Source organism: Neopelma chrysocephalum, unplaced genomic scaffold, assembly GCF_003984885.1.
Source record: "Neopelma chrysocephalum unplaced genomic scaffold, ASM398488v2 Primary Assembly neopelma1_102, whole genome shotgun sequence".
Classification (NCBI taxonomy): domain Eukaryota; kingdom Metazoa; phylum Chordata; class Aves; order Passeriformes; family Pipridae; genus Neopelma; species Neopelma chrysocephalum.
The window spans coordinates 3,764,765-3,825,712 of NW_020897765.1; the positions used below are offsets into that span (position 1 = coordinate 3,764,765).

The 60,948-nt window shown below is 36.3% G+C and overlaps 1 protein-coding gene across 8 annotated transcripts; it reads right to left on the minus strand.

Moving 5' to 3' along the window:
- Positions 1 to 20,023: 20,023 nt before the first annotated feature.
- Positions 20,024 to 53,544, minus strand: SLC39A12 (solute carrier family 39 member 12). Of its 8 annotated transcripts, none has more exons than XM_027695664.1 (13): positions 53,364 to 53,544; positions 51,899 to 52,251; positions 47,663 to 47,944; positions 44,969 to 45,176; positions 43,365 to 43,537; positions 39,346 to 39,517; positions 36,527 to 36,699; positions 34,633 to 34,785; positions 33,319 to 33,429; positions 30,955 to 31,018; positions 26,762 to 26,920; positions 25,307 to 25,494; positions 20,024 to 21,002 (listed from the first exon to the last, which is right to left on the minus strand). In XM_027695664.1, exons 2-13 carry the CDS (start codon positions 52,166 to 52,168, stop codon positions 20,874 to 20,876), a joined length of 2,082 nt encoding a protein of 693 aa, XP_027551465.1. In that variant the 5' UTR covers positions 52,169 to 52,251; positions 53,364 to 53,544; the 3' UTR covers positions 20,024 to 20,873. The 8 variants fall into 8 exon arrangements, with proteins under 8 accessions (XP_027551465.1, XP_027551464.1, XP_027551470.1 ...); XM_027695663.1 differs by having other exon boundaries at positions 43,365 to 43,567; XM_027695669.1 differs by having other exon boundaries at positions 43,365 to 43,567; positions 52,133 to 52,251; positions 53,364 to 53,499.
- Positions 53,545 to 60,948: the final 7,404 nt, after the last annotated feature.

The following is a 60,948-nucleotide window of genomic DNA, read 5'->3' on the forward strand; positions in this document are numbered from 1 at the left end:
TTCCCCCTAATTAAACAAGGTTAAAGTTGTAATAAGGGCTTTTACATGTCATTTTCACCAATTAGCAATGAAAACAGACTTCACACCAAACTATCCACATGAAGATCATGTAAAAGAAAGAAATTTCTTATATCCTTCTTGCTCTGAGATTTCAGAAACAGAAGATTAGGTGCGGTTTGTAAGCGCTCCTCCACACTGCCGACTTAGATCACTATGTAGCTGAGTGTCTGCTCTGTTTTTCTTGGATTGTACATATGCTGTTATACAACAAGCTCATAAACTCTTTTTAATTAGCATTCATGTTGCTGTTTGCCACTGCAATAAAAGTTTATTTACCACAGTCTTCTATACTGTTTACATATAATCTCTTCATGTGCATAGCTACATTCTCTGTGTCATAAGAAAATTCACCCCTCTTCTGCATTTGCTACCGTGCTTCAATTAGAAAGGGAAAAACCAACCTTTAGAGAGGTGTCTCTCATGCACAAAGATGTGTTCCGGTACATTTTATGTTTTAATTATTCTGAATGTCTTACAGAATTAGTAATTTTGCAAATGTCTGGCACTGTAAAATTCAATTTTTAAAAATATTTTTATATATAGTGTTGATTAGAAATAATACTTTAATTAACCAGTGAAATTATAACTTACAGATCAGGAAAAAAAAGTACGGAAGAGTTCAGTGTTTCCAAGGTGAGAATATTCTGGCTTTTTAACCAAAACAGCCACTGGATAAATTAAAATGTCCTTTAAGAAAAGAAATCAAATTTCAGGATATTCCAAACTTCCTGGATTATTCAACTATCAGACTAAAAATTAATATTTACTCTTCCTCTCATTCCTAGTCCCAAGAAAATGTGTTTTCAGTATAGACCATTCATGATCAGAGGAGCATAGAATAACAGAATCGTTTAGGTTGGAAGAGACATTTAAAAGTCATCTGGTCCACCCTCCTGCAATGAGCAGGGACATCCCAACTAGAACAGATTGCTCAGAGCCCTGTCCAATCTGACCCTGAATGTTTTCAGGGATGGGGCATCCACTGCCTGTAATGGTTACAGGAATCTCCTGACAGATAAATGATGTGAATCTAAGCAACTTTATAGCTGTTTCTTTGGGAAAAAAAGTTATCTAGTCTTTGTTCACAAGCGTAGCTTGAGAAAGAAATGCGACGTCCATTGAGTGCCTTTGAGATGACTTGGCACACCAGCAGAGCTTTTCAGGTTTGCTCTTTATTACTGCTGAATTTCAATTCAGATCCCATTTTAGGAGAGTAATCCTATTTTTAGATCAGCCCATACATTTTAGAAGTAGCTTAAATTTCAGAGATACTACACAACATCTTTTAGAGGAAATCAAATCCGATTGTTAAAACAAACAAAAAAATTCAATTCTAAGCAGAAAAACATGACAAAAAGTTTTGAAAACACGAGTGGTAAACAAAGCTGATATAACACACAGAAAAATGTCCTTTTTTGGCTTTTGGGTAATAAAACAGATATCAGATTACAAACCAAAATATCCTTAATAACAGAAACAAAAACTCTTTCAGCGCAGTTACTGTTTGTTCAGTTGGTCTATACATCAATGTTTTTTAATGATGAACAACATAAATATTCAAAAGATAGACTGGTTGTAAATTTAACATACAAGTGCAAAAACTATAAATGCAGAATGTTTTAAAAATAATTCGTTTAACAAAATAAATCTTGAAAAAAAATGTCTAGGAAGTAAAATGATGTATTGCAACCTACAACATTCAGCATTCATTAACATTTTCACATCTTCTTTACTAAACATATGCTTCAGTAGGGAAAGCATGGAAGAATAAACTTAGGTACAATATTATGAAAGTGTATTTTGCTTATATTTTCAGAGCTCAGAGAGTTAGAAGTAGCACTGCGTTACATTTAAAGTTAATATTCAAACTGGGAGCCATTTGCAACTAGTGTATAGCATCATTTTATTACAAAACAAAAAACACTCTCACACTCCAAACCAAAATGAAATCTTTCAGGGTTTAGTATCTTATAGTTGTTTGCTGCTACCACTGTCATTGCCCAGACAGGTGGAATCAAACTTCTTTAAAATAATTCAATGGCATTATTTTATAAATGGGTTTAGCAATTGTACAAAAAAGGAGGACTAGATTTGACTGGCCAACTTTACTGGCAAAAAAAACACGTAAACCCTACTTGTAACCCTTAGTTCAGGTTCAAGTTTGGCAAAAAAGAAAAAGGAAAAGAAAGATGGAAGAAAGAAAGAGACAAAATAAAATTGCTGGTAAAGTAAAAACAATGAAGGCCTTAAAGACTTGAGAAGTGAAAGCACAGACAGAAAGACATTTGACAAAAAGCAATTGTTTTCTATAGAATTTGAAATAATTTCCAAGCAATTTTATCTTTACTTAGCCATTCAGGGTAGCAATAGGAAAATCATATTGTTAACATGTACATGCCATGGACTTTACTAAATTTTCTCATTTCACTGGTATCAGAATAGTCCTGTAAGTTCTCAGAAAGTGTGAAACCCTCAGGCTGTACAGTACAGAAGACATACATCTGCTGCAGAAGTAAAATCAGCAGCTTTCATTGTTTGTTAGGTGACAGGGACCACATGACCTTTGAATCATATCTTTGTCAGTAGGAAATTGCTGTTCTCTGTGGAACCTTTGGTTAACAAGAACCAGCCTTGTCAAGAGACATTTTCATAATCTCTATTTCAACTTCCCCTTCTCTCTGAAAAAAACCCCAATATGTTAATGCTGTGAATAATTACATCTGCAGATAGATTGCAGTTTTGCATTTCTAGTATAAAACATTTGAATTGTTAAACATTTGTCAGTCAGTGGCTTTGCTGAGAGCAAAACAGTGCAGATTGGGAATCCAAATTATTTCATCACCTTCTCCTCTGCTTCAAAATTTTTTGAAACACTACTGCTGATCCACAAAGATTTATGAAGCCTAGGGTAAATGAAAGCTTGCTCTGGAACAGTGGTTCTGTGACAACATGTTTTAGTGAAGTGTGTAAAGGTGTCTCACAGCCTGTCCCTGGCAGCCAGAGGTCTGTACTGCAAACAGCTGAAGTGAGCTGGCATGGAAAACAGGAAAGCATTGAGGTTCAGCCAGGGCTGCACATTCCACCTGAGCAAGCTGGTAGTACTCAGGTGGCTGGCACATACTGCGCTCTGTCCTGATGCAAGCATGCTTCTTCTGTGCTGGCCAGCTCTTATAAAACTACCTCAGATTCATGGCTTCAGCCTGTGTCATCCTTGGCTATAGTGAGATATGAGCTGAAACTCACAGGTAAGCTAAATGTAGGGCTTTCAGAACAAATCTAACCCTTCTTGGGTTCATTTGCTTCATTGTTTCAGAGGGAAGATGATTTAACTGAAGGTTGCTCTATGTGAATATGACTTCATATATGGAAACTCTGAGGCCAAAATGCCCTAAGATAAACATAGCAGAATGTCATGAATGGGAAGTGATGCCTGGCTATTCTCTGGATCCTGTGAGGGAGTCTCACATGCAACTTCTTTTAGCACTAATCCCCCTGCATTCAGAGCACAGACAGACTCCTGTGGTGGTACTTTCCAGATTGCACTATCTAATCAAGAGAAACCATAAAACTTCTGATATTTCCTAAAAAGGTGTGCAGTAAAATCAATTTGTACAAAGAGCCAGGTAACTGCAACACTTTCAGCCCTACAGGAAATAATACACAGTGCCAAAAGGACAACAATCACATACAGCACAAAGCAAGGACATCAGGACTGACTGGCCTGATAATAAAGTTTCTTGAACATCTTGCAATTAATCTTAGTTTGGAAGGATTTTAAATTTTTACTTTTATGACTAGTTCCCTTTCATTCTAGTAAGTATGTATACGCCAGGAGACCTTGGTGTCCGCAGCTCCTCAGTTGCTTTTCATTAAGTTTAAGAGAAAAACATGTTGAGAGCTGTACATGCCCCTTAGAAAAAGGTCAAAATGTCAAAAAGCTACACTGTGCTGAGAGGTATCACAGAAAAACTTTTAGCTGTAAGCAGAGCACAATCAAAAAATAAGATTCATTGACACAGAGATTAAGTACGATTCTGCATTTCAGGATTTGGAATTCATCTGACTGCTTATACATACCTACCAGGTTGGCATATTGAGTACCAAGCAACCGTGTCTGTGGTTTTGAAATGCTGTTTGCTCCAACACCATTGAAGCCACCATACAGAATGAAAATAATTTGTTAACTAATAAATCTTATCACTCCCTTGAGGCTAAATTTCCACACTCAGCTCACTGGTGTCTCCTTACCTTTTCATCAAAACAGTAGTTTCTCTATTGCTCCATGTTGTTCCATATTATTCCATGCCCTTGTACTTTGGTATTTATTCTGATTGTAATTTTTGTTATCAACTAATTTCTACCTGACAATTTTATTACTAGAGTCTTACAGCTCTTGTATCCTGGTTATTTTAAGCATACATTGGTTGTAGCACTTACAGAGGCTTCTCAGATTAACAACACACATGCTCAAGAATGCTGCTAGTAAAAACACTTCGTATGTTAACACTTCCCAAAATAATATTTCACCAGTATTACTTGTGAGCAACAAAACTCTCCTGAGAGACTTGTAAACATCATACCCACATTATTAGTTGTGTCACAGACAATCATATCACACTGCATCAGGTCTAGGCATAACTTTTTTAAAATTCAGTATTTTATTTCAGCTCCATAAATATAAGTGCGGTCTAGTAAAGGATATCTTAGCAAGCAGACTAGTAAAAAAGTAGTGATAATTAAAACAAACAACCAAAACAAACAAACACCTCCCCCCCAAAACCAACCAACCAACCAAAAAAAACCCAAACAACCTTTCTGTGACATCAGATGTCCTAAGATGACTACAGCCAAGGAGGGATAACTTACTGGAATAACTTATTTGTTATTTTGATTGATGAACTCCTGTAGGAGAGCTCTGAATTGAGGCAGAGGCCAGGCAAGCTGTAGTTATTTAAATAACAATTTAAAACTATCAATTATTCTCAAAAAACTCTTCTTATGTATTTTGTAAGGATGAACAATTTTGGAATTATTATCATAAACCTCTAAGAGAAAAAGAAAACAATAACAATATCAATTTGCACTCTTATTTACAAAGTCATCTCATTTAAGTGCAATAGGGAGTGTTTCAAGCTACTACAGAATGCACGCTTTAAATTGCAATTGTCTTTAAAATGATGAGTCATTTGGGTTCCAGCTAAGACAGCTCAGTTTGTAGAGTTGCCTGCTGGGATAATGAGATAGGATATGGCCACCTCTTGCCCCTGAGATTTTATCAGGAATAGTTTTTAAGTGCTTTTGTCACATTTCATATTAGCATGAGTGCAAGAAGCGTAGTTCAAATTAGGTCAGGTTCTCTGAGCATTGCCAGATAAGCCACTCTAGAGAAGAGATCAGATTTTTCTAGTTTGATTTTTGCAGTGCTCTGGGCTTCTATCAAGTATTAAAACTGCCATAAGATGAAGCTGGTTTATTGCAGTTCTTTAAATTTGCTGCAACAATTGTCCTTCAGAGAATTTATAACACTGACAGCTATTAGGTAGCCCTTTTTGCATAGTAGCCTGAAGCCCGGGTCGAAATATTGAGAGTACATCTCTCCCCTACATGGATGCCACAATGTCATACCATAATACCAAAAAATCCAAATTTGAGTCCTAATCAACAAACCTGAGCGACATGTTTATCTAATTCTCATTCTGATACAACTCCCCTGTACATTGTAGCTGGTGGTGTTTTGGAGCCTGGGGAAGTAATGTAGCGGTGCATTACCTAGGCATGAGCTGGACACTCCAGGCAAAGCCACTGCTCTCACTCTAATATTGTCTTGCACTAAGATCCTGCTCTATGGTGAACTTGCCTCCGGCTGCCGCAAGAGAGGAGCTCCGAAGAAAAGATACAAGGACTCCCTGAAGCAACAACTCAGCCTCGGGCATATTGATCACCATAACTGGTCTACTCTGGCCTCCAATCGGGAGGCCTGGAGACAGACCATTTATAACGCTGCTGATGCTTTTGAGAAGGCACGCAGGATCACTCTTGAGGAGAAAAGACAACGCAGAAAGAATCGAGCCTTGCAGAATATACCATCTAAGGAGTCTTTCTGCTGTGTCTTTTGCAACCGGACGTGTCTGTCTCGTATTGGCCTTTTTAGCCACCAACGCGCTTGCATGAAAAATGGGTAGAGCCCTTCCCAAATCTTCGTTCGCGAAGCCTAGCCATGATGACATAGTGACAAAAAAAGCAAGGAATGCTATAGCTATACTTATTACCATCTTTTCCATTTCTCAGTAGTAATTACACATGAATGCAACTTAGCTTACTTTGATATAAATAAATAAATAAATGAATACAACTCTCACTTCAAGTACCAGCCACTGTTTTAAATACACAAACCTTTAAGGGGGAATCTGTTCACATAGCTATTATTATTTCCTTGCAAAATATAATTGCTGAAGAGACATGAATTATTCACCTAAGCTGCTGGACCTCTATAAGATCTTGGGTAGAAAACAAGCTTCACATGATGGTAACCTATTTTTCACAGCAGCTCCCAAATCTTCTCTTTTGTTATTTTAAAACCCTCAGACAATTTGATCTTGATAGGAATTCCCAAATGAGAAGTAAAAATGCAGTTAAAAGAGAGGAATGCTTTAAAATGACGCAAGATAAATATTGCTTCAACATTTTTTGAAGATCTAAAGTCTTTTTCTCACTTGGTCTTGGTACAGTAAAAGAAAACAAAACACAAAACAAACCAAAACTAAAAAAGCACCCCACAATGAAATGTCAATATTTATTGCAAAGCCTGGTTTTGTGTATGCAAAAATTTTAAGGATGACAGCCAAATGTCTTGTCAATTCACTGGGAGAGCCCACATAGAAACAGTTCTTCTTTGTTGTGATATTTAGTGCATAATAAGGGAGTAAACTTTCCTGACAGAAACATACCTCTTAATTTTCTTTTCTACTATCTTGCATCTGGCCCACGTCATAAATAAGGGGTTAGTACGAAGTATACAGTATTTGTAAGAATACATTCACTACCACTTTCATTATCTCCAGATTTTCTTCAGACCATAAATGTGTTCTCAGGGCCGACATGCAATATACAGGTAGAGTCACCACTAAAATTGTTAGTATTTTTGTACGTTTTATGATATGAACAGTTATTTTTATGATTTTATGACCAGAAAAAAATTACATTTAGAAAAGAGATATTAGTTTCTCTAGAGTATCCATATCATCTACTTCTGTTTTGTATTGTTTATGACTAAAAGATGTCAAGAAACAATATTTAAAAAATCCCATGGATTGCAAACCAATGAGCTTATAACAATGAGAAGGATAGGAATTACACTTCTCAAGGAAATGCATTTTGAAGATTTCACATTGAAAATTTACTCGGGATTAAATATTATTTAACCTTCCTTGGGTGAATAGAAGTTGTTTGGAATTACATAGCTATTTACAACACAAGAGATTGTCTTTCATTGTATCACAGTAAAACATGAATCTTAGGGTGAATAAAAGAGCTTTCCCTGGAGGAATCACATGTTTAACATTTTCGAAAAAAGTCAACAGGAGTAAATATTGCTGCAAATCCAGTCCAGTCCAGTGATTAGCTTCCACTTTACCTTGTAGCACCTTTGTGAAGTGCCAACTAGTTGTAATTGCCCAATAAACCTTTGAGAAAGTGTGTGACCAAAGCACTAAACGTAACTGAAACAACACAGAGGTGTGTATTTGTGAACTTTCAAAGAACATATTTCACTGTTAATTAAATTATTTAATTTTAGTTTTCTACAGATGAAATATTTGGCATGTAGCTGCAATTGCAAGTACATGTACTAATCAATTTTTGACAGCAAGAAATAAGCAATTCAATTTTTTTTTGTGAATGGATAAATTTATGAATTGAGTGCTACACTTAGAAAGAGGCAATGTTTTCTCTTCATTTTTTAAAATAATCTTACCATTTCAGTAGTCTCATAATTTTCTACACCAAAGCAAAACATCTTTTCCTGTCTGTATGACTATAACATTAGCTAGAGACATCCAGCTCATCTGAGAACATGGAAGACTTCATAAAGAAAAAGTGATCTAAATTCATTCAGTCTACAAAATACAAACACGGTATCAATACAGCACAATTCTTCATTAGAGGTTAATCAAAAAATCTTGCTATTATATTTTAGATAGCACTTCCCTTCTAGGCTTTTGCCAGACTAGATGGGCCTCTCAATTCAGGAAGGACACAGGTGATGGAGAGTGTCCAGAAAAGGCAAGGAAGCTGGTGAAGGGACTGGAGCACAAGTCATATGAAGAGTGGCTGAGGAAGCTGGGGGTGTTTAGCCCAGAGAAGAAGAGGCTCAGGGGTGACCTTATTGCTCTCTACAACTACCTGAAGGGAGGGTGTAGCCAGGTGGGGGTTGGCCTCTTCTTCCAGGCAACAAGTGACAGAACGAGAGGGCAAGGGGAGGTTCAGGTTGAACATTAGGAGGAATTTCTTCACAGAAAAGGTGATTAAACATTGGAATGCACTGCCCAGGGAGGTGGTGGAGTCACAGTCCCTGAAGTGGTTTAAGAAAAGACTAGATGTGGCACTTAGTGCTCTGTTCTAGTTGGCATGGTGGTCAAGGATTGGACTCAATGATCTCAGAGATCTTTTCCAGCCTGGTTGAGTCAGTGATTGATTTTTTTAAAATTTCATTTGAACTTTTAGTTTGCATTTTGAGAATTGGAGTGTTGGTTTGGATATTGTCACATTTGAGTAGTGTTGTAAAAGCTTGGCTTGCATTTAAACAAACTTTCCTGAGTAGGAAGATAGTAACTTGGAGCTGCTTGTTGAAACTCAAACTTCTGCTAAATCTTTGAGAATCAGGGTGAACTGCATCCTACAGTGATCCTTTTAGTTTACTTTTCAGGGGCTGTGTGATCAAACAACCTAATAGTCTATCGTTGCTTCCTCTCTCAACTAAATTTTCCAAGTTAGGGATAACAAATTTGCAACATGCTTTATGAACAGACTAGGCAGAGCAGCACTACCCTCACCATGGCTCTTTCGAAGAACAATCAGCCAGCACAGTTGAATTTCCATGACTTAAAGCAGGAGTCAGTCCTGAAACTGCTAAAGAAATGAACCAGGGGCTCTGAAAACTGTTCTAATTAAAGGGCCTCTGATTTATAAAATCACAATGTGTTGAGATCATCTTTGAGATATATTCAGTGCATCATTGTGATTCAGTCACATTTATCTTTAATTTCTTCCCCATTTCTCTTAAGGTGATTTCTGAAATATAAAGGGCTATTGCTTTAAGTGGAGACACATTCACTTAGATAAAGAGACATCTTATTAACTTGGCATTTTAAAGCTCATGTTCCAGAGTTATGAACAACTTTGGAAAGACAAGAAGTGCTATCCAAATAGAAAATTTTATCTGATGGGCACATTTTGGGATTAACAAAAGCATTTAAAGCTCATAGTACAGTCAAATCTGTGCAGTGCAGGAAACTGAACAAGTTTATTGATAGTAAGGAAACTGTCAACCTATGAAAAGAAAACATTATTATTTTAATTTCAATTTTCAAACAAGATTATTAATGAGACAGTGTTTGGGTACTTTACATATTGACATAGTTTTGGCAGAAATGAAGACAGCTGTAAGTAGAGTTTGCAATTTTTATTCATTTTTTCAAAACTGCATATTTGTTTAAACTTTTAAACATAAAAATCTGCAGCTCTAATGTTTCTTTTGCAGCATAAACTGTACTAATGGGGACTAGCTGGGAGTGCTAGACAGAATGAAATAACTGTGCAATATCTGTCTCATCTCATCTCCCTTTTCTAGAATCTGTAGCAGTAGTTTGACAGAGAATACTCTACACTGTGCGGGCTCTATAAGGCTCAATAAAGAGGACAAAGTCAGGGTAAAGTTGTTATATATGCATAATTTTTAGAGTTACATAAGCCTGTTAAATAATTCCTTTCAATTTGTAAACTTCCTAAAATTCATTTTCTGTCACAGTCTGAGCAACTTAGAATGTATCTTTCAAGGGTTCAAGACCTAGAAATTAAGCATTTTCTATGGTGTAGTTAAGACATGCTCTAAAATTGTCTAATGTGTGAACCATCTTCTGACAAAAAGTATGATCACTGCCTTTCCAGAGATGGTTAAGAGAGAAACACAGATCCCTGTGCTTAATCTAATGCATGAATAACTTTGCTGGAGATATTAGCTTGCTGCTTTCATCAGGAGGAGGTTGAAATCCCGTTCTCCTACTCCCCAGAGGACTATGTTTACATCACACTTAATGGCAATGCTGAGGAGCGACACTACTCTCATTAGAATTCCATAAGAATTAATTTAAGGTAGTAGGTCAGAGAAAAATAAAAGAAGCAATGTGACTTGCAGGTGGTACAGAAGTGAGAGATTGGCAACAGAGCCTGGGGGTTGTGCTGCCATTCAGAGGGACCTTGACAGGCAAACGGGAGTCTCATGAAGTTCAACAAGTGGAAATGCTAAGTCTTGCCCCTGGGGAGGAATAACCCCACACACCATTATGGGCTGCGAACAAGCTAAAAAGTAGTTTTGCAAAGGAGGTTTTTGCCCTTATTTACTCTAAGGACATGTTGCTGGCTCATGTCCAACTTGTCTATCAGCATTGCCAGCAGGCTGAGGGAGGTGACCCTTCCTCTCTACTCAGCCGTATGAGTAGATGAGATGTATCCGGAGAGCTGGGCCCAGTGCTGAACTTCTCAGGACAAGAGACACTTGGACATACAAAGTCAGCAAAGATCTGTAAAGATGGTTATAAGGCCTCGTAGCATTTGCTGCATGAGGAGAAACTGAGAGAGTTGGGACTGATCAACCTGAAGAAGAGAAGACTTGGGTGCATGATATTCATGAGTATGGATACTTGAAGGTAAATAGTTGTGAAGAAGATGGAGCTAGACTCCTCTCAGTGGGATCTAGTGATAGGACAAAAGGTGATGTGCACAAATTGAAACAGGGTGACTGAGCACTGGCACAGGTTGCCCAGAGAGGTCATGCAGTCTCCATCCTTGGAGATCCTCAAAGCCTAGCTGTACAAGACCATGGACAACTTTCTCTATCTGAGCCTGCTCTGAGCAAGGGTGGTGGGACTAGAGAACCTCCAGAGGTGTCTTCCCACCTCAGTTCTTCTCTGAATCTTGCTTTTCAGCCTAGTGAGCAGTTTATCCCTTGTGGATTCTAGTGTTTGCTTGAAGAAACTGTAGGACCTGGAGAAAATGCGCAAGTGGTCCCTGGAATTGGTACTAGCTAGTTTTGGACTAGCTTTTGAGTATTCTGATCTGCTGTTAGGTTTTATACAATTTGGTAGAACTGCTTTCTTCAGCCAATATCTAAAAGGGAAGAGTCACCAGATTCAGATCTTCAATGGAAATGGTGTGTGCTCTCAGGAGAGGAGTAGATCCAGTTCTCCATACCCAAACTGATTGAAGGATTATCCCTGCAATCTCAAAGGCCTCTGACTGTAGTGAGAAAGGTGGGACTGAGATATTTTGCTCTTTTTAGCCATACTTAGAAATAGGTGATTTCTGTACAGGATATTTGGGGCTTTTCACTGAAAGTTCTTTTCTGTTCTATTGCCCTTGTGCTTTCTTGCAAAGTTTAGTGCAGAGGTAAGACCATATGCGTAAGAGAGTTTCTTTTGTTGTATCTAACTACTGATAGACAAATTGACAAACTTACTAAACCCTTTCCAAAGTGTTTGGAAGTATCTGGGGCTTGTATTCTGCTGATCTGTAGTAGAAGTCTACATTTTGTCATCATTCTGCAGAACTCACCTGATGGGATAACATGATAGACAAGGCATGGCAAAATCTCATTTAGGAAGGAACTTTCTTCTTCATCAGATTTTCCCTGAGAGAGTTTGATTAATTATTTTCTCATTTAAGTAGGTAATATGGAACACTGTATAATTAGAGTGAAAAAGGTAGATGTAGCCAACAATAGTAAAGACAAGCAACCTAGTGCCAAAACTGCTACATTATTATTGATGATTATTATCTAGCATCACAGAGATACCAAACACTGCTTCTTCCCTTTCACTGCATGGGGATTTGTTCTGTCTCATTTGTCTTATCTTCATAGACCAAAAACCTGCAAGGACCCATTCACACTGTAAGGTGCAGTACCATGTCATTTAGAAGCTTACTTTCAACTCCTTTTTCTTTTCTTCACCTTAGAACAGATTAATTATGGTAGAAGTATTTGCAGCAGCCTGTCTGTCACCAGGAAACAATAACACAAGGCAGCTAGAACTGTAGGGGCAGACTTACTGGAAGGGTATTACATGATCTGGTTAAACTTAACAAATCAAATTTACTTCTATTTTGTTAAAAATCAGTTCCACAATGGATTAGCTAATGAAATGTCATTGCAGTGACTGAAGGATGTAAACCAGATATAGGTTTTTTGAGTTGGTCTGCAGAAGAGATGTTTATATCATACATTTTAAATAGACATAGGGGATAAATGAACATGCAATGTGTTTTTCATCAAACTTACTGCCTAGGAACTTTTAGTACTTGAGAAACAGTGCTGGTTGCCAGCTGTATTTCAGATGATCTCCTTATCATGTAGATCTCAGTAACAGAGGCACTGTGCAGACTTGTGGGTTTTGTTATAAAGAATGCAAAAGCCCGTGTTGTCTTTTGTTTAAAATATCACGAAGCAGAAGCTTTTAGTAAAATTTTGCTAATACAAAACTAACCTGAGAATTCAGAAATGGTTTATGCATTTACATACTACAAAGTAAGCATTGATTTTAGGAGCATTAGGGAGCAAAGTCTGAATCTGATATCTGATGCTATTTTGTAACCACAAGTATAGTGAACGTGAATGTGTCTTCTGCCAAGAATCTGTGTGTCTTACCATGTGAACCACCAACTTCACTGGGGAACAAACTTGGCAATTCTTTGTAAAAGGTGGTTATTCCTGAAATATGTGGGACAAGAGCGCAGAGAGAGGAAAGGGACTTTTTACTGTTCAAATAGTCATTTTGAACACACAAAAATATAATTCTTGAGAAAGCCAAGGGCCTGAAGGTTTGTTCTTCCTGTCTGACATACCTTTTGTGCTGTGAATTCTGAAGGAAGAAGGAAAGGTATGGAATATCTCTTATATGACATTAATATGAGATATTCAAAAACAACTCTTGATATTGCTGTGGTTTGCTTTCATACCAGAACTACAAACTGCATGAACATATTGCAAGCTCTTATCTACTTCAAGTCCTTAGAAATTTTCAGTTTATATTGCCTAAATCAAATAATTATCCATAATTAGAGACTATTTTTCTATGGCCTTTTCTGTAGTACTAGTAGGCTGTAAAAGTGAAGGTGGTTAGCAATTATTTTACTGAGAATTTGCAAAAGGTTAGGTACTTCCCCAGTGTCAGCTAATATGTCTCAGCTGGGAAGGAATAACTTTAAAAAAGAGTAATTGAAGACATGCAGGAGACCTGATCACTTGTAGTCTGGTGTAAACTGACTGGTGAACACCAGTGTTGTTGTGGTATTTGCACCACAACACCATGAGGTTTAAATAATTTGTTGGGGTTTTTTTTTGTTATGTCTTTATTTATTTTTTTTGTTTTAAAGCTGGAGTATGCTTTCTGATAACAAAAAAAAAAAAAAAGATAGGAACCTCTTCTAACAAATTAGGTTTTCTCCAAGACTGAAACTTTACATGTAGAAGGAATTATACTGGGGGGAGAAATGAAATGAAAGAAAGCAAAGGAGACAAAAAGCCCCACTTCACTCAAATGAAATACATAACAATTACTTCTAGAAAACACTTCTATTCTAGAATTACTTCCATGAAGGAAAATCAGGTAAAGAATGAAGGGTTAATTATGTGCAATCCAACCTAAGAATTTTTATGGTGTATTAAAATATTACATGATAGAAAGGAATTTACAGCAAACAGTCATGTGCTTTCTTAGTCCACCCTAATAATGCCAGAAACACCAGATATTCAGCTACTCTGTTGTCTAGAGAGAAAACAAATGGCATATTTTTGCTAATTACGAGTAAAGAAAGCCAAATTGAAAACTAGGTTTTACGGCAGTAGAAAATGATAGAAAATGGTCTATGCTCTCATAAGCTTATTTTTTTCTCATTACTTGAGATGAAACTGAAATCCTGCACACAAAATTATACTGATTTCATCAACTATGAATATGTATTTTCCAAACTATATGGCTATGAACATATGGATCATATTTTTTTTCAATGCCTGTCTCAAGTTTAAGAGTTATTAAAAGTCATCTGTTTAGTAATATGTGAACTATTTCCAGTATTAAAGCTCAACTTCTCAGCCATGATATTTTCCAGAAACATTTGAGAGAATTGTGTGGGGTTTGTGTTTGCCAATGAGAATGGACTACAATGAGGAGGGAGTAATATTTTTTATGTATTTGTTGTTTGTTTTGTCATTTACACTTTCATCTACAAGAACTTTCTCTTGGACACTTCCTAGTTCTGGCTTTCTTGCTATGTATCTGTTTTACCCTATTTGTCTTAAAGTGAAAAGGGAGATGCTTTGCATTTGTGCAGGATGATGAATCACTGTACAATTTAGAGTGTGTTACCACTTGTGTTCATTTCTTTACCATATTAAAGAAGAAACCTTATTCTCCATTGCGTTTTTTCCTCTGAAGCCTTGTGCAAAGTGCACAAAAAATTATCATCAGTGAAGTTCTGAAGTATAACAGAATGATTCTAATGTGCTTGGGACTCCTTGTGTGGATTGTACCTGAGAAAAGAATTGCATTCATGGGTCTAGCTCAGTGTGGATGTCATGTTTTCTGAATGTTGCTATGCTGTCCTGGGCATACTACACTATCATATGTATATTGTCCACTTGCAACTTTCTAAACTTGCTGATAATTATAGCTACTTGCTACTGAGTCACTGTACCATGTATAAAGCTGACATTAGGTTGTATACTTAAGTCCAATACCCACCCACTTCTGGATTGGGATGGCAGCCATAAAGTAGTTGTACTCTTGCTTCAGAGCTCATACTACACCTCTGCACAGGAATATGTAGATGGCCTTTCAACTCCTGAAATTAGGACACACTACCAGCTGTTAATGATGAAGCCACCCAAAACCACCACGACACCACCAACACACTTCAGCGTGGAATCAAAAGACTGATTTACTTGTGTTCAGTACAAACAGCAGTGTCTCTCTAATAAGAGGTGTATTGCTGGTATCACTATGTAGATAATAATATCTCTTTCTGTGTGATCCTCAGTGAAATTTTCAACATTCTGTTTCCCTTCCAGAGCATAAGAAGTCACGAACAATTGCAACACAGTGGTCCAAAACCACCAGTATGGGTGGTGGAGGAGAACAGGTAAGAGCTCATATCATATGGGTTATGGTGTTTGCATAGGAGGTCACAGGACAAATATTAGAAAGTCCTTGCCAGAAAAGTTAAAATGAATTTTCCTGCAAGGTGGTGTGCTGGCAGATACAATGACAGGGACACCTGGGATACTCTGCAACAACTGTCAGGCCTGAGCTATGGCTGCTATTCACCTTCCATGTACCCCAGAGAGGACAACCTGGACATCTGCCCAACACACCAGTTCAGGCATTGTCCTGGTGCCTTCCCTGAAGCATGAGAGTCCATGGAGATAAAGTTGGTATGATCTTAAATTAAGAGTGGAATATGTCATAATAATTGACTACTCTATTCCCCTATGCATATCTCTTGTCATCTCTCTGGAACAGGTCAAATTAGGTCCTGCTGACCCCTGGGAAAAGGATGAGAGAGGATTCTCCAGCCAGCTTCAGTGGTACAAAATGATGTCACATGTAGAGACATCTATAGTACTGCATCAGCAGTTGGTTGGCATTATCTTGGGCCAGTATGTAAATGGTTGCTAGGTGCATTTAGGGTGACAGGTAATCCTGTGTTTGATGCTCTCTGGCAATGTCAGAGCTGAGACCCTGGGGAGGAGAGACTGCCTAGATGCGCTCCCTTTAGGTGCCCTGCAGCTGTAATGTGGAATTGCAGCGTCCTGGGCATCCCTTGGGTCACACCGGCTGCTGGGGTCCTGTGGATTATTGCACTGCAGGAGCCTGCACTCACGGGGGTATCAGCCAGACTGCTTCCATGGCATCTTTTACATCCAAAGCCAAGACAACATGAACTGTCTGAGAATTTGCCCTGAAGTGAGCTGTTGCAGGGTCATACAGAGACAGCTATAAAACCTTTGATCATCCTGCTGCAACTGCTGAAGTGCCATCCTGAGATGCCCCCCTCTAGATTCCCCTTGTCTGCTCTGTTTTCTGTCACCTCTGCAAGGACAAGCGGCACCAGCCCTCTAGATTCCTGCACCAGGATGCTGTTCTCCACTGACGGAAGCTTGGCAGTGATTTCAATGCATTCAGATGTCTAGGAAGGGTCTCCCATTGTGCTTGGTCCTGTTATCAGGGACATAAAAGGAAGGAGGCACTTCTTACATTCCCCTACGTGACCCAAAGCAAAAGTTCCATGTGTGGATTTTTTTGTTCTTTTGGGGAGAAAGGAATGTAGGTGGGTCTAGTAAAATAAATTGCAGGACTTTTTGTTTTGATTAAAGCTATTGTGTAACAACTGCTTGTATTTTCTGTAGTCACATTCCTACAGTTACACTCACAATAGAAGGCAGCTTATTTTCAAAATGAGAGGAAGACTTGACAAAAGGTTACAATTAAGAAAGAAAAGCTAACAACATTGATAAAATATGCCCTTATTATAAAATTATTAGCCCTAATCCATACTTCAGACAGCTATAAACCTGGTTTTGGTTTCCAGCTGCAGGCTAAAAATTGTTAAAATGATAATGAGCTTTCTCAAATGCAATGCATGATGATAGAAAACCAATCCAAATATAAATAAGAAAACTATCTTTTCTTATATGAAAGAGGTATTTTTTTTCTCCAGAGAAATGCCACATTCATGTTTAAAGCATAAAATACAGTAAAGGAATAGACACCAGTATTTAAAACATGCAGATGAGCTCCAGAAGGCATTAGCATAGCTGGCTGCAAAGAAGGTATTATTTATCTTAGGAGTCACTGTGTAATGTGTAACATATACAGAAAAGAGAGGTACAAGGTCAGCTTTCATGCTTAGGAGTGATGGTAGTTTGAAATTGGAAATATTTTTTATGAGGCCCTCTGTCACTTAACTTCCAGGAAAACATACTGTGGCAAACGAATTCTTTCAACCTTTCCTTTTCTTTCTAATTTTCTGTGTAGGAAAGCAAGATATTTTTTATGTTTTTCATCTTGAGAGTTCCTGAAAACTAAGAATAGATGAAAGGGAGACATGCTAACCAGTTTCTTCCAGAAAAATTCCTGTATCTACAGATTCATGTATTTTAGGGTTTCAAAGGAACATTATGATTATCTAGTCAGAACTGCCTGACAGGCTGTAAAACCACACCAAGTAATCTCTCCATCAAGCACATAACATCTGTTTGAGTAATTGCATACCTCTTAGAGAGATACCTAGTCATGATTTAAGGTCTGCAAGTGATGAAGTTCTGTAGCCCTTACTCAGGATTTGACTCAGTGAAAACACTGGCATATTATGCTCACTGTCAGGTTTGAAGGAACAGAAAAAATTTAACTGGCTTTAAAACAGTTCTGTTTCAAATCTGTACGAACAAACTCTACAGAACTTAAAACAAACTAAAAGAGAATGCATCATAAGAATACTTGTGCACAATCTTCCCTTTTGTAAGGACACAAAAACATATTCTATTATTTTTCTTGGAATTTTTAAATTGACTGAAAAGATGAATTCTGCAGGTGGATCTCTTTGGTTTTAAACTTATTTACTTTTCTATTTTAGTGATCTCTAGGAAGACTTTCCGGCCCTCTGTATGACATATTGTTCCTAATATACATTCTAGCCTCTTTTTACCTTCAGTATCTTTTTAAAGACACTAACGTAAAGAGATTTACAGTAGAGGCGCTAACTGCAAGTAGTGAGATAAGTTCTCTCACAAATGCCACAGGAATTCAAACTTCCATAAACTAATGAGACTAAAGGTGTTTGGATATGACACCAGAGCAAAATAATGACTGAACTGCTCACTTACTGACAAACACCACAGAAGCATAAGAGCTCTGTTGCAGAAATAAGGACTAACTGGCATTCTGATCAACATATCTGTGCCTGTGGTGGGAGCTGTATAAATATATTTGGTTGTTAATCTGATCAAGCTACCTGAAAAATATATAGAGACAAAAGATGGCATTTTCTGAACAGACGTGGATACAATATGTTCACAGATCATGTCAGGATGTGAACCTATGCTGATATGCAACTTTAAAATACACACTGCCAGAAATTACTTTCCCTCTTTCAGACACATTAATAAATAGTAGAAAAATATTTCAGAATATAATATTATCAAAACATGCTTGTATTGGTAATCTTGTTTTCTGTGGTAGCGAACATTAGGCCTACATAAACTTTCAAACTATGGTAGCTCTTCTCTTTGAAATAACAAATGTTTCCAATATTCATTCACACCATCTGATACAAGAATAGATTTTGCTTACGTCCAGTGATGCCCTGCTATTGCTTGAATTGACTGTCACAGCTGAAGGTCATGGAGTGACTCGGTGCCAATAAAAACAGATGAAATATTGGGAAACCACTTTTTAAAAATCTTACCTTGCTAAAAGGAAGCCCAATTGCCTGAAAAAAATGTAAACTTTGAAAAGATAAGCATTAGTCATGGCTTCTCAGCTCACCTTTCAAAGTTACATCAACAGAAAAGGCAGTCAAAATATTTGCACACCTAAATAAAAAAAAAAAGCTAGGATTTTACTTTGGAACTTAAAAATAGCTCAGTTCATTCCCCTAGTCAGATAGAGACTTCCTGTGTGACTGGGTAGATTGCTTGGGACAAGGTTTCTGAAGGCATGTAAATGTCTACGTTCACATTTAGATGTGCATTGGAGTATTTCCGACAGATTTTCATAACTAACAAGCACTGAAAATGAGTGCATATCTACCTTTAAATTGATCTTTAAGTGTTTTTTTCCTAATGGGTAGTCTGTGGGTTATTAGGATCATCATGAATGTGGGCTATCATTGAATCATAGAATATTCCGAGTTGGAAGGGACCCATCAGAATCATCGAATCCAACTCCTGGCCCTGTGCAGGACACCCCAAGAATCACACCATGTGCCTGAGAGCATTGTCCAAATGCTTCTTGAACTCAGACAGGCTTGGTGCTGTGTTTTCACTTTATATCTTTTGGATAAGTAAGTTTGATGCCTATGAAGATTTTGAGAACTGACAGGTCTGACAGTTTACTATAGGAGTGTAGACTGTTCCCACCTATAATATGAGAATAATTGTACCTTCACTAGGAGCTATCAAATAAACACAGGACACATTGTGAGAAAGTTATTTTGTGTCATGATGTAGCCATATTTCAAGCTTGACTTAAGATAAGGAAAAGAAAATCTCCAGTTGCTGCATAAAGAATATATGTTTTTTCTGTAACTTGCTCTCCCTATTTCCACAACTCACCAAAGAAGAAAGAAAGAACACAATATACAAGTGTAAACTAGGTAGGGGAGAAGTCCTCAAATCAGAATTTGACAGCATGTAAATACCTGAAATCACACAGCAGAGTGCTGCTCAGTACATCCTAGTAGTTTCTCAGCATTTCAGAATTAGGGCAGATTTTGCATATTTGTTTCAGACTTGATTCTGCAATACTAAACTAAATGAATCATCTCAACTTATGCAGAATTTCCTTGAAATCAAGAGGACTAATTACACAAAAATCACTCATGATGGGAGGAGTTGCAGTGAGGCCACATGCACTTAAGCCAATTGAAAAAGCTCTATCCAGAATGCACATTGCATATGTATGAATAAGCTAACTGCTGACAGGAAGGCACTACTGGTGTTTATTAAATGTGATGTCTCAGAAGCAACATTTGGCTCAAGGAATTCCTTCATTTGAGGAGCTTGGAAGGGATATCAGTGAAAAACAATTAAACATAGTTCTTATAATCCTTCATAAGCATTTGCTATGAGCAACCATCAGGGGTGAGATAATGCAAAAGGCAGTTAGTTCAGTGCTTGACTGTCATAGGTTCCATCACATGTATGAGAAACTGTATTGCAGTTTGAAAAGATTTCTACATCATAAACTTTTACGCTTGTCATTTTTTTTCCTGCCACAGTGGACCAGTAAGATATGACTGCTGAGGATATTTATGTTGACAAAGTAGACAGTGCAGATATTATAAGATTGGTACATGCCATTTAGCAGTCTAGTTTCCCTATGCTTTTTAGATTTATAGAAATACTTTAATTTTTTGTACTAAGAGGCAGAAAAACATTTCTTATCCAAAATATTCAACTATGGTTAGTCCATTTTAATCATTGCATATAAAAGTTTTTTATTCTTTTCTTCAAATCAGACTGGCAGAGATCATTTAGAGCATTCAACTAGAATGGTCTCAATAAAAACTAATCAAAAGCTCCTGTGAGTTTGAGCATGGGATCTGGTAAACTCAGTAACAAATAAAACATAATTCTAAACATTCATGTTCACAAAAAAAATAATTACAAAATCTGAACAATAAGTTAATAAAGTAAAATAGTTATCTACTGTTCAGATATAAAATCCCAGCAACTTAATTTATATATCACTATAGCAGATATGATAAAATTATGAATAATGCTATCCACTGTCATAAGTGGTACTTCAAGATTTCCAACAGAAAACTTATATTTTAATTTTCTGTTCATAAATAGCCAAAAGTAAGAGGCAAAGCCAGCCTAATAGTAATCCAAGGTTCTGTAGGAGAAACATCAACCAGGGTCGCCGCGTCTGAATATGAGTCATTTCAGGAAGCTAAAAAAAGAATAAGACATCAGAATGAGAGCCAGATACATTCATCTGTGGGAAAAAAAGTTATGGGAAAACAAGGCAAACTTCATTTAAAAAAACAAAAACTTTTCAAAATGCTGAGCTTATGACTGTAGTTATTAATGTGTAGCATTTTCTGTACATCGTAACAAAGCTGATCTTTACAGTGAAATATTTAAATTAACCAAATATATGGGCATTAACCAAATACCCATTTTGGTTCTTTTACTAGCACTGACAAGAATTATAAATGAGATTCCGAAATTTGTTAGCTTCTCAATAGTTTGTAGCAATTTCATATAGCTGTCTGCAAGGAAATGCTTATTTAGTAAAATTAGTGATTCCCTTTTGTGGGAATAAATTAGTTGGAGTATTTTTTGTTTGAGTTCTAAATATAGGGTCAATCATGCTCTTTCTGAAATAACTGCCAACACTCCTATTTACTTGGGTTTTACTAAATGTATAAGAGCAAAAGAGGATTTTTTATATATGCTTGAAAAAATTGTTTAATATTTTTCTCTGTGAGTTTTAAATCAAGTAAAGGAGCAGCACCTGTTTATAATCATACTAAAAACTACTTACAATGACCTTCCACTGTACATGGTCTCTTTTATCAAAGTTTTAAGCTAAATGTATGTCTAAACAGAGCCTGTGAAAATGATGCCTCAGGCTCAAATTCTCTTAATATTTTTGCTTTATGTCTTATAGAGACAAGGGGAAACACTAAGAACTGCTAATACTTTTACATCAACTCAGGAAATAAATATAAAGCAATGGCCTGGTGCTGACCTCTGGTTTTGGTTGCGATTTTTTGTCTACTCCACTTGCAGCCTGCACTTGAACAAAGCTACTGAGTTCCTCTGCTCTTTGGAACCTCTTCACAGTAGCTGTAACAGCAGTAGCCACTGGGAGACAGTGGAGTGGTGCTGACTAAGGAGGCTAACAGGAGTGTTTGCTATGCTTATCATTCCCTCTGTTCAGAGAGGGGGGGTCTCTGGGGCTGCTTCTTCTGCACTCTTCTTTCTCTGGAAGTTATCATGGGCCCAAAAGAAAACTGTAATGGAAAATCAGCCTCCCCTTTAAAGTTTTGTTTGAAAATAACAGGCAAACTCAAACACCCTGGATCTTCGTTACAACTAGGCAGTGATTTAAATTATGGTACAGAAACTCATGTAGTTATACTTGATCTGTATTTAAAGATAACCGGAAACTTTTAATCCAAAGAAAGTGCAAACACTTCAAAGTTCTGGATGTAAATCAAAATCTGAATTGACATTTTGTAAATGCCCGGAGCACGTGGTTTTTGTTGTGTATTTAAGCAAAAACTGTTAATTAGGACCTAAGCCTGAATTCAGAGTTCCAGTCTAGACATTTGGTCTTTCTTATTTATGCTTATAATCAGTCTATTTTGTCCTCTTCCCCAGTGCCTGAGTGAACAAGTTCTCCAAACTGGAAACTTTTTCTCCTCCCACTGCAAAATCTAGTCTTTTCTCTTATTGCTGTCAGTGGCAATTTCTGAGTTATACACAGTAGGTTTCTAAGAAAGTTTTCAAAAAGAATTCTCATCAGATAGCACCCTTCCCATGTCCAGTGCTGGTGGCTGCTCCCTCCATCTAACCTACGTGCGTATTATCAACACGCAGACCATTTCTATAACCATACCTATTGTGACATCCCTGCTTATCTGTAAAAATAAAAGCTGATTGCTGTCACAATATCAGCTTTGGTTCCGCAATTCTCTGTGACCAACAAAGTGTGCGGTACAGCAGAGTGAATCTCGTTTAGGAAGCATAAGCCTATTCAACCAGCAGATGCAAACCACTTCAAAAATTGAGAGAATGCAGCACCACATCAAGGGACTACTCTATTCTCACTCCAGCTCATGTTATCATGACCACACAAAAGATAAGAAGAAATAGGAAGCAGCACGCTGAAAGGAGGCATGAGGGGCCATGTACTGGCTAAAAAGGAGTTCTACCAAGCTGGGGCATATATGGCATGACTGTTGCACTGCAACAGCCCAGTAAATCACTTTAAACACTTCTCCTTTATTTTCAAAAACAAAAATATTTGTAAGGTTAGTCAGAGCAAACATCCGTTTTGCATAATTTTTGGTGAAAAATGATGAAGGATATAAATGATTTTACCTTTTGACTTTTTTCAGTTTCTAAAATTATTAGTCTACCCTGCTTACTAATGGAGCTAGAATGCCATTTGTCAAAATGAAAAACCTTTAATCAACCACAGAAATAGTTTTGTGCTAACTTGACTGCGGTAGCTGTTTCACAGTGCTGTTCTGTCAATAAACCTCCACTCATACCCCTCAATGTTCCTCAACGCAGAAACCAGTGAGGTTGTTTAATTTTACTGAACTGCTGCTGTCACAAGCACATGAATATGTGAAAGCCCATAAAACAAGTACCGAAAATTACAGGCAAGCTTTGTATTCCGTTAGGTGTTCGTACACCATTGGCAGGAACACTGATGATTGCTGTTTGCAGATGAAAATGCAGCAGAGAATAGAAGCTACTTCTGAGCAGAAAGTTGAAAAATACATAAAGTATGGCTCATTTTCTTGACATGTACTATACAAACTACAAAACTTTTCAGATCTATAGATTCCCTTAGTGCTACATGAATAATTTTTAAAAATAAAATAATCCCTGAGATATTTGACGCTTCTGCCAAACACAGATGAGCAAACCAAAGAGAATATACAGAGAAATAGATACAGAGATACAGAGAATATGCAAAGCCTATTAATAAAAGGTATTGAGAGAAATAATATCCTCCCTTCTCTCTCCTTTCTTTCTCCTCTTCACATCAAGACCAAGATCACAGGGACAAGCTGAGAACAAGGGAAAACATGTCCCTGTCTCTGCCTGGAACTGTATTATCTCTTGGGATTTACAGATGGTGCAGTGCTTTTAAGACAGGGAAAAACATGGTATTGTTCTAGAAGCTTGTGGATCCCTGACGAATGCTGATCCTACACCGATTGCAAAATATGTCTATGTCATTCTTAGCCCTATTAGTAAAACCATGCCTACTCAGTAGGTAGGCAGCCTCATTTCCAAATTTCTCAGTCTCAGAACAAGCTGCAGCTTGGTACACAGTGTTCTTGTCTGTTATTTACCACCTCAGTCAAGACTGTTGACACATCCACAATCCTGAGGCAGTTCCCTCTTAAGCTCTTCGGAGCACTTTATGTTCACTTTAGTTACAATAGCAAAAATAGAATAAATACTACCAAGGTCTGAGGTCAATTATTATAAGCAGGATTTTAAATAGGTTATAATACTGGAATGGCATATCAGGTTTAAAGTATTGTGCTTGAACCTGGTAACTAATATCTCAGGCATAAGGTGGGAGGTAGTAGTGAACACAACTGAGAGACAGCCAGGCTTGGGGAAAACACAGTAATAATTTATGAAGTGACTTTTTTTTCTCCCTCTTCATCTAATCACTCAAAATATTCCGTCTCTGTTCAGGAGCTTGTAAGCGAGTTTACATCAACACGTGAGAGTGAAAGACCATGTGACAAAGCTGGGAAGGCAATTAAGTTCTGCATTGCTACAAGTGTAACAGTTAGCTATCTCTTCAATAAATGATGGGGCCCGAGGTATCTGCATGAGCTAGGATACCTCTTTGTACAGTCCTTAGACCTTTCTCCTACTGTATATCTTCACACTTTATTTTTCTATAGTCAGATCATTGCTATTGAACTGGGACTATGAAAAATATTGGGCAAATACAAAAAAGTTGAGGCAATGTGATGGCTTATGAATTACTTAGGAGCTTAGCCAAATCTAAGACAGAAAGGAAGAGTGCAGGATAAGCATCTTTGCATTTTAGTTCAGAAACAGCAAATTCGTGTTGCAACAATGGATGAAAATTATATAAAGAAAAGGGCACAAAAAAGTAACCAACTTCTTCAGGGTTTTAAAAAACCCTGCAGGTTCAAATGTTTAAGTTTCACAAAGTAACTAAAAATATATTGTTTACGTTTCCTCCTTTAAAAGTCCTTTATGCCTTTCTCATGTATTAGCCTCCTAATGGCCTTTATTTCACCTTTTCATTACTAATGACACCTAGCATGAGAATGACATGAAACAAAACCAGATTATTGTACTAAGTACTGTACATGCACAGGGCAGATGACATGCTCTTCCCAACAAGCCTATGAGCTCTTTTTCTCTCCGAGTTCATCCACCTGCATTTGTCTGACACTCATCTATAATGTGTGGCTAAGCTGAAAGGAAAATATACCCATAGACTGAAGTTCTCACCATTTCTGCTAAAGATAAATACAAGAACATTCCAGCTGTAACAGTAAAAATCCAGTTTTGAATGGATGGGTCAGTTGATAGAGAAAGGCCAATATAAAGTCCTAAGAATGCTGTCAGTGCACTTATAAAATTCATCAGAATTGCAATCTTCGTGGGGAGCCCTGTACTTAGCAGCACAGCAAAATCTCCTGCATAGAGAAAAAGACAGAAAATTTATTATTTAGCTGATACATGTATTTGGAAGACTCTTGGTAATAAAACATGAAGGAAAATAATTCAGACATGCACAAAGATAGTGAATGGCGTAGGGTTGCCTTTAGATTTCTTAGAATTAGTTATAAACTCGTCCCATATGAAAAAAATACCCAAAACCTCAAAACAACAAAAAAGTAATATTTACTTGTATTTGTTTAGCTGTTCCTAAAGATAGCATACAGTATACAGGAGCAGTTTTCTGTTAGTTCTCGATGTTCTATGACATTTCCAACTTGGGTACAAGCAAAAGTGAACTCACATGTTTTCCCAGAGTTTCTAAATCTTTCTCCACTGGGAACTTGCCAGTTCCAAATGTGGGTATATTTGCAGGATGATGTTTGAGTGTTTTACAGGTGCTGCAAGTCAGAGTAACCTATGCCAGTCTGATTCCAGTTTGAGATTCCATAACAGGTCCACAGAAGAAGATTTTAAAAATTCTACTCTGTGATTGTAAAATTGCCACTTTGACACTGGGGCACTATTGCCCAGAATTTTCTCTGCTATCCAAACAAGAGTTACCAGTTTTACAGGAATCCCCCATCCCACCTTTTGTTTGGGGAAGTTTTCTACATAGTGCATGAAATCTTCAGTCATTTAAGAATGGAAATAAGAATCTGTAGTTCTCATCTCAAACTTTCCAGTTTATACATGTTCATCAACACAATGTGAGGAACAGCTTCAGCTATGCTGAAAGTTTTACCACAAGAAGTTAATTGAGGACAATATTCAACAGAACAATCTTCCTGTCCTGTCCACTGGTAAAATAGATCATACACTTTCTTTTACTACCTTATTATTCTTGATTAGCAGCAGGAAGGAGGGTAACATGGGGAATATTGAAACTGCTGCATATTGAAAGTCTTGGATAGCCCATTGTGTCAGGCATGTCCATTATGCACACATGGCTCTTGCTCTCAGTTTATAATTTTTTGTCTCTGTACACATAAGAATAACAGGTCACCCTTGGCCTGATGTCCTTTACATTTGGAGAAAGTGAGATGGGATGGCATCCAATAATGAGTGCAGAAGCCTCCCCTGGGTTTTGGGGAGGGGAAAGAAAGTAGGAGTATTGCACATTAATGTTCATGATGTTATAAGCAAGAATTCCCACAAATATCATACATGAAAGAACTCTTTGGGAAACCTGGAAATACAAAGCCAATCAGGAAAAATACATATATATATATATATATTTCTTACCCATTTCATGAGGAATTTCATGGCATAAAATAGCAACAGTCGTTGTCACACCTGTTTCTGTTGAGGATGAGAATGCTGCTCCTATTACCAGGCCATCAGCAAAATTGTGAAGACTGTCACCCACCAGAACCATTATTGCTAACAGGCTGATTTTCTTACCTCAGAAAAGACAAAGAAAGAAACAAACAAATAAAAAGCCCAGAGGTTTTAACACACACAGATATTGTAATTTTTGTTATTTACAAATGATTTGGATTTTTGGTGACTTTGCATTTAAAATTATAAGTCATAATAGTCAGAGGGAAAGTGTGTTTAACTTCTTTTCCCTTGTTACTGCATTTCCTTCAATACATTTGAAACTAAAAGAGTGGGTTGCAGTACAATTCAGAGATGCAAATACCAGGCAGTAACTTCCTTATTCTTACTAGGTTAACTATTAGACAAAAAGTTAGGTTTGAGTCTAGTCTCAGGATACATCTCAAGGGTTTCTATTAATCATTTTTTATTTGTCAAAATTCACACAAGTTTTCCTAGATGTTATTCCTAGATGTTATTTTTCTGGAACTCACAGGATTGCAGAGCTATATTGAAGATGAATATTTGGTCTCAGGCAGCTGATTGTTTTAATCCTGTAGAGCTTGCTAAGACTGAATAATATTTGCAGGGTCTATTTTTTATGAGGCTGTATTTCAGTGAAAGATAGAGATGAAAGACAACAAGCCTCAGAGTATCACTACTAGTACAGGGTTACAGCATGCTTATTTCCAAAGTTTGTTCCAATCAATTAATGGCTATTATGCTCATAATACTCCTATCTGGAGCACCACTCATGGGTGCAGGTGGCTGTTTGTCTTTCCCATTCTGCTCTGTGACCTCATTTTAGCATGGAACAATATACTGGCCGTTCATGATCAGACATCTGACATGAGTGGAAAGGTGATTCTAGGGATGCAAGCACTGAAATCAAGCTAGGGAATTAGGGACAATCTCTCTGTCCAGCCTGTAGCACAGACAGCTGGGTGGCATGCTGAATGGATTCACAGGGAGAGAGTTTATCTCTTCAAGTAGCAACAAGGCTCTATATAGGTTCAATGTCTAAACTTAGCAACACATAGTTGGCTCCCCTATCCTGTGCTTTGTTTTACTCATTTTATCCACAAGCTCACAAGCAGGACTGCCTAATGTTTCTCAGGAAACTCATTCAGCTTCCCGCTACACAGAATGGACAGAACACTTTGAAAAGGGCTGGTTTCATGCCTGAAGAAGCAGGGTCGTGATTTGGGCCCTAAATATGTATTTTCCTGACTTCTGATGACCCCCCATAGTCATAATATGACAGACTAAGGACCTAAAGTGGAGCTGCACAAAACTGCCTGAATATAGTTATTACCAGGTTTCACTTCAGTAATGTTTCTCAGAGACGACTATTTTATAGTGACAGGGGAGATGTTTTTCTTACAGAAACTGGCTAGAAATGAAGTCTTCAGACTATTATAAAAAAAAACACACAGCACATAAAAGCTTAACAACCGTATTCAGAAAATCTTCCCTAGTTGCCTGGGAGCTCTGCGGGTTCAGAAGTATTGGCAGGCTTGTTAGATTTTCCTGCCAGCTTACAGAGCCGGACGTGGATGTCCCCAGCTTGTACAGTTCTTTCTAAACACTATGGGCAGTTTATAATCAATAGTGCAGAGCATGAATTACATAGAAATAATAGATTATTGCACTACATTAAGTTTGTGATTTGTAATAAGCACTAGTAAGGATGAAATTGTGGCCTGCCCTGAGATCTTATTAGTCTGTTTTGTTCAAGTATCTTATTATTGAAGAAGATATACCATGATTACTGGAACTCACTCCAGCATGTTGTGTGTAATGTAACATAGGGATCAGGTTAACATTATGACGCAATTGCAAATGTAAGCTTCGGGAACTTACTTGACAGAAAGTTAAGATGCATGTATAAACAAATCTGAATGTTTATCTTAATTTACTTTCAGCCTATTTTAAAGCAGCTTTGTTACTGGCAATTATCTCACTGCATTATATTCCAACAGAAACTATTAACTATAAATTTATTATCTTAACTATTTCTACAAAACCTCTTCTTCTTCAAAAATCTTATACTTATTTTTAATTTTTTTTCCTGCTTAAATAGAGGATCAGAACTCATAGCAAATTCTGTTCCATAATTTTCATAAAAACCCCAAAACTAATGCGTGCAGGACTTCAATCATAGATTACACTTTTAAAGTTTTGAAAAAGAGTTTAAAGCAAACATCCATAAATAGATCTTTTTCCAATGTTTCAATGACTCACACTGAAAAAATATTTCTAGTAAATGTAAAGTGTCACTGAGTATACCAAATATAAAATGCTACTGTTTGGTCTTTTCAGATATTGACAGAATAATTGTGGATAAATGAGGAGAGGGCCTGTGAGACATCTTTCTCTTCAGAAAGCTTCTTTCTTTCTGAGTCACTCACTGGCTATCTAAGGTGACTGACTCCTTTTTCAGTCCTACTTGACATACATTTACAGTGAAGCCTCCCAGTGGACGAAATGCCAGGCTTCTGCCTTAAAGCTGCAGATTCCATTCAGTTTTGGACAAAAAGCACCTAAAAGTTTAGCTCAGTACGAAGGTACCCAGGCATATTTATGCATTTAGCCATTTAAAAGAACTCTAACAATACAAACTTTTCACAGAATCACAGAGTATGCTGAGTTGGGAGGGACCCACAAGGATCTTTGTGTCCAACTCCTGGCCCTGCCCAGGACCATTACCAAGAGTCACACCATGTGCCTGAGAGTATTGTCCAAATGCTTCTGGAACTCTGTCAGGCTTGATGCTGTGATCACCTCTATGGGGAGCCTGTTCCAGTGCCCAAACACCCTCTGGGCGAAGAACCTTTTTCTGATATCCAACCCAAACCTCCACCGACACAACTTCAGGCCATTCAGGTCTTGTTACTACTCACCAAAGAGAAGAGATCAGTGTCTGCTGAAATTATGTATTCACAAAAAAGCCAAAACCCAAACAAACAAAACTCAAACCCAAACAAAACAAAGCCCAAATCCCAAAATAACCCCTCCTTTCCTACTGAGGTTTCACTTACTGATTTCTAATATGGAGGTAAGACTGAGGAATCAGGATAAAATGATACCAAACAAAGAAGATTATTGAAAAACTATCACAAAATTAGTTACTTAGAACAAATAACATTGAGATCACTAGAAATTAGTGTGTGCTTAGCACATAATGATGATTGAACTGAATGGAAATATCTAGAGATGAACTACGAAGTCACACTCAAACTGGCACTGGATTGTGTACTACTGGAGACTCGAGACTGAAGAAATGAAAATCTAGATTTCTAATGCCTCAGAAACTGAAATTAAGTCCACAAGAACAGAGGAGAGCATTAAAAACCTAGAAGATAATGACATCATTAAATAAATCACACTGACGACCTGAGATCTGAGATCACAAAATTAAGGGGAGTTGATTATAGTAAATAAACTGATTTCAATTAAAATATCATTCCCTCAGGTGAATGACTGCAACTCTACTGAATTTACCAAGGTCACAAGATACAGTCAAAGGGAGAATTTGATTTATACTCTATTTTCCTATTTTTTTTATTAAGCAACAACAAACACAGAAGACAGGAATTATCTGAAATTGTCTGAAGAAAACAGATTATACTAAAACCGACAGCCATCATGAGCCTGTAATTTCACACCTGTAATAAATCATTACTGGTTCAAAGAGGCTATTGCTTTACCGTGTAAGAGAAGAAGGAAGCAGAATTATATTAGTATAGTGAGCCAACAAAACAATCATTCCACCACCTTCAGAAATAAAAGCCTGAGCTAAGTTTATAATTACAAAAATCTGTTTTGTATTAATTTTTGAATGTTTCCCCTTAAGAAAAGGCTTTAGAAAAATAGATTGCAACAGTGAGACAGCAAACACTAAAGCAAGGACAGTATAAGACTAATGAACTTCACAATTACAGGGCTGGCAGTTGAGAAGGTCTTTAAGTAGAGATTAAATTATGTAGCCAGGCGCCATCAGATGTGGCGACATAGCACATAGCAAGCACAGAGCTAAGCCAGCTTCAGACTTTCAATTCCATCTTAGGTCTGAAGGATTTTCCTGTTACTTGTCTAGTCTTTTTATTGATACTAACTTTTTTTGCTGATTGTCTTGCTCTCCGGAGGAACTTCAGCAGATTCAGAATCTTCAGGGCTTCTCTAGTTAAAAGTAAAGATAATGGATCAGTGTTAAGGGGCTCTTCCAATTGCTGCTATAAATACTGGAAAGTATCAACTAAGTTCAAGCTATTTGAATAAAAGATAGTCAATTGTTATTTGCACAGATATCATTAGAATAATTTATTGACCGCTGGCAGTGTGATTGGTACTGCAGAAACACATGAGAAAGAAATCTCCCTTGCCCAGAAAAGGTGAGGGTCTAATTCAGGTAGGAAGATATACATAAGCACTGTTGTTGCCCAAGAAAACCATATTTCTGCTTGAATACCTAAAAATCTGAGCCAAATGCAAGACTAAAAAGGAGATTATGATTCAAATTACACGTTTTGATTTTGTCATGACTAGAACTGTAGTTTCCTGATGGAGAAGGTGTCCATAGGATTTCCAAGGAATAATAGGTAGAATCTCTTTGGCATTCATGTTCCTCATAGTTACTCTGTGAAAACACAAGACTAAGAAAGATGATCATGGGTAGGTTTCACCCCCTTTCAAAATACAGGGGGTTTTCTTCAGTGTGGTGCAGTCTCCAGTGCCCTGACTCTTGGCTTTTATCTGGGGCTTTGTCTCAGCACTAGACATCCCTGGTTGGACATAGCAGCACATGAGTAGACTTCACTACAAGGAGTGAAATTTACCCTTATTTCAAGTGAAGAAAGAGGCAGTATCTTCATCCTTATCCTAGAGAGTTAATTTGATGCATCTGCCGCAACATTTAATTAACAGATATTGCAACTGTGGGGAGAGAAGGGAGAACATGAGCAATCTCTCACTCTCCCTACCTCCCTGGGGCTTTGTTTTCTGAATAGAGAAATTATTAGAAATTCATGTGAGTGAGAGATAAGTCAAAAAACTTGTTTGCTTGAAACCAGAAAAACTGAATTTATCATTGCTATTTTTTTTCCCCAAAAAAGTGTCTTAAACCTATTATGGTAGCCAGCGAAGAGTCAACAACAGCACAAGAGTTCAGTGTTAGGACAGTAGATACCACTCCAAAAACTGTAGCAGGGATGTATGTTGAGTAGAAAATAGAATACATTAATTGGCCGGTATTAGCGTGCTTGTGATGTGGGATATGTGCTGTAGAAGTATGAGGAGAGAAGAAAAAAGAATGTTTTTCAAATTCTGCATTTTAAAGGAAAAATAAATGTCTTTAATTCCTGTGATTGCAGCCAGTCATATGAATTCCAGTAATTGTTCCATTTCTCCTATAATATTTATTCACATGCCACTTCTTTGAACTCTGAGTCAAAACTGGAAGACTAATCACTGACCTGAAGGATTTAGAAGTTTTTCTTAGTCAACCAGTGTTTGTCTTAGTGTTACTCACATGATTCTGAAAAATTGGCTGCTCTTGTACAAACCAGCTAAGCCAGGATAATTCATGTGATCTATATAGAACTTTGGGGGCATCTTGCAGCTGAGTGGAATGACATGATCATTCATTATCATAAACAGGAAGCTATGACGTGGCTCACAAATTAATAAACGTGTTTCACTCATCTGTTTGCTCTGTTTTCACTTGAGAGTTTCCCAATTCTGTTTTAAAGATTAGCAGTGGCTCATGAGGCTTTTGCCTATCACAACTGACTTAGTAAAATGGAGTTTACATTATGGATCTCTGGAGCAACTTATTATTTAAATAACTTATGTACATAGATACTGAATACAAACTGAGGAGACTTGTTGGAAAAAAAAAAGAAAAAACAGGTTAAGAGTTAAGAGTCAATGTAGTTTGCAAGGATTTATCTGTCTGGATACTATCTACAGGCCAATATAAAACCGTGTAACTTTTTATAGGTAAGCACCATTCCCATGTATCCAACTTGCTTATGCTACCCTTAAAATCTGTGGAAAAATGCTCAAGAACAGTCCAAGATTTAATCTGTTCATTAATTATGCACTGAACTCTCACTGCAGAAAATCATAAAGTTTTTCCCCTGGAGAATCTGCCTTTACATATAATCAATTTTTTAAAAGAAGGGAAGAGGAAATTCTTCAAGAATTTTATTAACAAAATGTAGTACAGGAGGTGAATTGTTATATCAATCTGAGACACACTGAAGAAAAGTTATTGTAAAGTATCTGCGCTTGAAATCTCTGTAGAAGCTCATTATAAACTTCAAAATCTATAGATTCCTAATAATCATGTCATGTAATAACACCAAATCAATAGAAACCGAAAAATATTACTGATTTATTACATTAATTTGGTTCATTTTTTTCAGGAATAGAGAAAGAAGAACATAAAATCAGGGAAGTATGTCATATTGGTAACCTACCAACTGTATGGTTGAAGTAGATTTGCCTCTGCCTGAATGTTCATTTAATTCAGATTCCACTGGAAGATCATGGGAATGTCCCCAGTGCCCATTAACTAAAGAAAGGCCCTGCTGAATGAAGACGCTTTGCAATTAGTTCTGAAACCCATGAACACAGGTGCAGTATTTCTCAGCCTTTTGTGAAAATTTAGCATTTTTAAGAATTAATTTTTTCAAAGCAAAATCTATTTAAAAAGATTGTTGGCTGGTATCAATTGTTTCCTAATGCTTATTTTCTTTAAAAACCCTGAAAAGTGAATCATAAATCAGTGACAACCATATTGGTGTGATAAAACTTAGTTTGTTTTAAAAATCAAATTAAAATTTGAAGATGAGATGGATATAAAAACTGACTCTGAGAATTAATCTAGTTTTCAGTAGAAAAAGTTAAAAAAATTGTGGGATAGTGATAAAGCCCTTCTCCCAGATAAGTAACAAAGAGGACTCCTTTTTACAAAAAAAAAAAAAAAACAAACATCACCAGCATCAAAATATTCTCATTCTATTAATCTCACACAATATTCTTATGACTGACTCAAAGATAGTGGGAATAGGGACTCATTGCTGCATATCTAAATCAGGCCATTCTTTGCAAACCCTGCAAAACAGAACAAGCAAAGGTTTAGCCTTCTTAAGTGACATTAAGATTCTGTCTCATACTGAGAAGCCTAATGAGCCATCACATTTTCTGTTACATTATATCCTTGTGCATAATCATATTTTCAGGCTCCATCCACACTGAAATAAAGTAATAGAATTACTATAAACATGTCAGTGAGCAAGGAGATAATGTTAATATAAGAGCTCCGGCCCTACTGACTGCAACATACATATTAGATTTTCAAATCATTGAGATCAAAGACAATTTGGAAATTTTAAGATATCATTCTTGAAAATATCTTGTTCTTACATCTATGTCTTTCTCCTTTTCAAACAGAGCCTACAGTAAACAACCGTCATTGCTATTTCACATGGATACATACTTTTTACCTGCTCCAATGTGAGTCATAAATGCATGCTTATGGAACACATTCAATCAACTGTTCCCTTCTTGAGTTATAAATATATTGAACACGTTCATGTAGCATGCACAATCCACAGAGCAAAGCAAAATAGAAATTGAAGGTCAATCTGGTAGGAGCACTGAGGAAAGCAATTATAAATGCTTCATTTAACTCACACAAATTATAATTATTTTCCACAATCATTTTAACACTTTGTGCACTGTAAAATCTCAAAAGAGATTTTTAAAGGATAAATTGTAGAAAGCTTTACCTGTTCACGTGGTGTTACCAAAAGAAAGAAACACTTTTCTATCAGAAAAAATCCATGAATTCCTCCAATTATTCCCAAAAGTTTCCAAATATATTCTTTTCCCTCATAGAAATGTTCTATGTCTTGTGCTTCATGTTTATGTAAACCAAGAGTCTGAAATAAAAGAGATAGAGTTAAAAAAAATGAAATGGCAATGTTTTAATTTTTGCTAGAGCAAACCACAATGTGTTAATTCAATTTATTCTCAAAATTCTCTTCTCCCAGTTCTTTCAAATTTAAATTTTGTTTTGAGCTAATCCTCTGAATAACAGATAATGAAATTAGTTATTACCAGACTCCGCTATACTTCATCTCTCAGTGGTGGAAGTAAAATTATGTTTTATGAAATTGCCCTTTATGTATGTGTGTGTGTATATATATATATATATATATATAATTTGGAGTAAATTGTCTATAAAGTCTATAAAAAAATTACTTGCATCATATTAATATGTAAGCTTCATATCGAAAACAGACAAGGAGCTACTGGAGATGGTCCAGCATGATAAGGGGTCAGGAGCATCTCTCTTATGAGGCGAGAGTGGGGGAGCTGGGCCTCAGTAATCTAGAGAAGGATCTAGATCTCTTAGGTCTAGATCTAAGAGAGGATCTCCTCAATACATACAAGTATCTCAAAGGCTGGTGCCAAGAGACGGTGCTAGATTCTTTTCAGTGGTGCCCAACAATAGGACAAGGAGTAATGGCCATAAACTAAAACACAAGAAGCTCCACATCAACACAAGTAAGAACTCCTTTACACTGAGGTGGCAGAGCACTGGAACAGGCTGCCTGAGGAGGTCATGGAGTCTCCCTCTCTGGAGACATTCAAAACCCCCTTGGATGCGATCCTGTGTCATCTGCTCTAGGTGACCCTGCCTTGGCAGGAGGTTGGACTAGGTGATCTACAAAGGTCCCTTCCAACTCTAACTTCTGTGATTCTATGAAAACAATGCATGAATTTATTAATGCATAACTAATGCATAAATCCATTTTTACTGGTGGGTGTACTTCAATTTTTTCTCCAGTGGCGGCAGCCCTCCCTTTGCTCTGAAAGTGAGCTCTTTAAAGGCTTGGGATACATCACTTAAAACTGGTGAAGGAGAATACTTTCACACTCCAAAGGTGTTTCTGAAATAAATGCATTTGTCTGACGTTCACTGAGAACTGCCTTCCTTAAACTATTCTCCCAGTTTTGCTTCCAGAGATGATGCATTGAGTACAAAGAATATTTTGACCAGAATCTCAAGTGAAGCTGTGAAGCTCTCTTTCTACAACCACTAGAATTCTACTCATAACATCTGTGTCATATCAGAGGAGACTCAGTCAAAAGTAAATGAATATACAATGGAAAATTTGGTTCTGTTTTGCATGCTATCCTGTTCTTAAAATTAATTTTATGAATTTAGGACAACACCACAGCACCAATTTTATTACACTTATAGGCTGACAACTCTTGGTTCTCCGGAAAAACATGTGGAGGGGACTGTGGATGCCTCATACAACCCTTGAAAAATTTCTCTTGAGATGTGTTACAGAACATGGCTCATGAAAGAAATTAATACACATCTAGAAACGTGCCTTGCACAGGACTTGTGGGGTTTCTGAAAAGTTTGTTTTGAAAACAGGAGCCTTATTTTCTTTGAATTTATCATTCATAGATTTCAGCTTCTTACTACTTGTAACATCTCTCTGAACTACAGAGTGCAAATGTAACTGGAGTGCTGGGTAGATTTCATGGGAAGTTTATTTATAAACAGATGAGCATTATCCAGGTTTAAATAAAACTTTTCTGTGTGTACATGCACACACGCATATGTGTCAACATTGTAAAAGCACTGAAGTGTCTTTTACTTACCTGAGGAATAAGATGTAGCAATGCATCTCCAGAAAGGGTTCCAACAGCCAAACCGACAAACAGCTGTAAAACGAGTGTATAGATTTCTTGACAGGAGTTAAATAAAATGAGAGTTGTACCAAACATAGATCCAATAGTAATAAGTAAAACAGCAACAGTGCTGTAACCATATTCTGTAGGGGAAAACAAATGAAACAAAACAAGGGCACTTTTAATCATCCAGTATTTGTATTTGTGTTTGAGTATTTGTTTTGTCTTTGTAATTAGTTTTGAGGATGTGTTTTGACACCTCTATGCACAAGCACACAGGAGAAGTGATTCATTGTTCCACTGTCTGATTTCAGCTGGGATGGAGTTAATTTTCCTAGAAGCGGGTAGAATGCAGTGTTTTAGATTCAGTATGAAAATAATGTTAATAACACATTCACATTTTGGTTGTTGCTAAGTAGTGCTCACCTCGAGTCAAGGATTTTTCAGTGTCTCATGCTCTACCAGTGAGGGAGGGGCAGAAGAAGCTGAGGGGAGCACAGTCAGGACAGCTGACCTGAACAGGTCGAAGGGCTATTCCATACCACAGAATGTCCTGCCCAGTATATAAACTGGGAGAGTTGGCTGGGAGAGAATGATTGCTGCTCAGGGATGGGCTGGGCATCAATCAGCAGGTGGTGAAAAATTGTGTTGTACATCACTTGTTTCTCTTGGGCTTTATTGCTCTCTATTTTTTTGTAAACAAACCAAGGTGTAAAACCTCAGATGGATATAGGGATCTAATTTAGGTTCTAAGCATAAACATTTTGGTCCAAATTACATTTACAAATCTGCTGTGGACATACATCCCTTCAGTTACCACATCAGGACCACCAACTTATTTTTCTCAGGTTACTGGGATTTTTTTGAAGGTTACTCATAATTCTTCAGTTACACACCACTCACATTTCCAGCCTTTTGCACAACATAAATCCTGATTAATCTGTATGAAATCTTACAATGGAGGTAAAACAGTGAAGAGAAACACACATAAAGGAACTAATGCCAAAATATTCAAAACTGTCACTTAATGTTTCACACTTTAAAAGCACTGCAAGTGCTCAGCACCTCATAAAATCAGACAGTAAATTTCACAGACTGCAAATCCAAATACAGGGTACAGTAGATATTTATGGAAGGTCAGGCCTTGGTGACTTAGTCAAAACAGCACAGCCTGTCAGTAAAATATAACTGAGAATAAAATTAATGAGCCCATGCTCAGGTCACTAGGTCACACATAGGTCAAACATGGAGTCCTTTATCTGTATCAAGACAGCAGAAGTGTTCCTGGGGTCATGAAATCCTTCCTTCATCAAAAAGCAGAGGGAAAGGGCTGCAGAAAAGGCTCTTATTAATTCCATTATGCACTTGAATAGTTCAGTTTTTCTCATCTCTCACATTTATGAGATCACTAAAATATCATTGATTAGGTTGATGGCTTTAGACTTGGAAGGATCCTACTTAACAGTGAATTTTTCATCAACCTTGCATTTGACCTGATTAAATTCCTTTCTTTTCTTTCTTTTTCTCTTGATTCCTGATCTCAAAAAGGGTCATATCTCTGTAGCATAGAAAAGATCAAAGCAGTAAAGACTGCAAAGTGTTCAGGTAACGAGAAGAGAGAATTCATTAGATAGGACTGCTGCCTATTGAAGACCCATAATGATTTTTCCTATTCTGTATGGGTTTTTTTCCTATAACCATTATTGGGATATCCATGACAGTCCTTCCACATTTTTTTAATTTATATGCTGTTCCATAAGGATTGTTGGCCAGCAGGCCGTGGGGAAAGTTTAATAGCTCCTAAAAGACGTATTGAAAACATTGATTTGTAGCCTAAAAAGTGCTGCTCTAGATGCAGGTGATTATGGTTAGATACCCTTTCCTTTTTGTTCATTCCTGACTACCAAAATTAATGTCCCCTGTAATACACCAGCACACCTTGGTTTGTAACCACTTCCCAGATATTGCTGGTTTAAAGTAACAAAAAAAAACCCAAATAACAGCACATTAAGAAGCCCTTAAATCATATCAGATTTAGATTTTTTTTTTTGTAAGGTAGAGTGAGGATTGATTACAGGAGAAGTTGAATCAACGGAAGAGATGGGGCAGAAATCACTGGAAGCAGTGACATGTGAGGGCTACAACTGTGACTGGAAACAATCTGATTATACTCTAACTCAGTTCTTATTCCAACTCTATCACACAAGTTCTGCTGCCCTGTTACTGTTCTTCTGGATGTTTTCCTCCCCACAGTAACATTCTCAAAGCTTCTCTGCTGTAAACTATGTGAAAAACCAGTAACATTCATGCAGAACTTACCTATATCAAGCATTTGCCACATCATGGTTTAAAATGCCAGGCAATGTAACCTTGAGGCTATACATGTAAGCAATGCAACGATTCCAATATAAATCTGGTAAAAATTTCACAAAACAAGCCCTTACTGCCCAGCAAACCACAGATGAGGACCTGTTATGGCCCACCTGCTGCCAACATCAAGCAGTCCTCAAATGGAGACAATAAAGCTTAAAACCTTACATAATGAAATAGAATTCCATCTAATATAAAATTAAGACAGTTGAATCCCCTCACTTTTCAGTATAGTACTACTATCTGAGATGTATGCTATGTATGCTATGAAGTTATAAAGTGCATAAATTACAGAGTGCACAAATCTCCTCGTGTTTTGGTTTGAATGAATGTAATGAATGAAATGTCTCCAGAAGTTAAGTCCCTGCACCTCTTTATCCAAATTTAAGCAATACTTTGTTAATAACAACATAACTCACTTTCCACAGTTGATGGTGGAAGTCTTGTCTGCTTGAAGTCCGGAAGCTGACATGAACAACTTAAAAGTTGCTGAATGATAGCTGGACTGATTTGCTTGAAGTGGTCCTTGGAAATGGAGGAAGAACCATTTTTCAAAAATATCTTCACAAGTTCATTGGCAGAGAAACAAACCTTTGTAGAAGAGTATACAGAGTTACTGAACATGTTGCATGTACCTGCATTTAATGTTGAGGTTAAATATGGAATCTTAGAAGAACACAGGGTGGTACAACCTAGAAAAAACTTGGGGTTTTATACAGTATTTTTTTATTAAATTAGTTTAATTACTTCAATTAATTCCATTTTTTTTTCAAATTAAACTTGATGCTACTATATATTTCAGAAAGACTGGAATCTTTGGAATGAAACAGGACAATATCTACAGAAGCTGGTTAATATCATAAGGATCTGACAAAATAATATCTCTCAACATTTTAGTGTCATATGTGCTAAGAAAAATATTTTACAGAATATCACAGAATATGCTGAGTTGGAAGGGACCCACAAGGATCATTAAGTCCAACCCTTAGCCCTGTACAGGACCATCCCCAAGAGTTACACCATGTGCCTGAGAGTATCATTTAAACAATTCTTGAACTCTGTCAGGCTTGGTGCTGTGACCACTTCCCTGGGCAGCCTGTTCCAGTGCCCAACCACCCTCTTTTTAATGTTAACACAAATCATATTCTTAGTCATTACTGTAAAACTTCATTGCTTGAAATAATAGTGATATTAATATAAGATACTACATCAAAAGCAACACTTAGATTTGTTCTTGTGCTGGATCTTCAGTAAGATATGAAAATAAATTGGAGGTTTTTAATTCTTTAAATAATGGCATGTCAATTTAAGGTCAGCAAACATAGTCTAAATTTGGTCTAAAGATTGCTTAATAATTGCATTATAAGAGGTACTTCAGAATTCCAGCTACTTTTTATTCTTGTTTGGAACATCTCTTTGTCAAAAGAAGGACCTTTCCTTGGGAAACTTTATATTTTGACAAATTTTCATGAAGAATTCTTTTCCATCTCCAGGATAAAACTTCTAGTAAAAACATGACCAGTTAGCACTAGAACACATTTCTAGTGGAAATTTCTGTAAACGCTTTTAAAGAGGAGTCCAGATCAAATATGTTATCTTACTTAAAGGAATAATCTTTATTTCTTTATCTCATCTGATGAGTTGTGATTCAATTTAAAAAAATATTTTTTTCTTTCATTTAAATTGGCCTACATCTGAGAATCAAGGGATTCCTAAATACTTTTTTCTAATCACTGAAGCTTAAGCTTCTTTTGAAATAAAATTTCTATTTAAATTAATTTAAAAAAATGTTGTTAAATATAGTTACTTTTAAATAACCCAGTTAAAACCCAACACCTTTCTGCCTTCGCTCATCCATTAGTGAAGTAAAATATGCCTTAAAGTTCACTAAGAAGCTGAATTAATGGAGCACTGATAAATTTGTTCTGAAACCACATTAAAGTCTTCAGGATAACAGATGATTTTGTCACCTGGATCTACTGTGTTCTGCCTTCAAGCCAAAGGAGAGCGTGAAGACAATGCAGGAGCTACCATATTGGAAAAGACCTTAATTTTGACTATTCTAGGCAGAAGTTTTGCCACTAGAAGTAGGGAACACCAACATCTGGTATCAAGTTGATAGTTATCAAGTTGTTGGTTGATTACGAGCAGCATTGCTGACCAGTCACAACAGGAATGATATTATTTAACACCTTCACTAACAAGCTAAATGCACCAGATAGCATTGACAGCTGAAATCCAACTGGACAACTAGTCGTATGGTGACTGGCATGGCTGCTGTTTAGAGGGTTCTTGACAAGCCAAAGAAATGGGCTGACAAGACCTTAATGAAGATCAGCCAAGACAAATTTATTGTGCTTCAAACGGAATAACCCCATGCATCAGTGAAGGTTGGGGAAAACTGACCAGAAGGAAGGTAGGTTTATAGAAAAAAGCCCTTGGGCTGGGTTCTGACAGACGACTTGAACATGAGCCACCAGTGTGCCCTGGTGGCAATGACCACTAACTGCACACTGGGCTGCATGAACTGTCCCTGGGGGACACCACTTGTGACCAGCTGCCAACTGGATGCAGCACCGTTCACCATCACTTGCAAGTCCCAGCCTTCTAAGCTTTCTAACATAGAGAGGCAGAGCACTAAGTCTCCATTAGTAAAGCAACTATGTGTGTACTCCTGGAGGATGATACTGAAGAAACAAGTAAATAAAATTTGCGTATTTTCATGTGAAAAACTGAATGGATGGATAATTTTGGTTTGCAAAATCCATGTTTGTTTAATGAGAAATAGTAAAGGAATACAGATATTGTGACATAGTTTAATGGAATTTAAGATCATTTGTCTTATTAGATCACCTGCTACTTCCTTGTTTTATACACATTTTTTAAACGTAGAGACAATGATGACTTAAAAAGAAAGCAGTGACATTTTTCCTGTGATAATGTTTCAAATAATGATTCCTATCTAAAAATTAGATTACAGATCTTAATGTAGTTAGCAAACACAAGCCATAAACAAGCAAGTTCCTTGTATGTAGCAGAATCTGTCACTAACAGAGCACAATCACTATGATAAGTGCAGAAAACATGGGACAAAATTAGCAACACAACAGTGAAACATGAAGAGTTCTAATGAAATATGTCAAGGAAAATAGACATAGTTAGAAAGAAGAGGAATGAAAAAAAAACCCAGAGAATCCAGGAATTAATACAGAAGAGAAATTATCTTCTCTCCAGATGTTTCTTAGTGATTTTTTTCATATATACAGAATACTTGGCTCTCAGTTGGCTACTCAGACTCAGATAACTCCCCTAGATACTTATCTTCTGAGCTACAGTCAGTATTAGAAGTTCAAGAAATCAAAAACTGAGGTTCATAAATTCTTCTATTACTGGAGAACAATTTTTCTTCTTTTACAGACAGTGTCACAACCGATTTCTGTCCTTCCTAGTTTAAAATTTATATGAAACATATTTAAAATGATCTTAATTTAAAGTTATTTTGAGACCCCATTAAAAGCCTCATCATGATGATCAGTATGATTCTTTTTTGTAGGCAGCAGGAAATAAAGAAATCTATTGATAGAGTATGCATTTCATATTCCATAAAACTACACAGATAAATATCTATCTGAATGGCATTTAACCAGATGCAACTTGTCTCAGTTCCACATCATATAATGACTACAAAGCAAAAGTCAATTGCACATCACTCATTCTCCTAAATGGAGAATAAACATTGTCACTGAGTTAATGTAAATTGTAAAAAATTGAAATAAATAGAAATGTGTCCTTTGAAGTACATATTTCAAATGTATGCATCAAAATATATACCATTTATTTTTAAATTCTTAGGATAAGGACAAATTCACCTGCAGTGAGCCAGTGTCCTTCAAAGTCCTCAAAGAGGATACTGGGTTGTAGCTAGGACTCTGTCTTACAGACTCTCTACTTTCTAAAGAAACCTTCTGGATTCCATAGACGGTTATTAAAAGAGTTTGGAAATGCCCAATCTTCAGTTTACAGAAGCCTTTTAAAAGCAACTTTCATAGAAATAATTTACTTTGTTTTCCTTAGTACAAAACAACCCTTCTTTCTACCAGGTCATTTAAGGGGGCCTAGAAGCTCTGTGACATAAGAGCACAAGAAATCTCTAATAACTGTGTGAAAACATTGAAGCCATGCTACTACAATCATCTATAACTCTTCTGTTAGCCCTTCCCAGCTACATTAATCACATGGTAAACATCCATAAAGTTCTTTCCCCAATTAATATTTAAATAAATATAACTATATAAAAATATATTTCCATCAGTATCAACATGACTTTTTGAAACTAATACATTTTACCTCAGAAGTTATGTACTGTGTGCAAAACAATTTGAACTTTTGTCACTGAAATTCTGTGACCAATACTATAATAACAGAAAAACAAACTAACCTGGTCCCAATCTGTGTTCCTTTCACGATCTTCAAAATAGCCTTTCAGAGAGTCTCCTTTTGTTTGGTTTCCTTTGAATGGAGTATTTTTTCTTCCAGTATCTCTGATTGCCATACTGTAACGTCTTCTTTTGTGACTGTGGAATTGTCCATTTACAGTGCAGGTCTTTTTGGCTGTAAGCACATTTAGTAGTTGTTCTAGTTCTAGTAATTCATTAGAAAACAGATACGTTACCATGGGAAAACACACATTTAGAAGATAAAACCAAAAACAATTATTAAAATTTTGTTAGTTATAACATTAATTCTATTCCTCATTCTAATACTCTTTTTTCAGTTTGGTGCTGGAGGCAATTTATGCTTAACAACTCTAGAAGTCCAAGACACCTAGATACTCAGCCTTTCCTGTTTTACATGCCCCACTCAGATGTTTTGCCTATGACTGTCTCAGAAGAAAACAGATGGGACTGAAAGCAATTCATATTTCATTTAATCATCAATCTCTTACAAAGTTATCTAGTTATTGCTAAAGAACTTCACTGTTCTTAAAATTTTCCTGTGCAAATGGAACTCCACACTAAGTCATCATGGCCAGGTATTCAGACCAGAAGACAAATCCTTTATAGGGTGTCCTGAAATCAATCTTCGGGGCACTGTGCTGCTCTTGCATTTCAGAAGTGGAACATAGGACAGCAGATTTTCACTCTTCTTTGGTTAATCAAGAAGCATGCCTGCTCATAGCACTGAAATAGGAAGGAGGGAGTGAGGATCCCTAATCCAAATCTGAGATAATGCAGGGATGTACCCCATGACATAGCTTGAGTGCAAGGAGTGCTTCTGGTGATGAAATTCTTGGTTATTTGAGGGGGTGTACCTTATCCTACCTTACTTATCACCTTCCTTACCCCCTCATTTTCAAATAAAACCATAGTGATAGTTTCTGTAAACCTTAGTTTGTCCATTAGAAATGAAAGCAGTCCACAAACTGATTTCAAAGGAGTTTAGGTCAATGAGAATAAGAAAGTTTCTATGTGATAATCCTTTAATGTTGTTAAACAGAAAATATAAATGGTATACTCTTAACAGTAAATCTTACAAAAAGGCTTCTGATAAGATGTTTGACTACTTTCTTTTGGCTGCTTAAGCAAACAGATCTGTATATCTACACTGAGGAATGAGTTACTAAGGCATCTAATCTGGCTACTGTACAAGAATTATCCCATCTATCCCTTAAAGAGTCCTGCAATGTATGAAGATCTGCATAAAGAAGCAATGTAAATGAAGCCCCAGTGAACTTTGCCCTCACAGCTAGATTGCCACCCTCAGAGCTCTCTTGGGTAGTTCAGATGGTGCTGAGCAATTCAGTTATAAATTAATGTTGAATAAAATGTAATAATCTCAGTAGCAATTTGCTTTATACCTCTCTGAGAATTATCAAAATAAGGAGTTTCTTTCCCAACCTTGTTTTTAAATTTAGAAGAGACTACTTAACAACTTTAAAATGAAGACCTAAAATGAAGTGCAAAAAAGTCATTTAGGCATTTAAAGATAGTTTACATGAAATGTGTGTTGCAAAAGGCAACTAGAGATTAATGAATAGTTTACCTGTCACTTGGAGCTCAGTGGTACTGTTTAGAGAACTGAAGATATATTTTATAAAGAATTCTGGGGAAGGCAAACTTGCTTTCCCCATGCAGACTCCTTGGAGAGCCAGAGTAATGATTAAAGCAGCCAGGCGTGGAAGAGTGTTTTCATCAGCACCATCTCTGTCTGTTATATCAGCATTTTTCTCCAGAGTGCTCACATCAACACACTGAAATCAGGAGAAAACAGCATGAAGACAGCCCTGGTCACCTCCATTTAAATAATCGGAGTGACAGGAGGAGAAACTGGGGAGAACACTTTCACAGACAACCAGAGTAGAAAAAATTAAGATTGAAGTTGTAATTGACAACAGGGCAGTGAAACAAAGGACATTTTTATGAAAACAGACATAGAATTAAAAATCCTGAACTTTTATTCTGTGTCTAGTGGGGAAGAAGTACAGTCCTTCATTCAGGTTATTTGTACTTAGCGTTATTTTTGCTTAGTGTTATTTTCATGTCGTTTCTATTATTCCAGTGTCCTCAATTGCATCTACATCTACTTCCAGAAAGTGGTAGAAAAGGGAGGAATTTTCATTAAGGCACAGGCAATTGACTTTATAATATAGACTTTAATTCTTCATCTTAAACTTCAGTGAGAATTCTCTAAATGTTTTTAGTTCCCGATCTATTAAATGGAAATAATATTTTGTTATGGAGTAGTTATCTGGGGATAATATGGAAAGATATAATTTTGCAAATAAAGAGTGACTTCTCTGCTGGGTGACCAAAAAGAACAGTAGTCAGTGGTGTACAACCATGTGTGTGGATGTCTGCAGGTCTGTCTCTGTTACCTGGAAACTTATCCCTGTTTTCTTCTATTTTTGCCTTTCTTGTTTGTTTCCACTTCACACGTTGGGGTTTGAAAGAAACAACAAAAACAACACAACAAAGGCAAAAAATATTTCTTTCTAACTCTTATTAACTAAACTAAAATGACAACTAGATGAGCCAGTACAGCAGTCGTTTGTTTTATTCATACTCATCTCTCTGTCTGTAGGCCATAAACACTGCAGAGAGGAGACTGGTTGGCATTTCTTTTCCTGTTCACTCATTACACATCAAAATTTCCCCAATCCAACGTTTAATCCCTCATTTCAAACAAGATACTAGGTGCTATGAATGAGAAGAGGATATTTTCTGTGAAATGAAAACACATAGTCACTAAAAATTCTTTTCTTCTATTACTAACTTGCATACCCTGCATCATTGGTCCTTTTTCATAACTCAGGTGTTGTGATTCTAAGTATTATGCTATTATGTTTTGAGTACCTTTCATAAAAAAAAACCTCTTTTCCCTCAGGTCAGTGAGTGGTGAAGTTTCAGTTACTGGACGGGCTTGACAACTGATTATACTGCCAGCATAAGCAAACAGAATCCACAGTAAAGAACTTTCTGGGTTGTTATTCTATCTTGACATTCCAAATACACACTGATGCCTCTTTACAGTTGCTCAGATACCATTGGATTTCTTGGAAATCGGCACGTTCACCAAGACTCAAAACCAAAAAGTACTGGTCAATGAATAATTTATGATGTGAAATGATTACATAAAGAAGACAGAAAGAGGAACTGGAGGCCCTCAATATTCTGGACACAGCCAGCACTCCTACCCATCTTCTGTTTGTGCAGAAAACTCTACTACAGTATAATGTAAATTAAAATCTAATTATATGAAAAGAAAAGGGCATATTCAAGCTTTGCAGTATGCGAAATTTAACATTATGAACAGATCTAAGGGGCTACAAACAGGAGGTCAATCTGCGCTTCAGGAGTTATCTTAACAGACAAAAAGCTATTTTATTCCCCATTACAAGGAAAACATTTTTTCTTAGATTTTGAACTCTAAAATATTATTCTATTATTTTAGAGGTAAGGAATAATACTTGAGGTAAAGAATAATGAACAGCAATGAGAAAACTCACTGCATGTTTCCTGACTCTAGTAGGGATGATTTTAGCTGAAAATACTCAGTATGCTTTTTTTTTTTAACTTTAAGCTTATCTGTATCAATCTTTCTACAAGGTATATCTGTGCTGGTAGATAATTAGTCACAAATGTATGTGTTCCAACTGAAGGAAACCATCATTTGGATAGATTCCTTATTCTGTCCTGCTTTGGATGGACATGGAAGTGTAGAACCTGGCAAGGATTTCATCATAGCATAATGATTTGTTACTTCTCCTGTACAGCCAGATCAGTTGTAGAGCTGTTCTGCTTTATACTATTTAAATACAATCACTGCTAGTGTATATATATATATATATACACTATAAAATACTAAGAGATGAGAAAGTATTTTCTGTGCTTGGAGCCAAGTGCAAGATCTTGCATCTACACAGCTATGCTCTTTTTCATCTGCTTTAAGCTGGTCAACTGCATCTAAATTACCTATTGGGAATGGTCCCTGATATGCAGTATCTCCCCAGCCATGTCTCAGCAGACCCTGTGGAAGTGCTAGGTAGCCAAAAGCAACTCAGGGAAAAGTCTAACATTAAACAGTATGCATAACAAAACCCCAGTGTTCAGCCTGTGCTCTCACACTGTTATTTACTGGTTTTCTGGCAGGCCGTGATACTGACACAATGTCTGCACTAACATATAGGCATTATATCAGTAGCAAATATGAAGCTATATTTACTTATGTTTTCTTTACCTGGGTTTCAGAAGTTTTAAAATGTTGCCGTACTGCAGCTAAAATATCTTCAGTTTCATTCCGTGAAAAATAATAACAGTCTTCATCATGTCTTAAACTAAGCATATTCTGCAGGTAAAATTTATAATCCTTATTATTCAAGCTGAGTTCTGGAGAACATAGATCTCTGCGATGAAGAATGTAGTAGAGAAGAATAAGAGAAATTCTCTCAAATACTTCTTCACTGAGATGGTCTTCTAAATCTCCTCCAGCTACTAGCAACAAAGCATCTGGTTCAAGGCACTGTGAAGAAATAAAAATAAATGGAAATTCAACTCAAGTAACACGCTGCCAGGCACCTGCAAATACAATTAGGAAAGACAGAAGGAGAATTCAACTTTTATATTCAACTACATAGATGCAGACTGATGGAATGGTAGGAGGAAGGTACAGATAATTCAAGGCAGTTCTGTGGCCGCAAGATCACACTGTGTTTTTTTGTCCAGTGCCACTTTTGTTTTTAAGAAATATCCCAGAGATGTGGTTTTGAGCAACCTGGTCCAGTGGAATGTGCTCCTAGTCATGGCAGGGGGATTTGAGGTCCCTTCCAGCAGAAATCATTCTATGAGTCTACTCTGTGATTCAATGATTTGATGATTTAAGACTCACTACAAATTAGGACTAACTCTGATCAATCATTGTAGAGATTAAAAGCCTTCCACTGGCTTCAAAAGATTATACTTCTGGTTATAAATATATTAGATAAGGGTTATTAGATAAGGCTATTCATATTTTCATCTGTGCATTCTACATGTGTTTGCATCGTAACATAAAAATCGTAGTTAATTCAGGGTATGTAAACAGAAGTTACATCATATTTGATGCACTGTTGAAAGAATTAATTGACCCTGTAATCACACAGCTATTTTTATGTTTTTCTTAATGAATTCTATTGACGACAACAATGCAATACAGTGCAGAGAGCCAGCACAAGGTCTCAGCACCATTTAGTCCTTCAAATACATTTCAAAAAGGACTGAGATTATGTACTGACCCTGTCCAGGCTTTCTATCTGAGCACAGATTTTTTTAATACATGTATATATACATATGTATATTTACATATGTCTACATAAAACTCATTTTTTTTATAGTTTCCAGAAACTTTTGCCGGCTCAAAACCAAGTTAGTCTTTAAAATTAGACAAGAAGACTAATAGAAATCTATGTTAGGCTATGAGAAATTAGATACTGAACTCCAGAATAAAGAATCTTTCTTGAAGAGATCCTGTAACTAATGTCATTCACTGTTTATCTGCTTTTGTCCAACAGACTCCTTTCCAAGCATGATATAGGTGTGTCAGCTAATCTCAACCATTACGGTAGAGTAGCCAAACTGTACATTTCAGGGAAGAAACTACAACACATGAAAGTACCATTGAAGGATCAACACTGCACTCTAATAAATTCATGCATACATACAGAGTCTAGTTTTTCAGAATAAATTGTTTGTGGCTACCAGCATGATATGTTGGTCAGTGTGGCTCACCCTATATGTTAGTTCATTTTTCTGCACTGAAGCTGGGTTAATGAAACACACAATGCTATGTTCAGAATCCAGTGTTCCTTGGAGGGACTGAGACAACTACTACTTTTTGATATAAATAATTCTAACAAAAATTCTCAAAATACCGAGTCTAAAAAAAATCCCAAGAAAAACCCTGTTAATACTATTATTTAAATTAACTATTTATACTCATAAATGAACTAGATTTCAGTGTATTCTGCTGTGTCCTGCTTACATGGCCTATCAAGGTCTGTAAGTCTAACTTTTTCTAATACATGTCTCTGAGAATTAGTATTTGGGCTAGGAGGAATATGGCTGTTCTGTTTTCTGTCCCAAAGACCTCAAGTTAGTCAACCAGCCTTTATGAACACTCAGTACAATAAACACACTGCATGTAGTGCAAGATTTTAAAAGATTTCTGTAAGATTTCAAAATCCAGTGAGGAAAATTGTAATCAGTGAAGCCATTGTTTGCTCTTGCAAGGAAGATGACTAAAAAGAAAATTGCTAATTGGAAGGAAGCGGTGCGTCCTAAAAGATGCAGTTACTCCACAGTATATGCCTAGCCATGGAGAGTGACTCTTGAAGAGATATTAAGAGGATATAAATTGGTTCATCAGTGGTTTCGTTTTGTTGGGTTTTTTCTGCTACTAATATTTTAGAGGAATAAGATCTGCATGTCCTTGATTTAGAAATTCTTATTTGCTATAAAAGAGAAGCCCAGAACGTGGGCAGTGAACTCTGAGTTTCTTTTGTTTAAGGGGCGAGAAGTTCAGAAAAAATTGTCTTACCAATGCAAGAAATATATAACTTTTGTGTACTTAGAAGATAAAGAAGTGTCAGATGCCACTCAAGAGCTGTCAGCCCCAGCCCAAAGAGTCTTCGGGCCAGTATGTAAAAACAAACCAAAAGAAGTCTAAAAAAAAATGTTAAAATTTCACTGCTTTTAAATGTCCATTAGAGACATCATTAAAAATAATAGTTAAAAAATGTTGAAAACAAAGTCATAGTATAAACAGAATCCTGGATTTAGAAGGGGAAGTTGAATCTGAAATCAATTAGTGATTCCCAACAAGCATGAAAAAAAAATGCCAAGTTAAGGTGGGGCATTTTGTTTCAAATTTTTATGATCTTGAAGGATAGTGCTTCTTGCAGAGTTTTTGCTGTCTTGATTTACCAAATCTTGTTAAATCATCATGGAAGATTTCAGCACAGTGCCATGTGGGCTCCATGTGACTGAAGATGCCACGTCTCTCTCATGGATTTCCTATAGACAACTGTGTTCCTGTGGCACTGGCACAGAAACACTGGCAGTACAGGATATGTGCAATGTTTTTGACTCAGCCAACACTGAGGAGCACTGCATATGGTGAAAGTCCTCAAATTCTTCCCACAAGAAATTTCCAAGATGAAGCCTGAAGAGAGCAGCCACATGACCAAAGTCTCAGCTAAGTTTCCCTTAAATTTCTTCCATCCAAGGTCATAGTGGGAAGACTCTCCACAAATACAGCACAAATACATATGGAAAAAATATGCCAATCAAGAGAAGAAAAACAAAGAGGGCAAAAAAAAAAAACTAGAACCCTGTTTTGTGAAATTTAGGAGGACTCATATTTAACACATTCTCAGCTTTTGATCTGGGTCCATACATTTCTGTTGCTCGTATGTGCATAATCTCCTTCATAAAAAATATATATCCATTTAGGCATCTACATTACTTATGTACAAAATTTTACATTTGGGTTCATATGAGAAATGGGAGCATTTATTGAAAGGGTCAATTAAGTAAGTAGCTGTCTACTGCATAGGATAAAAAGATTGCCGATTCATTGGCTTGGCAGATTGCTGAGAATAGTACTTCATGAAAGCATTCACCTTTATGACCACCCTCATTATTGTGGTATAAAGTGAGACTCTGCTGTATGTAGGTCACTGAACAACAGTGCCAGAGCCAGAATAATGTCATTGAAAGCCAAGACTGACCAAGCCCTTTGTCGTCCTTTTCAGCGAAGTTGCCCACTTAGCACTGTGTCTGTCCTTTCTTCATTGAATCATGAATCAATTCTGCAAATATTCTCAACTCAACCAGACAACCAGTCCTTCTGTGAAACTGTACCCTGGACTATTTCCAGTTTCAATTTGGATTTGTAGATTCATTGTTCTGCTTTTGATTTTCCTTGACCTGAACTGCTTACCAAAACCCTCCCCTAAATCTTGAATGATTCAGTGAGGTGGCACATAAATCTGAGACAATCCTGTCTGGGTTTTATTTTTATGAAGTAAAAGCAAAAAAAAAAAAGCAGAACTGGTCTCCAGTGTTTACTTGTGTCTTTCCACGGTGGAAATCTTGTGCCTAAAATTCAAGCTCATGCTTTATCGTTAGATCAGATTTAAGTAGAAAAATTTTGGTTGGAAAACAAACACTTAACTTCTAAAGGAGAATTATTAGTGTTATGTGACTGAAGCTTGGCATTTTTAAGGAACGCATGTCATGTTTGGAATATCTCTTCATGAGCTTAAGCAATAAATAATAATTCAAAATTAAAAACTTAAAGCAGGGATTTTTTTTTTCCTGCAACAACAAGATTTTTACATGTTTAGGTTCTGTATTCAGGACAGTATCACTCTAATAAGTAATGTTAGAACTCACTGACAATGCTGTAAAGATATCCCTCATTAATTGAAGCACTAACCAGATTACAATCCTCTTGCATGCCATAAATCCGCTGTGGGCATTCAGCTCTCTCCAGTAACATTTTGACCAGTTCTCGTGAATGGTTCATGTGGAGCTCAGTGTTTTCAGCTGAAAGAACGCGTAAAACTTCCATCAGATAGCCTCTGCTGGGAGCATAGCTGCCATCCTGCCCATGCTCTTCCCCAGGCTGTCCTTCAGCAATGAGCACGCTGAATATGAAAGCAGAACATACCACCCCAAGAGCTGAATGCTTGGTCAGAAAACACATCTCCTCTTCTTGCAGTCAGGGATCTGCACTGAATGTTGGATTGTTGTTTGCACTTCAGAGCTTAAACTGGAAACCTGAGGAATCTGAATGGTAAAGGGGAAAAAGAAACCCCAACCCTTTAATTAGTGTGAATGCAATATGTTTGAAAGGATTTATTAATTGGTCGGCTAAGCTGATTTGCAGTGACAAGCTGTTTTTGAACAACAGGGAGCCTGTAAGGGCTTTACAGCATGGAACAGCAGGAAACTAAGACAACCATGGCCTTAAAACTTCTGTAGAATTACCAACAAGAGGTCGTCTGAAAGTGCCCTTCCCTCCTCTTAAAAATAAAGTGTATGTCTTTCACTTCAGTGTTATGTTACTGTATTCACTAATAATTCCTTTTGGTAAGAACAGGAAAATACCATTGCTTTCACTTTCATTCCATTATGAAACACATTTCTAGTAGCAAAAATAGCTGTAAATAAATATTACTAGTGTAATACCGATATGAATGTGCAGTAATTATGTTACACAGAAATGATAGAGAGCAGGTTATATTTTCAAAACACTTTACCAATGTTACTAAACTCCAGCTATACAGCACAAAACAAGAATGAACAGGACATACTTAAAAATTAGTCGTATTTTATGATCAGATGAAAGAGTTACGAAGCTGAGGTCTTACTTTCACTCAAAGAACTCAGTGAGTAAACAAGACAAACACAGCCCAAGCAACAAGTTTAACTTGTTAACTCTAGGTGCAAAAGACATTTTGTACTATAAATCTGTCTTGTCACTACCCTTCCTAATAAACCACCACCTCCGCTTTAACAAAAATCTATCTCAGTATCTAATCACAAGAAAATTGAGTTTCACCTCAGTTTTCCACAGAGGTTTTGATTTTATTGATGGGCATGTTCTGGCAGTGACATAAATACCCAGATAATAATCCACATGTGCTAAACAGTTACACATACATTCAGCTTCTTCTATCTGCAACATAAGACGTGTGTCTTATTTTTAAGGAACCTCTGCTAACAAAGTATTTAAAATGAAAAAGAACGACTGAATTCAAATGAGCATTCACTCAGATAAAGGTTAAATGTTAGGAAATCCTATGGTCTTTAGATATATTTTACTGTTAGCAGTTAGGAATATGTATCATTGTTACAAGGATGTTACAAGCATTTATTTCTAAATGTTATTTTCTTACCTTCTGAAGGGAAAAAGAATGCTCGTGTATCTAGCTTTGTGGCCTTCTGAATCCTCAGAAGTATTTAGCTGCTGGAAGTCCAATGTTTTTAAAATTCCTTGATGGTGCTCTGGAAGTTGGAGAGGATTAGTTTATTGCTGCCTTGAAAAGTTTTCAGTTGCTATGGAGAGAGCTGCTCTTAAGGTAACAATGGAGGTGGATAGGAATTAGTACATGTTCTTCTTGGCAAGTTCTAAGCATCGCATTGTTGAAGGTATTTCACATATTTTAGTAGTTATCATTTTATGTAAACAGTATTTTAGCAGTGCAAGATGCATAAAATTATGAAAGAATGTATTTCATAACGGTGGATAATACATGCAAGCACTCAAATGTTCTCTACACTACTAAATTATCTGATCAAATCTACAACAATCCCAAATTTCTTTTTTTATTAAAATATTACTACTTTTTGAAAATACGAGAACAGAGTAGAATAGAAATCTTTTCAAGCACCTCCATAGAAAAATTATATTTTTTGTTTGCAAAACACTGCCTATAGAGAACAGTCTCTTTCTTTCCTACTTATTCTGTGCTGCATTTGCACTAGCTAAAAAACTGGGATAGCTCAGACTGCGGTGAAAAAAAATTTCTTGCACCCACTCAGATTTTCCAGAGGGATGCTGTTACAATGTTGACATTTACCTCACCATGCCATTACAATATCATTGCACTGGAAGTTAGCAGAAACTGTAACGGCTGACAGATTTCCCCAATGACAGGTACACCAGTCATATCATTCTCCCACCTTCCAAACCTTCAGTGATGTTATGAAGGACTATCAGCTCAGCTGGCTCAACAAATCCTGTGAAGCAGAAAGCCTGTAGTAATAGAAACACCATAATTCTCTTTAAATCTAGATTGACAAAAAAATCCTGGGTCCTAAAATGTGTGTAATATCTCCTATAAGGTGGTGAGTTCAAAGGGAACAACCTGAGAACTGATAATGGATACTGACTATAAAAAAATTAAACTGTTAACACCAGCTTGAAGGAAGAGAAAAATGTAAAGAAATGTTCTCAAAAATACAAAGTACAACTGCATAGAAGTATGCACAAATTCTCATGTGATCAAGGCTGAATATTTTACAAATCAGTCCTATGATTAAATATTCTTTTATTTTACTTCATAAATTACAAACTATATTCATCAAACTAACATTGCTAAACATGCAACTTTATGCACAAGAATTACAGAATTTTTTATATAAAAATTTATTTTTATATGAAAGACTGAAAAGAAGAAACGCATGATAATATGCATGTTGTCTGGCTATTAAATATTATGCTCTATCAAAAAAAGCTAACCAGGTCCAGATTTGTTCCACTAATAAAAATAATTCCTGAGATAATGGAGGAATAGTTTCCAGCATTTAATTCGGGGGATTACTCAATCTCCAAATAAACATAAAATAGGTTTATCCGTACATAATTTGGTGGTTTGTATATAATTAGAAATTGAAACTAAGAATTCATTCCATCCAATTAAAGTGTACAAACAGTGGGAGAGTTGTTTCAGTTTACTGAGAGAAGCTAACATTTAAAAACACATTTGATGATTTATAGCTATTGAAAGCTGCTGAGAGATTTACATAATAATAATGGCTACAACTTACTTTAACATTTATATTACAGACTGATGGTAAAAAAAGGAAACATTCAGTACATTAAAAAGTAACAGATAATATTTGGTACATGCTATTACGGCTGATTCAAAGGAGAAAGGAGAATTCACTTCCCTTTTTATGACTAAGTGTTGCAAGCCTCCTCTGGCTTGGAAATGAATTTCTCAGTGGTGGTGAAATCACTGATGGTGACTCAAGGCTCAGCTTCTGCTTTTACCCCTGATACTGTGATTTCAGTCATGCCATTGTCATCAAAGAATTGTTCTGTCTACACAGCACTTGGATTACTACTTTCGAAGTAATTGCTGGCATCAGTTGCTAAGTCCTTTTTTCAAACCCTTCAGTAGCAGCATTATTTCCCTACTAGCTACCCATCCTGAAGCTGTACCAACTGATAAAATGGGACAGCAATAATAACTGAGCTTTGTAGTTAGATGCCCATTAGAAGTTTGCTAAGATACACACACAGAAATAAATCACTGGTACAGTTTAATGTCTTAAAACCTCCCAAAGCACCTATCACTATTAATGTTGTCTCGTGTTACAAGACTTTACCGTTTTGGCTCAAATTTTATTACATGTCTTTTGGTAAATTTTAATAAAGGGGAAAAAAGGTTCATGCACAATGCTCATAAGCTAAACCAGAGACTCTCCATTTAGTGTAGAATGATAATATGCCTGTAAGAAAGAACTTTAAAAGGAACTTGAGAGTTGGGGTAACTCAAATTCAAGTAGCTTACCATTCTAACATGACAACAGACTCTATATGGCAAAACCAGAGTTATGATGAACTTCCTGATTAAATAAGGAACTTTAACATTTTTTTAATTATTCCATTCCATTATTTATTATTGGATTCTACACTACACAAGGTACTTAGGTACCTTGGCATGATCAAGCAAGGATCTGAGCTCAAGAATTTGTAGAGATAATCAATATTTTTAAATTAGTTTGCGCAATTACCATGGTAGGGTACTTGCAAGAGAGTAACTGGTGTTGTTGACAGACATAGGTATATATCCCAGGAAAATATGTAACAGAAGAAATAAGATAAAAAGAAGAGTGATAAAAATGGTAACTTCATAAAACTCTTATTTTTATTTCATTATTGGATTGATGATCCCAGACAACTGCATATGAGATTTTATCCACATACAGATACAATCGTTTTTGATTTAGAAAGCTCATATAGTAATACCCTAACTTCCATTCTCAGTGAAAAGGAGTGAAGGGAATTTCCAAATGGCATAACTAGATATAGAGCATGCAGCAAGCCCTCTTTGGTTATAGGATTTTTATTCAGTTAAAGTGAACCAGTAAGACTTACTGCATCTTATCTTGTTTCTCCCACCCTTGCACCTGCTGCAAGAATAAAAGCAAGTTGCCCCTTCACAAATGCCATGGATAACTCCACTCTGCAATTTTCTGTTTTTCAAAGGATTGGTGAATAAATTATGTAGGAACAGAAACCCTCTTTAGAGAACTCACTCTGAGATGACAAGGACATTCCCATGAGCTCTACCAACATGACAAACATCTTAATTTTATTTGAACAGTAGAATGGGAGTAGATATAGGCATAATTTTAGCAAGACCCCTGCTGAACTTCATATCATACTGAGAAATGTAGCTATATAACTCTTATTCCTTCAATACTGTGTAACTCTTTTTGATGAACTAAGCAAATGTCTTTTTTACTTTTTACTAATCGCAGCAATTATGGCAAATACAAGAGAATCCTCTGGTACTGCAGATTTCCTCCATGTTATTAATGTGATGTGTGCACATTGTATAATTACAGCCATAGGCAGCATATTGACATATGAGAGAACCACATTTTGCATGTAATTTGTGTAGAATTTCAATATATAAAGCATCTATGCCAATGAATCAATGCCAGAGTGCTGTAATAAAAAATGCCAGTACTTTAAAATTACCAGTCAATTAAGCTTCTTTGGCATCACATGTCAATCCAACAATATTGCATATATTAAGGTTGCCAATGAATTAAAATAAATAAATGTTTTTTAAATTATGTGAATTACATATATTAACATAGAGTTATATATATTAATATATGTGCCTGGAACTAGTCTTGTTTTATTTCAGGATAGCAAAATTCACCTGTTATTAGAAAGTTTTTCTTAGACCTGGAAATCTAGTTGCATTAAAGTAGAACACAAAGAAGCCATAGATTACTTCCACTCTAGGCCAGCAAAGCCCTCATATTTTATAAAATATACCTCCAGAAATGCCTTCTCATATATTACAGAATTAAGGTGATATTTATTGTCCTAAGATATTACTATCATGAAAACTTAAATGAAATGAAAGTGTTCATTTATATGGAAAGTGTAATCTAAAACTTCACTAATTGCCTCCATCTTACTACAGACTTCTCCCTCACACAATCTCTCTATTGCTCACTATCTGGCTAAATTTAAAACAAACAAAAAAAAACCAAAAAACCATTGAGATGCAGAGGTAACTATCAAGACTATTCAATGACAACAATTATGATCAAGAACCTGAACACAATGGGAGGTATCTTGTGCAAGAAAAAGAGGGGTTTTCATAAGGATGGATATGGTGTTGCTCATTTTTAAGTTAAAAAACACATGGGGAAAAAATGCTCTTGTGACCATCCTTAGAAACTTTATCAGCCTAACTTTATTGAAGGTATCTAAACATCAAAGTACAGCTACCAAACTATCTAAGTCAGCTTCAGTTATCTCACCTTCCCTTATATTAAACAGATGCAGAAATCAGATACTAAGCTTTTCGCTGCCTATTGTGTGGTTTTGTCCTGGAGACCTATCAGAATATTATTATGTATGCTTTCTTCCTGCTCCTTTAGGTTTCCAAAGAATCTGGGCTCAAAAACCAAGCTGATCTTTCTAGCAGTGTCTTCTCCAGTCCAAAGCATTTACAGTCCAATTACACACGTTGAATTATTAATTTAAATATCCGAAATGAAATATTAGTATGTAGTAGAAATGTAGTATTACAGTATAGAACACCAAGTGATATTTTAATGGGAAAAAATAGGTTTTAAAATTGAAAAATAACCTTTGACAGTTATACTGTTCACCTTGCAGGAAACTGATGCATTGTATGTCACATCTTCAGCCATTGACTTCTGACTCCAAAATATTAATTTGTTCCTTTCCTGCTGGTACTCATCAACTTATGCTTGAGAAGCACTCAAATCTTCTTTATGTAATCTGCATGTTTTTTCCTTTATGTAAATATTCATAAAATATTTATAAATAATTTTTACTATTAGAGAAATTGAGATAACAAGTGTTTATTCACATTACTTTTTGCTTTTCAAACTGCGACTCAGTGTTCAGTTGTTCTAAAGAAATTCTCACAACTGGGAGAAGTCATTGCAAGCAAACACCTGTTGCCTGAGAGAAGACTGATATTTGTCAAGGTCTACCAGTCCACCTAAAAACCAAAAGAAAAATATGTTTCTGGGTCATGAATACAAGCCAGGATGAGAGGAGGGAAGAGAGTTTCTTTCTTTCTCTTTGTCTTAAATTCAGGAAGTCTGTAGTTGGAACCAACACTACAAAGAACTTACAGAATAGTTGAGTGACTAAATAGGCCTCAAGTAAAAGATGTTGAAGCAATAAAGGTGAAAAGAAAAAAAAAAGGAAAATCCTAAAATGAAAGGATAATGAAAGAACCAGTATAGATAGAAAACAATTTAGCCAAATACAAACTTCATTGCATTACAGTGACCTTAGTTTTCATCTTTATTAAAACTACAGACCAAATACTATCTCCCCAGTGTAACCCTGTATTATATCCATTGTTCAACGGTTTGGTAACAAGAATAGTAAGGGAGGAGTTTGTTATAATGTTCATATTTTATGAAAGAAACTTTTTGCCACTAAAAAGCTTTTTTCTCTCTCTATAACCTAAGTAGTTAACCTAAATACCAGAATTCTCAATAAATGTACATATGTAACATTTATATTCTAAATTACATGCTTTCTTTTTTCCTAGCCTATAAGAAACACACAAAATCTCAACTACTATTTTAACTTTGCAAATACAGTTTGAGTTAACACACCATATATTCTTGTAACTTTGTTCTATTCAATTTAGGATAAAATTCTTATTTTGTCATCAAGACACATTGCTCATTCTGCTCTGTGTTGGCCACAGAATTCTTTGTATCCTAGTTCCTAGAACAGAATTGTTGTATTTTAATAATACTTCAATTAATTTAGCATGTCTTTGTTATTGGTTGTGTGATTTTTTGTTTCAGTTGTGGAAGGTTCAGTATGTATTATACTAAGAAGCACCAGAATAACACACCATACTGAGGGGAGATATTGGTATCTTCACCGTTTTCCTCTCCTGTAAGTGAACATTTAAAGCAGTTTAGGAAGTGTATAGAAGACCTTCTCATGATGGGCAACAATAGTGCTTATATAAGCAGTTTATTATGTCTGCGTGTTCTCGGTACACAAACATATATAAGAGGAGTATCAAATACATCCAAAGAATATGAAAAATAATCAAGAAACCCTAGGTCTAATTCAATATGATTATTCTGTCAACATAGCAGGTTTTTCTTCACTTACTAAATTCACCTGATAAGCATGCACCACTATAACCACAAACATTATTACCCATGAAGTATTTTTAAAATAATATTCAAATGTTCATATCTTTCCTCAAAATATTTGGCCATGTGCATGCAGCAATTACATTTTCCTCTTTTACGATTGCAGTCTACTTCACTCCCAACTCCCGTGGATGAGTGATGAAATGCAGGTCTTAACCCTCCATTATTTCCCGTCTTAGAAACCCTTATCGCCCTGTAATGTAGGATTATTATGTACTATTAAGTTTCACAGCATATCTAAAACTCCAAGTCTCTAATTCTTTCTGCTTGAATACCTGAATATCGTCTGTAATCTCTTGACCCAGTGTCATCTGCTAACTTCATGCCAAAAAAAAAAACTAAGAAAGTATAAGAAAACTCTAAAGATTTGAATCCGAGGAGATCACATTAGCAACCTCATGGCAGGCCAATCAATGCCTTTTCAAAGCAATCTACAACCTTCTAGATTTTTACCACTCCAAATAGTTACAGACTTATTATAGTGAAGCCCTGGCATATCTGATCCTGGCATCTGCTTTGTACGGAAGATCAGTCATTTAAAAACAAACCAAAAATTTAGCTTCCTACTAGTTTATTAGTTAGTCCCACTTTATCAGCTTTTGAATGGAAACAATGGCTTATTTTATAGCCAAAAACATTTGCTTTCATAAAAACAAAAATTAACAAAATATAGGATTAGTCCTTTCTATTTGTGTAGATACAATAATAAATTACAATATTGAAATTATTCAAATACTGAATATTGAAAATATTGAACATACTGAAAATAAAACCAATAGAGATGTAGATTATAAGAAAAGCTTTATTTAACAGGCAGTTATACTATTTCAAAGCACTTGACAGTAGTAACACTTTCTCAGATCTTTTTCAATCTTTTTTATTGTATTCAGACTGTTTCTAGGTAAATAAATTTGTTCCAGCAAATTCAGCTGGAAGCTATCAAAAATATATACATAACCAGCCAAGTCTGAAATTGATGTTTGCTCCAATACAGAACAGAGGCACAGAGTTAGTGGGCTAATTATAAAGACAGTTGTTCCCATTAGACAGCTTTTTCTTAAGAACTAAAAAGCTGTTAATGTCCTTCAACTATTGAAGTTAACAGTACTGGTATAACCAGGGTTCTATCCCATTCTGGTCTTTTGTGGTTTCTACTTCTTATATCCAAGTTAGATGCTCACTGACTGTACTTAAAAAATCACATAGATGGCATCACTTAATATCAGTGTGAACACAGAACATCATGGAGGGCTGCAAGTTGGAAAGCAGATTTCAGGTATG

Excerpts from the sequence above, each read along its gene's own strand:
- SLC39A12 (XM_027695663.1), bottom strand. The coding sequence starts at position 52,168 with ATGTGTTTTCTGACCAAGCATTCAGCTCTTGGGGTGGTATGTTCTGCT. Across the intron at positions 39,518-43,364 it reads GGAACACAGATTGGGACCAG|GTTTGTTTCTCTGCCAATGA; the intron begins GTTAGTTTGTTT and ends TCTTCTACAAAG. Across the intron at positions 25,495-26,761 it reads TGAAATTCCTCATGAAATGG|GAGATTTTGCTGTGCTGCTA; the intron begins GTAAGAAATATA and ends TTCTCTATGCAG.